The sequence below is a fragment of the Lucilia sericata genome, unplaced genomic scaffold (genome assembly GCF_015586225.1).
Source record: "Lucilia sericata isolate MDLA Ls3-8-SP2 unplaced genomic scaffold, ASM1558622v1 Contig000152F_arrow, whole genome shotgun sequence".
Taxonomy (NCBI): domain Eukaryota; kingdom Metazoa; phylum Arthropoda; class Insecta; order Diptera; family Calliphoridae; genus Lucilia; species Lucilia sericata.
In genome coordinates, this window is record NW_023994183.1 from 244,965 (window position 1) to 317,053 (window position 72,089).

General features: G+C 31.8%; 2 protein-coding genes across 3 annotated transcripts; one reads left to right on the forward strand and one right to left on the reverse strand.

Annotated features, from left to right (window-relative positions):
• Positions 1 to 4,500: 4,500 nt before the first annotated feature.
• On the reverse strand, positions 4,501 to 31,194 carry LOC119601230 (60S ribosomal protein L10). Of its 2 annotated transcripts, none has more exons than XM_037952031.1 (5): positions 31,055 to 31,194; positions 30,890 to 30,920; positions 30,527 to 30,832; positions 17,689 to 17,851; positions 4,501 to 4,764 (listed from the first exon to the last, which is right to left on the reverse strand). In XM_037952031.1, the coding sequence occupies exons 2-5, from the start codon at positions 30,910 to 30,912 to the stop codon at positions 4,600 to 4,602; spliced, it is 657 nt and encodes a 218-aa protein (XP_037807959.1). In that variant the 5' UTR covers positions 30,913 to 30,920; positions 31,055 to 31,194; the 3' UTR covers positions 4,501 to 4,599. The 2 variants fall into 2 exon arrangements, with proteins under 2 accessions (XP_037807959.1, XP_037807960.1); XM_037952032.1 differs by having other exon boundaries at positions 17,685 to 17,851.
• Positions 31,195 to 54,577: 23,383 nt separating this feature from the next.
• LOC119601233 lies at positions 54,578 to 58,022 on the forward strand. The gene is made up of 2 exons (XM_037952035.1): positions 54,578 to 55,209; positions 57,968 to 58,022. Exons 1-2 carry the CDS (start codon positions 54,578 to 54,580, stop codon positions 58,020 to 58,022), a joined length of 687 nt encoding a protein of 228 aa, XP_037807963.1.
• The last annotated feature ends 14,067 nt before the right edge of the window (positions 58,023 to 72,089 follow it).

The window sequence follows — 72,089 nt, forward strand, 5'->3', positions numbered from 1 at the left end:
CTCTCCCAGAGGTAAGGTTCACATCATATGGGTACCAGGCCACTCGGGAGTAATCGGCAACGAAAGGGCGAATGCAATAGCTTTAAAGGGAAGGGAGCTCGATGTAGTTAACCTGACAAACGCAAAACCATTCGACGCAACAAAAGCTGAATTAAAAATATGGATGAGAGAATCCCATAAGGCCTCTTGGAATAATGAAACGGTGGGTAGAACCACAAAGATTCTATGGGGTGACCCTGATGAGAGCAAGACGAGAAATCTTCTCAAAATGAGCAAGTCTGAGGTTAGTATGATGGTACGTATTCTCAGTGGACACACAGGATTACGAGCACATCTATACAAAATTGGACGTGCGAATTCAGACGAATGTAGAGCATGTGGAGAGGACAGTGAAACTCTGGAGCACTTTCTTTGCCATTGTCAGGCATTCGTCGAAGTTAGATCCAAGTATCTTGGAAGTGATGTTATTCCGGAAATAACATTCTTAACCAACACCGATTGGAAGATTCTTAGGAATTACGTCCAGGAAACTGAGTTTCTGAACATTCAGTAAACAATTTTTTTTTTTTTTTTTTTTTTTTTTTTTTTTTTTTTTTTTTTTTTCTTGAATTGGAGCGCACAACAGGCCCGATAGTGGCCTAGGTGTATTTCTTCGGATTTGATGTAGTATACATCCTCCTATCAACCTAACCTAACCTAACCTAAATGTTTTGATACATTTCGGTATAATATACCAAAACACATGTATGTCCTTAATTTCAGACAACTAGCTTTATTATCTCTCAACTTTATGAACATTTTAAATTTTAAAAATTAAAAAAATGCTTTGAAATTTACCAGAGTTTTTTCATAAATTTTAAAACTGTTCTCTTAGTTTATAAGTTACAGAGCCATCATTTATAAACAAGATTCACAAGGCTTCGGACATTTAAAAAGCCTTATAATAATTTAATTAATACTTTAATTGCAAATATATACGGTTGTAAACAAATGTAATCAAAATTTTGCGTTTTTTATTTTTTTTAGTTTTTTGAATAGTCCATGTTGTTAAATTTCTTTTTCTTTGTATTTATACCCTACACCACTTTAGTGGGGAGGGTATATTGGATTTGTGCTGATGTTTGTAACGCACAATAATATTGGTTCTATACCCACCTTAAAGTATACCAATCGGCTTAGAATCATTTTTTGAGTCGATTTAGCTATGTCCATCCGTCTGTCCGTCCATGTAAGCCTTGTAATCAAACTACAGGTCGCAATTTTGAAGATAATTCAATGAAATTTGGCACATGATCTTCTATTGTCCCAGGGACGAAGTCTATTGAAAATGGTTAACATCGATCCATTATTTCACCTAGCCCCCATACAACTGAACCCCCGAATAGGGCTTGTAAACCTTGTAATCAAACTACAGGTCGCATAATTCAATGAAATTTGACAGATGATCTTCTATGGTACCGAAGACAAAGCCTATTGAAAATGGTTAACATCGGTCCATTTTCTCACATAGCCCCCATACAACTGAACCCGACGAATAGGGATTTTAAGTTTATAATTATGTTTAATATACTCGTATCTCGACAAGAAGCTGAAAAACCAAGTTCTATACTAGCCTTGATGACTTTCATGAATTTTATAATTATAGGGTCTCATTTGACCATAGCTCCTATACAAATCCCCCTTCAAAATTTGACTTAAATGTCCACAATTTTATTCAGCAATAAATGGCTTAAGTATAATTCAAGGCAAGGAGAAATTCAACTTAAATGCTCTATTATGACAACTAAATCACATTTTATTTTTGTAACAGGTGTAGGGTATTATATGGTCGGCCTCGCCCGACTATAATTTCTTACTTGTTTTAACTAAAGACGTGATGCAAAAATTTTGTAAATTTTATGCAGTAAATTATATTGATGGATTAAATAAATATTACGGAAGAAAAATAAAATTTCTTCTTTTATAGCAGCGTTTATCTGAAAAAACATTTTGCTTTCAGACAACTATAGCGCCATATGATTTGCGCAAATATTAGTGGTAAATAAAAGCATTCTTTCTTGGTACATTCAATTTCGTATGTTTGGATGTCCGTTGGTTTCATTTCATTGTGTATTTTATTTTTTTGTGTATTTCGTTTCGTATGTTTGGATGTCTGTTGGTTTGTTTGCCTGCCTTGTGTATTTTGTTTTTTGTGTGTTTATTTCGTTTAGCGTTGTTGTTGTTCATTATGTTTTGTTATTGTTATAATAATGATATAGAAATAAATTATAATTTTTTAAAATTGATATTTTTTAAATACATTACTGTGAAGGGTATATAAGATTCGGCACAGCCGAATATAGCACTCTTACTTGTTTGACTTATATTTTTTCGGGCAGAAATAAAAGTTATTTTTTGACTTTTATTTTTTCGATCATTAATAAAAGTTATTTTTATTATTTTGAGCAAATAAGTTATTTTTTGAGCAGAAAAAAAGTTCGTGTGGCTGCTTTTTTTATTTGAAGATTCATAAATAATTATTATTTTCGGTCCCTGATTTTTATACCCTTCACCTTCGTGAGAAGGGTATATCGTCACCTGAAACGCAAACGGCCCTAACTAACAAAAATCGATTTTATAGTTGATTCTAATGTATAGCATCAAAACGAATATCCGCACAACAAATTGGACTCCTCCGACCAAAATTAGCGATTGTACTGACAAAAAACAAAAGCCTTTAAATATTGAAGGTAAAAAGTTCAATTTATCCATTTTTATATGCGCCATTTTCAACTATCATAACAAATGATAGGTTTCACTATTAAATCATTTTAACAATTTGTTTATTACCTACAAAAAAATCGCGTTGATAAAAACTAATTTTTCAATTTGAATAGTTTTTTGCTTCTCCTGTAAAATTTTGAAAATGTTAGATAGGGCCGTTTGCGTTTTAGATGACGATATATAAGTTTGTCATTCCGTTTGTAATTTCCAAAATATAATTTTCCGACCCTATAAAGTATATACACACCTGGACAAAAAAATACACTTCCATTCAATTTAATCGGTTTTTTTTTTTTGAAAAGGTTTGTGATTTTTATTAAATTCTCATTTAGTTTTTATAAAATAAATGGGAAAATATTTAATAGATGGGTTAAGGCAAGCTTTAAACTATCGAAAAGAGGAGAACTGCGTTGATGCTAAGAAAAAAAAAAGTCTTCGTTTTATTACCGGAACCTTGGATCGTTCCTTATCTTTTGCACAAAATGCGCTTAAGAGACAACCATCAGCTGAACACCGTGGAAATCCAAAGAAAACACCTCCAACAACGGATAATCGCATAATTACTATGGCAAAAAAGACCCTTTCATCTCTTCCAGAGCCATTTCTGCAGATATTGGTAACGTAATTTCTTCCCGAACGGCTCGTTGAAGACTATATAATGCCAATTTACCTGGTAGAATAACCAGAATAGTTCCTTTGCTTCGGCCAAAAATATTAAAGACACGGCTAACTTTCGCCAGAATTTACTTAAATTGGTCCGAACCAGAGGGTGAATAAAAAATGGGGTAATATCGTATGGACCGACGAAACAAAAATTAATTTGTTCGGAAATGGCTTGGCAAGGAACGTACAATGCCCCAAAGGTAAAGAATTCCATGTTCGTTTTACTAAGAAGACGGTCAAACACGACGGAGGCAACATAATGACCTCCGGGCTATTTCTCGTGGAACGGTATTGGTCCTATTCATCGGATTTTTGACACCATGACATCATTTTAATACAGGGACATCCTAGAAAATGTTATATTGCCCTATGCTGAAGAAAATATGCATGGTTTTCCACCAGGATAGTGATCCGAAGGATACCTCAACGTTGTGCCAGGATTGGTTTAAGGGTAATGATGTGGTCTTACTGGACTGGCCAAGTCAGTCACCTGACCTCAACCCAATGGAAAAAGAAGAGTAGCTAATGAATGTTTTCAAAATAGGAATCAATTACGTGCCTTTATCCAGAAAATGTGGTACGAAATACCAGTGGAAACCTGCCGTAAACTGATCACCTATATGCCAATAAGGGTGGATAAAGTTATTCAAAATAATGGTTATTACTCAGGATACTACCAAACAAAAGTTGTAATGAACAAAAAAATTTAAAAATATTGAATTAGATTTATTTTTCTGGTACCTCTGCTGAATGTACCCTTTTTTGTCCACCATTTTAAAACATTTTAAGCAGTTTAGGATTTTAATTTATTTTTCTTTCGTATTTTTATTTTAAATCGTATAAAAAATTTAATTATGTTCAATTTTTAATCTATCTTCAATAAATATTTTATTATAAGCTGTTAAACAGAATTTTCACTGGTGTATTTATTTTTTTGTCCACATGTGTATATTCTGAATCCCTAGATAGCGGAGTCGATTAAGCCATGTCTGTCTATCTGTTTGTCCGTCCGTCTGTCTGTTTGTTGAAATCAGTTTTCAGAGGACCTCAGATATATATTGATAGATGTTTAAATTGACAGTAATTAATTATTTTGCCATTTTTTTTTATTTATGGAAAAAATTAAAATTTTACAAGTTTATCATGGGAAATTTTCAAAATTATATACAATTATTAAGCATATACTTCGCGTTGTACCTTTTCCCACGCAGCCATTGGTCCATGTTCTGGTCTGTATTTCACGTTACAACCATCAGGTTCTAAGCGATTTTCATTACGTAATTCTTCGTAACGTTCACGGTCGTATTTAGTGAATCCCCATTTTTTAGAGACATAAATCTAAAAATAAAAAATGAGAATATAGTGAAAAATATCTTATAATAAAAATTTATTTAAAAGGTGATAATTGTCCATCATTAATCATTCTCTTCTACGTTGTTACAGTAAAGTGCAATAATATATTATTCTTTGTATATCTTGTAATATGAAAATACACTAAATTTTTAAAGTTTATACAGTAAAATGCAATTATATATTATTCAGATTGTTTTTTCAAACCAATGCACTGTGGTTCAAACTACCAGTTTTCCTGTGCGAAATTCAAATTTTGGAACAGTAAATATAATTAATTTTTTGATATCATCCTATTACCAATACACTAATATGTTCAAATTCGCAATTGATTTTTGCGAAATGCTAAACACTGTTCTACATCACGCAGTCAGTCATCGTTTCAAAACATTTTTAAATTTTTTTTTGTACAGTGTATATTTTATCGTTTATTAATTCTGGAAATTGTGTAAATAATACTCAATAACTTTTAAATAAAAACACTTAGAGCTGACAGTTGTTTATATATATTCTAGTAAATGATTGGAAATAAAATCCCTTTACTTCAAAAAAGTCAATATTTAAAATAACCATAAAGAAATTTAATTTGATTTTAAAATGTTAACTTCATGAAAGCTTTTAAAGAAATCTTTGTTGAAACGTTTGTTACACCTGAAATAAGAAGAAATAAATAACCTGAAATGTTGTGAATTAGTTTCACTTTACCCCGAATTGCGCATTTTTGTGCGTTTTGAGTAATTTAATATTTTCCAGGGTGCTACCTAATGAGCATTTTGAAATTTTATTAAAGGAGCACGCAAAGGATGATGTCCTTATCAGACATGTGTTTCTGTCATCCTAATATCCATGGTGCTTGAAAGGAATTGTTGAATTTAAAGGTCCGCATTTTCGTAATTTCTTAGCAACAAAATGGAAAATTGCAGAAGGAAGAAAGAAAAAATTTTAAATTAAAACTGAATTATTAATTCGGGCAGTAGCAACCTCAGCTCGGAAGCAAAGAACCTCACGCTGGAAATTAGTTCTAAAAAACTTTCGCGAGTCAGACAAGTCCTTCCAAAATGAAAAAAAGTTGTGTTCTTAACTGTAGTCAATGGGTTAATGCCACAGAAGGGTTAATTTTCGCTTAAATTTTTTCTAATATACCTATTTATGCCTTATATATGCTCCATTTTAGGATTTAAAGAGTTTAATTATTTGTCGTTATTAATTTCGCACGGAAAAAGTGATGATTTGAACTAATGTGCAATGTGCTCCAAGAAAAACTTTAGTAAAATAAATTTCAAATTGAAAACAAAATTTTATTTCAATATTTGTAACTTCAAATAGGCTAAAAAAATTTCAACTACTAGTAAAAATGCACAAACCAGAGACAGTTGGAAAGATTTGTTAAAGGTAGGCTGACATCCAAAACGTACCAACGCAAAGTTTAAACACAATTTCTCTGCGGTATTTAAATCTTGTACACATGTAAAGTTTCAAAACATTGCTTTGTTTATTTTCACGTTCTAAAATATAGAAAATGCAAAGTATTGTTTTTAGCAAGTCAGCTGTTTGTGTAGTTTTAGAAAATGATTTCAACAAACATCTTTAAAACTAATGCGCTGATTGCCATTTCGCTGCGTTTATAATACTTGTCGATGAAGTTTTGAAACAGTATGCATTGTCAATGTTTTGTACTGCAGCGTTATCAAACACTATACAAAACTGACGTTTTGGAAGTTAGCCGTATTTCCGTCAACCTTTTTTGCATCAACATTCACATTTGAATAAAAATTACGAATTTCATCATAAAAATGCATTCAACAATTCAGGGTACATTATCAGTCCACGAAGTACTTCCAAAATAACATTTATCACCACTTCAAAAGTAGCACTGAGATAATTTTTTTTACCTTCTGTGGAAGTGATGTTTCGCAAAAAAAAAAAAAAAAAAAAAAAAAAAAAAAAAAAAAGACACACTAGCTCCATATAAAACCCACTAAAGCGCACATTAAAAGTCAAACAAAAACGCATATAAAAAAATCAACAAAAATTTACTGAAACCATAAAAAACAATACAAATTCCAGATAATGTTGAAAATATATAAAATTTGTTAAAAGTAAAAAATAATATATATATCTGAACCGGAATTGGTCGCTTTGTTTCAGAAATTGCAAACATAAATTTAAAAATAAAACCAAAAACTAAATTGCAAAAACGTCGTTTTTCATCAACTATGAATATTCACATATGTACATTCTGAAGGAAAAAATTATTTGCTTTTAATTTTCCAAATAAAATTAGGTTCATTAATTTCAGAAAAGTTTACAATAATATTTCTCTTCATTTCTTAATTTTGTTTATGAAAATAAAAAGCAAACATACAAGAATTAATAAAGCAATTTTCGTATATGAATAGATGATATCACAACAAAAATTAATTGTTTAATTTGCATGAACGTACAGTTAATCACAAAAATAAGTATACAGAAATACTGACTTGGTTTTATTTAAAAAAGGATATTTTTTCAAAAAACAAAAAAGTAACACATTAATTTATTAAAAACAATTATATTTATATTACAATTATATTGTTATTATTCATTTTTTTCTGGATATTTTTATACCCTTCACCCTTCGTGAGAAGGGTATATATTAGGGTGATCGATTATTCGACATTTTCCAAAAACCGGTTTTCGAATAGTTGACATTTAAAAAAAACCGGTTGATATTTTTCAAATTCAGAAAAAACCGGTTAACCGGTTTCTCATTATAAATAAAAAAAATATTTTAATTTGAAAAACTTAATGTTTATGTTTAAATTTGATTAATAAAACATGGCCAGAAATGATTTTTAACAGTTTAAAAGATTATAACTATAGATCTAGTCGTCTGATTTACATTATTTCATTAATATAAAAAAATTAGGAAAAAAGGTGGGACACTTCTGTTAAACATAAGGTACTATGTAATCCTAGCTTATTTCAAAAGCCCTGTTTAGGACAACACTTCCATAAAATTTCAGCCGTAAATTAATTATTGTAAATTGAATATAATCTTAAGATTGATAAAATTTTATCAAACAGTTATCAATTTTACAAATAAATTTTTTTAATTAATTAGGAAAATCAAAAAAGTTTAACCAAAGGAGCTTTAGAAAAATATACGCTAGTTCCTCGACTCAAATAATTTTCAAATTTAGCTGTATTATTATTTACTTAAAAATTTCATTTAAATAATCTTTGAATACAAAGCAAATAAAAGTATTCGAAACCGGTTTTTAAAAAGTGAAAAAACCGGGTTATTCGATATTCGAAAAATCAACATTAAGAAAAAACCGACACTGGTAAAGCAGAAAAAACCGGTTTTAAAACCGGTTGAAAAATCGAGTCGATCACCCTACTATATATAAGTTTGTCATTCCGTTTGTAATTTCCAAAATATAATTTTCCGACCCTATAAAGTATATATATTCTGAATCCTAATAGATAGCGTTTATGCCATGTCCGTCTGTCTGTTGAAATCAGTTTTCTGAAGACCCCAGATATCTTCGGGATCCAAATCTTCAGTAATTCTATCAGACATGCTTTCGAGATGCTATTTATTTATTCGACATGCTATTTAAAATCAGCAAAATCCGTCCATAAACATCGGAGATATAAGCAAAAATCCGAGACAACCTCTGAAAATTTTATAAAAAATAAGCAACAACAACACTGCTTATTCATTGCGTTGTGTATTTTGTTTTTTTTGATTATTTGGTTTCGTATGTTTGGATGGCTGTGTGTTTCATTGCCATGTGTATGTTGTTTTTGTTTCTTGGTGTGTTCAGTTTTGTATGTTTGGATGGCTGTGTGTTTCATTGTCTTGTTAACCCACCATCAAAAAAGATGGGGGGTATATTGATTTTGTCATTCCACAAAAGTATATATATTCTGGGTCCTCATTAAATTCTAAGACGATCTAGCCATGTCTGTCCGTCCGTCTGTTGAAAGCACGATAGAGTCCGAATGGAAAGAGCTAGAGGGTTGAAATTTCACATAAATATTTCTTATAAGGTAAGGTTTGTTTGGTATTGGAAATGGGCAATCAATGGGCCCCTCGAAAAGCAGCTTTAACAGCCATAACTTGTTTAAAAATACGAATATAGCGATGAAATTCGACATAAGTAAGTTTCTTATGATCCAAAATCACTATGCAAAATTTTATGAGGATCGACCCATAATTGACCCTACCCCTCTATATAAGGTCCCCTTCAGAAAATTACTTTAACGCTTATAACTGGCCTAAATATACGAGTATATAGATGAAATTCGACATAAGTAAGTTTCATTCGAGTCAAACGAGGTTTGATGGTGGGTATATAAGATTCGGCATATCCGAATATAACACTTGTGTATATTGTTTTTGTTTCTTGGTGTATTCGGTTTCGTATGCTTGGATGTCTGTTGGTTTCATTGCGTTATGTATTTTGTTTTTTTTTTTTGTGTATTTCGTATCGTATGTTTGTATGTCTGCTGGTTTGACTGCCTTTTGTTTTTTGTGTGTTTATTTCGTTGCTCTAATAATGATATAGTCGGGAAAATGAAATAAATTAAAATTTTATAAAATTGATATTTTTAAATATACTATGATGAAGGGTATATGAGATTCGGCACAGCCGAATATAGCACTCTTACTTGTTGTTATTTGAGTTCTCATTTAAGGTGAAGTTAAATAGGTGCAAAATTTACGTCACAAAAGTAAGTATACAGATCATTTCAACATATATTTGGTTTAATGATATTGACAAAATTTATGAAAATTTTACCTGGTTGAATAAAATAACTTTATCTATATATATAAAAGAGTAGCGTTACTGACTGACTGATTCATCATCGCACAGCCCAAACGGCTGAACCTAGAATCATGAAATTTTGACAGTAGATGTGTTTTTGGTTATGTATATTAGAGTGCTCCAAACTTGTATGAAGGAAAAAAAATTTTATCCTACAGGCCGTCCCCCCCCTAGAATTGTTCTATGGGTTATAAAAATAAGTCGTGCAAAAAATTAGGTCAATAGGACTACGTTAACTGGTGCCGCAACGGCTCTGAAGTTTGAAGATGCATTTACAAGGAGAAAATATGCATTTTTTTCAGTTTTCACAAAAGTTTTGTCATTAAACAATTTGTTTTGCATTTTATTGTCAAAGAATCGTAATGTACACAGAATTAGCGTTACAAAAAGATAAAAAACACAAAAATTGGTTGAAAAATGTAAAAGTTATTAAAAATTCCCCAGGCCATCATCGTGTCTCAGAGCACTTGAATTCGAAATGTGATAAAAAAATAAACATATTTTTGAAAATATTCTAATAAAACAATTGCATTACTTAAAATATATCTGTAGTTACTTGAATATGAGTTTTTGTCCTTATATAATAACGTAAACCTGTTCTCAGCTATGGTCGAAAAATTTTGATATTTTTAACGGTCGTTTCAAAATTCAAATTTTAGTTTTTTTGATACTTTGTTAAACAAATTTCAATATTTTTGGGAGAACTCATAGGGATTTATGGACAACAGATTAGGGAATAAAACAGTAAAAAAATTAGGTCAATACCTCTTATAGTTTGCCCGTACCTGCAATTTGAATTCAGCGGATTTCGAGAAAACCCCATTTTTATGTAATATTTTGCAAAATTAGCCTTTTTATTATATTGTTGTGTATTTTAAATGGAACCTTTTGTAAATTTATTAGTCCACATATTTCTAAATAAAAATCAAAAGTTTCATGCAATTTGGACGCCATTAACCCATAAACTTTAAAGGTCAAAGGTCAAATTTTGTAATATTTGCAATTTTTGATGGAAACTAGTCGAAATTGTTTTTATTTTTAGGTAGATTATCATAAAACTTAAGAAATTTATTTATTAACAACCGATATTTACAATAATAGTGAAAAAAATAAATTAACCCTTAAACGGCCTTGGGGTCAAAATGACCCCGATGTTTTAAAAACATACCAATTTGGACATATTTCAATAAAACCCGTTTGCAATCCCATTAATTCAGCAAATTGATAAAAAAAAACAATTGGGTATTAACCCATTTTGAAAGGTTCAGCGATTATTGTAAATATCGGTTGTTAATAAATAAATTTCTTAAGTTTTATGATAATCTACCTAAAAATAAAAACAATTTCGACTAGTTTCCATCAAAAATTGCAAATATTACAAAATTTGACCTTTGACCTTTAAAGTTTATGGGTTAATGGCGTCCAAATTGCATGAAACTCTTGATTTTTATTTAGAAATATATGGACTAATAAATTTACAAAAGGTTCCATTTAAAATACACAACAATATAATAAAAAGGCTAATTTTGCAAAATATTACATAAAAATGGGGTTTTCTCGAAATCCGCTGAATTCAAATTGCAGGTACGGGCAAACTATAAGAGGTATTGACCTAATTTTTTTACTGTTTTATTCCCTAATCTGTTGTCCATAAATCCCTATGAGTTCTCCCAAAAATATTGAAATTTGTTTAACAAAGTATCAAAAAAACTAAAATTTGAATTTTGAAACGACCGTTAAAAATATCAAAATTTTTCGACCATAGCTGAGAACAGGTTTACGTTATTATATAAGGACAAAAACTCATATTCAAGTAACTACAGATATATTTTAAGTAATACAATTGTTTTATTAGAATATTTTCAAAAATATGTTTATTTTTTATCACATTTCGAATTCAAGTGCTCTGAGACACGATAATGGCCTGGGGAATTTTTAATAACTTTTACATTTTTCAACCAATTTTTGTGTTTTTTATCTTTTTGTAACGCTAATTCTGTGTACATTACGATTCTTTGACAATAAAATGCAAAACAAATTGTTTAATGACAAAACTTTTGTGAAAACTGAAAAAAATGCATATTTTCCCCTTGTAAATGCATCTTCAAACTTCAGAGCCGTTGCGGCACCAGTTAACGTAGTCCTATTGACCTAATTTTTTGCACGACTTATTTTTATAACCCGTAGAACAATTTTAGGGGGGGGGACGGGCAAAATTCGAAACTTAGTTTTTTTGGAGCACTCTAATGTATATCCACTAAGGATTATTGGAAATTTGTACATTTAGGGGTAGAAGAGGGAAAAAACGGGTAAACCAGGTTTTCTTAATTATCTTACCTAATATTAGTGACACAAGAAAAATTTTAAATGCACCTGTATCTACTCTTAAAATAAGCAGATGGGTGTCCGGTACCTACCCACTAAAGTGGTGTAGGGTATATTGGGTTTGTGCTGATGTTTGAAACGCACAATAATATTGGTCCTATAACCACCTTAAAGTATAGCAATCGGCTTAGAATCATTTTCTGAGTCGAATTTTGAAGATAATTCAATGAAATTTGGTACATGATCTTCTGTTGTGCCAGGGACGAAGCCTTTTAAAAATGGTTAACATCGGTCCATTATTTCACCTAGCCCCCAACCCGACGAATAGGGCTTTTAAATTCATAATTATGTTTAATATACTAGTATCTCAACAAAAAGCTGCAAAACCAAGTGCTATACTATCCTTGGTGACTCTCATGAATTTTATAATTATAGGGTCTTATTTGACCATAGCACCTATACAAAGCCCCCTTCAAAATGAAAAACAAAATCACATTTCATTTTTGTAACAGGTGTAGGGTATTATATGGTCGGCCTCGCCCGACTATAATTTCTTACTTGTTTAAATTCGAACTTTTAAAGGGTGAAAATGTGTAACAAAGGTGATGTGGTACCTTTTTTGGCCCTTTATAACTTTTTAACTAATAAACAAAGTAACATTTTTGTAAATATTTTTAATATGTCTCCCAAAATTAGGAGACACCTGTTTCGTACTTTTTTAAAATTCAGTCCTTTTGGGGTGTAAAAGGGAGGAGATAACTGTATTTTTGGTACTTTTTTTAAGCACGTTAAGAAAACTAACTCCGTAATATTTATTGAAACAAAATTGTTGCTATTTCACTGGGGAAAAAGGTTCCAAAAAGGGGAAAAACGGGAAATTTAATTTTATTCAAACTCATTGAGCCAATTTTTATAAAATTTTAAAAAGTAGTTTATTTACTTACAAAAAATAAGCTTTTGGTATATTATTTTGGAATTCGAGTACTAAGGCCTATATAGGACCAAATTCGAGTAAATTGTTTGGTACCTTTTTGAAATACAATTTTTCTGGAACAAATGAATGCAGATTTGAATCGTTTGAGTTTTATCTGTGAAATATAGATTTAAATACGGAACATTTTGTAAACTTAATTCTCAAAAAAGTATATTTCTAAGCGAAAAGGGTAAAAATTGTACTATTTTTATTAGTACTTTCCACTAAGGTAGAATTTTTCCCACTTTTGGTACTTTTTCTTTCCTCAAATGATATGTTTTATAATATGAATTCACATGATTATTAAACATATACAGTCCTCATTGAATAAGATTTGTGAAGAGAGAATTTTTTAGTACTTTTTTTTTAGAGAAATAAGTGGTACTTTATGAATTTTCTAAAATATTCAACCTAGAAACATAAATTTTAACATGCATGGTGTTGACTGAATAATATTATGTAAGTGGGTACTCTTTGGTACTTTTTCATTCTCCAAATGGTACCTTTGGGTTTCTATATAATGGTTAACCGGAACACATGACACACGGACCTTATTAAATGAGAATTTATTGAAAGAGATTTTTGTACTTTTTCGTTTTTCCGATGGTACTTTTCGATATTTTTAACATATTGAACATGGAAATATTCAATTTAATATGTAGGGACCTTAGTGAATGAGAATCTACTGAAATTGACTTTTGGTACTTTTTCATTAATCAAATTAATTTTTTGAATTGTCATAATATTGAACACAAAAACATAAAATTTTTCATTAAATGAGAATCTATAAGAGGTATTTTAAAGTACTCTTTTTTAAATAGTAATTTCGAAATTTTCTATAATGTGGAAGCTAAACGAATGAAACTTAAAATACAAGCTTCTTCCTGAATGTAAATTTATTCACGTGATATTGAACGTAAAAAATTGAAACATTTTTAATCAATTTAAATTTTCTATAAAAGTAAACAAAATTTTATATGTATTTAATTTTGGTTAGGGTAGCGAAGCACCCAGGGTATGCTATTAATAAAATATTTTGTACACAATAACTTGGAAAAAATCCACTTTTAGATCCGAAATTTTGAAATTTGGGACGATTGGCTCCGGAAATAATTAGTAGAACAGTTTTTCTCATTTCTACGAAATAGTTTCCCACTTTAGACCCGGATTTTGGATCTGGTGGTCATTGAACCTTCCAAATGATGCATTAGAAGTTGAATTTTTAACTTTTGAAAAGAGTTATTTTTAAAATAATGCGATATGCTTGGATTTGGCCATTTTAAACACAGTACGTTCTTATAATCCGAAATTTAACTCCGATTTCTTAATACTTACAACATATACTTGAAAATCATACATGGGCACACTGCAGTATAATTTTACTGCATTACACATCTCAGTAATCAGTAAATTTTTACTGGTTACTGAAAAAAATTTCAGTATTCAGTATATCTTTACTGGTTACTGAAAAAATTTTCAGTATTCAGTAAATTTTTACTGAAAAAAATTGCAGTATTCAGTAAAATTTTACTGATATACCCGAGACAATAACCATGTTTTATGGATCGGGCATTTTATTTGTTCTAGCAACAAATTAAGACGTATCCTTGTTCAAAAGTGTTCAATTCGTATTCATACCACTAATTAATTGAGCCTGATTTAATATAAAAATCTTATTATTTTGGACAATGACCAATTTCGGAACCGATACGTAGTGTAAGTTATTGACATGGTCACCATTTGACGATTATTGGTAGTATTTAGAAGTGTGTAATGGATGATTGGAATAAAAAAACTGGTTTTAATTAATGGAAACTAGTAAAAGTACTAATAATAACGCATTTTAAGAAATAAATTTTAGGAAATCCCCATTAAATATCGAACATGAACGTTATATCTTGTTAAAAACGACAATGGACCGAAATGGATTGCAATTTTTGTAAAGAAATAATTACTTTAAAAGTTAAAATATCGTCTGCATCATAATGAACAAACAAGGGATATTATTGAATACCCGATCCAAAACTCCGGGGGTTTAAATAGAAAGATGGCCTTAAATATGAAAAAATGCTCCTATAAGTAATATTCAGGTCAATTACCAAAAATTTAAATTTTTCGGAACTAAAAGTGGATTTTTTCCAAGTTATTGTGTAAAAATATTTTATTATAAAGTAAATTTTGTTAATATCATGAAACCAAATATATATTGAAATAATATGTATACTTACTTTTGGGACGTAAATTTTGCTCATATTTAGCTTCATCTTCCAGGACACCGGAGATAGACGCACGGTTTTAAAGCAAAAAGCCAGCAATAGTCGTATATTTTGTGTGTTTGCAATTAGTGTTACAGAAAAAATTGTTCACAAATAATAGCAAACATTTACAATTGCAAATATACACCACACCGTGAATTGGGCTAATGAATTTTAAAACAACGAAAAACGTTTTCTTATTTATTTTTTGATTGGTTTGTATTCCAAACAATGTTTTATCTAGTCATGATTAATTTTTCAATAATAGCAAGGCACATTTGTGGGAACAACTTGGCCTTAGACAATACCAGGGAAACCAAATATAAATATACAGTAAAAGTTCAATCGAATTCTGTTTTACGTTCAGTAACCAATAAACATACACTGGAATTTTTCATTAAGCATTAAAATTTGATAACCTCCCAATAAAACAAAGAGCAATTATGATATCATACTTTATATTATTATAATATCGTTTTTAAATATTTTGTTTCCAATGAAATAAAGAAAAGTACAAACATTTGAAAAAAACTTCAAACAGAAAAATAATTTAAATATTTTTTTTTCAAACAACATACAAATGAAAAGCTGGGAAGAAAATTTAAATAAAACCAAAAGAAATACGCGAAGAATTTCGATTGTTTAGTTTTGTGGTAATTTGAAAAAGTTTAAGGTATTTGCATGACAATGTATAATGTATGACAAATACGATTTCTTATAAAAATATGTACATATGTATGAATGTATGCAATCTTTTCTTTTTCAGGCTACTTTAGCGAAATATTTAGTTAAATAGCGTTTTAAATATAATTTTAAGAACAAAAGGGCATACAGAAAAAAATGAAAAAAGTAATTTTACTATTGTTATTTTTGGAAATTATGATAGCGAAAACGATGTCATAATTTTATGGAAAAACGATATCATAAGGAAAGGTACACACGCAATACAAATATTCTCAGCAACAAAAACTATAGACAAAACAAAAACTAGTAGGAAAGTATAATCGGGCATGGCCGACCATATGATACCCTACACCACTGAGTATGTTAAAAATGTGAATTATTTTTAATAACAAAGCATTTAAGTTGTTTACCTTAATTCCAAAATATTTTAAGAATTTGTTGAAAAAAGTGATTTTCTAAAAGAGGGGTTATATGGGGTCAAGGATAAAATGGGCATATCCTTATAAATTTTGGTACATGGCTTTACGTTTACATTAGAGTTATGTATGCTGTATTTCATCGTGATACTAGTGTTTATTAGTGAATTATTGACCTTCAAGTAATTTTTTGAAGGGGACGACTTTGTATGGGGGCTAGGGTCAAATAAAGTCCGATAATTAAGAAATAATTATGAACTCAAAAGCCCTTTTCGGGGGGTAGAGTTGTATGGGGGCTAGGTGAAATAATGGACCAATTTCACAAGCGCACAAGGTTTACATGGACAGCCAGCTGGACAGACGGATGGACGGACATGGTTTAATCGACTTAGAAAGTGATTCTGAGTCGATCGGTATACTTTAAGGTGGGTGTAGTACCAATATTTTTGTGCGTTACAAACATCAGCACAAACGTAATAATACCCTCCCCACTATGGTGGTGTAGGGTATAACAATTTAGTTGCTATCTTTATCAAATGATACACAGAGAATATTTTCAAAAGCCATTACAAATGAATGTATGAATACTTTTTATAGAAAGATTTATTAGACATATAATTATTTATAATTATATTTGTATTTTCATTTGTTCAAGCAATTAATCACCTAAATTGTATCGATTAAACGATCGAGGATTAATCATTTGAATATCTAATAGATACATTTAACAATACATACACAAACAACAACAACTATGTCTATCAACACCTACATATTTAAAACATATGTATACATACATATTTAAAACATATGTATACATCAACACATTTTTACATCAAAATGTGCATCAATACATACTTTCATCAACACATACATACAACAATACGTACATTCCTTCCGAGAACGACTATCACTTATGATAGTTTTTATCACCTAAGTTATATCGTTTCGATATCATTATAATATCGTATGGTTTATTGGGTATGCCTTAAATATTGCAAGATTATATCCGCATTTACATATTTTGGTTTCTCTGCTGATCAGCAACAACTCCTTCTATTTTTGTCAAACTTAGTTCTACGTGGGAGCACTGTGCAATACTCGCCAAAATCGACGTTTTTAAAATTTTAATACAATGGAATTTTGGAAAATTTATTACTAAATTAAATTATAACTTTGGATTCAGAGACACCAATTCTAAAAAACCTCAAATAAGAGTTTAGATTTTTGATTTGGAGCCACAGTGCATTACAAGCTTGTAAGGTAATAAATCTTGTACATATTCATTTCAAATCTATCGATCGAAAGTGGAATTATAACTTGTAAATAAATCGATAAAAACTTAATTACTTTAAACAATTGTCAATTCCACGTTGAAAATGTGAAGTAATTTCATTCTGAAAAAGTTGTAATTTTCCATTTTTAAGGGCCATTTTACTTACTTTTTGGCGACCAGGGAACTTGAATTTAGCACGACGAAGAGCTTCCACAACTTGAGCTTTAAATCTATCACTTGATCGGACAGACATTATAGGTTGTCCAATGCGAACTCTTGCGACAGTTCCTTGAGGTTTTCCGAAAGCACCACGCATTCCTGTTTGAAGCCTAAAAGAATAAAAAAATAGTATCAATGCAAAACTAATAGAAAGTACATCTTATATTTGTGAAAACATAAAATTCAGATTATTTGTCAAAGAAATATGTAATCATAATATTTCATATCCCAGTGCTCTAGGCAATATCATCATTTATATACACCAAATAAAACAAAAATATTAAACGGTATAAAATGCCACAAATATTTTATTGATTTAGGATTGTATTAAAGAAAAGAAAGTAAAATTCAACTAAAATTGATTTTTTTCCAATTTTGCTTTGAAATATTAGTCGTGCTTTTTTCGAAGTTTATATAAATTTTCAGTACAAATTTAAGTAGGTATAAATTTTGTAAGTAGCGATAGATATACCTACTTAAAAATTAAGTATGGATAACAATGCTCCAAAGTTTTCAAAATATATACACCCTGTGACGGTTTGTGAATCTAATAAATAAAATTAAATTGCCAGATACAAAATTTCAAAGCAAATTAAAAAAAAAAAAATCAAATTTGTTTGATTTTTTTGATGTGAAAACATTTTTTAATAAGTTTGTGTCCAAACAAAGCAAAAAAGCAGTCATACAGTATTATTCAAAGTTTTTATTATAGATAGATAATACACATAAATTGCCAACTCAAGCTTTACCACAAAAAAAAAAAAAAATTACATTTTAACAAATATAGAATACATTTTTAAATATTATTTAAAATATAATATAAGAAAATTAATGCAATACAAACATTGTACTATTATACCAATTTTGTGCAAATATGTGGGTATTTTATGTGTGGTAAAACGCTTTTTTAAACTAATACTTCTAAAGAAAATTCTACTAATACATGCTTAGAGGTAGAGTAGACATGCTGAAAGCCCCCAAAAGTCTCCATTTTTAAATTAAAATCCCAATAATTTTCCCCAAAAAACACACAAACTTCTTCATCTGGTAGTCAGTGTAAAATTAAACCAATAAAAAGTGTCTTTAATAAGTGTACATTTAATTTTTTTCATAGATGGCGCAATATAATACTTATTTCTGCGTTCAACACACAAATAATTTACCATACAATTTTTTAGCCTGCGCATTATATATTTTTGAAGAATGAATTAATATGAATTAACTTCATATTTTCTAGACTACTTATCCGATTTTATTATTCTTGGTTTTAAATTAATGGTTATGTTTCTAGTTTGGCAATTCTTAAAAACATTGAATTGTTACACCATGATACAATATTACATTTTTTATTCGAATTGAACGAGACCATATACATATGATACTAGAGGTCATTTAAAGTGAAACTGCGTTTTCAGTTTATAATTTTCTGATCGTTTCTCCTTTTTAAAGGACTTCAAAGTTTTAAGGACATATAAAGTTATTAATATACAGTATTGTTCGAAACCTAAGCAACTTTTTTTTGGCATTGTATACAAATTGCTATATTTTCTATTTTAATTGATTTATTCCATATTATATAATTGATAATAATAATAATATTATGTGTCTACATTATAATAACAACAACAAAAGTTTAATTCCATTTCGCTGTGAGTTACAAGAAAATAATAACTGAATTAACTCCATAAATAGCTGTTCGAAACTTAAGCAACTTTTTGATCTTCTTATGAAAATCTTTGGTCCTTTTGAGTTCCAAACACCTTTATGGAATAGATTAGTTACTAGTGTAGTTCGTAATGAATCCCAATCGGATTTTAAGCCATTTGCCAGCTGTAACGTTTTCTAAAACTGCGAGTTTCGACCCAGCGCTTCAGAATGCCGAACAGCATCTCTAAGGGGCTTGAGACAGGAGATTTTGATGGACAATCAAATAATTTGGGTCCCATTATACGATAACTACTCTTAGATCAACTTTGCCAAAGGTTTTGGTTCATTATCATGCTGAAAATCGCAATAAAGTAAGTTGTTCTGTTCGGTGTACTCAATCATGTGATTCATTTTGTTGGCGAAAAACAATCCAACTTTGTTTTTGTTTCAACAACAGGACTAGCTCTTCTCTTCAAAAAACGTGGCCAGAGCCTTAAATTTTTCCTCTCCATTCATGATTGGGCCTTTACTAAAAGGGTATATTGTAATATTTCCTTCAGCCTTTGAGCCTCGCATACTCTATTTGAATTTAAGAGAGAAAATGTGGAACCGTTTGTAAATAAAACTGTTTTTACTAGTCTTGCGTAATCTATTTCAATATTCTACCCAAAATTGTACAAAATTTGTGAAAAAATCGAATTTCTTTAAGTAAATTCTGTGCCATGTCACTGCGGGATTCATATGCGGTTATATGATCGTACATTAAAGGCTTAAAAAAACATGGAGGTCAAACAATTAAGGTTGTGGGCAAGATTTTTGGTGAGTAGAGTAAGTCCTGATGTTGAAATATAAATAAAATTGGATTGTTTTACTTCCTGGGACATTTTTGGCCAACAAAATGAACCATAGGATTAAGTACATAGAACAGAACAACTTACTTTATTGCGATTTTCAGCATGATAATGAACCTAAACCTTTGGCAAAGTTGATCTAAGAGTAGTTATCGAGTAATGCGACCCAAACTCTTTGATTGTCCATCAAAATCTCCCGACTCAAGCCCCTTAGAGATGTTGTTCGGCATTCTGAAGCGCTGGGTCGAAGCTCGCAGTTTTAGAAAACTTTGCAGGTTGGGAATGGCTTAAAATCCGATTGGGATTCATTACGAACTACACTAGTAACTAATCTATTCCATAAAGGTGTTTGGAACTCAAAAGGACCAAAGATTTTCATAAGAAGATCAAAAAGTTGCTTAAGTTTCGAACAGCTATTTATGGAGTTAATTCAGTTATTATTTTCTTGTAACTCACAGCGAAATGGAATTAAACTTTTGTTGTTGTTATTATAATGTAGACACATAATATTATTATTATCAATTATATAATTTTGAATAAATCAATTAAAATAGAAAATATAGCACTTTTTTATACAATGCCAAAAAAGTTGCTTAGGTTTCGAACAATACTGTACATACAGTTGCGTTCAAAATAATAGGAGTAAAAATTTCAAAAATTTAAAATTTTAATTTTTTAGTGAAAGATTTAGATATTTTTATAAATTATTTATTTAACTTGTTCTCTAATTATTATGATCGTTATTTTAAATATTTAAGAAATTTATATAAAAAAATATATATTTTTTTAAATTTATATACAAAATCTGTTGTTCAAAATAATAGGAGTATTCGATTTAAGTTCAAATATTTTTAAAATAAAAACAAAAACGAAGGGAATTTCATCTAAAATATTATTAATTAATGTGTAGCAGTACAACATCATTAATTTTTGTCAAGATTTTATTTAGAATTTGGGTATATGAGCCTCCGGAACTTAATGCCTTTCCGACAACGGTTTTGAGGGGCTTGATGACACATGTCGTGGCCGATTATCCACAAATATGCAGTTATTTATTCAGAAAACCTTAAAAGACCTTATATGCAAAGTCTTTTAACGTTTTGCTTTAGAATCAGTAGGTCGACAACCATGTAATGGCCTACTTCCTATGGAACGACCTTCACCAATTTGGAATCAATAATGTTTTCATACCACAACACCGCCATTTTATCAAATTTGTTTATTGGGAATATGAGAACATATCTTGTGGTAATATGTTTACCTACAAAATTTGGTCTACGATACCATTTTACAATTTTTACGACCATACCCTTTTTGTCAAGACCCATCGTGAATCATTCCTATTATACGACTTCTTTGAAAGTTGGTTAGAGCTTAATATTTTTCGATTAATGGACTTCCAATATATTTTCTGAATTCAATTAGATTAAAAAATGTAATTTGTTGTCGTATTCATGCATTAAAAATTCATCCATGTATGAAACCACCTCTAAATGCGTTACTTGGTAAACTTTATGGGTTTCACTATATGCTTTATGGTCTCAAATTAAATTTTTTCAAAAAAGATTTGTTTAAAAATTGATCTGAACTAACTGAATATTGATCACGATGCTTAATAACTACAATTTGGCTTAGTTTCACTAATTTGGGACGCCTTAATCGGTTTAATTTTAAAAAAATGATAAGCGTCTTTGGGGAGCGCTTATCATATTTGAATAAAATGTTTATTTTTTATGAGAGATTTTAAAACATTTGACTTCCTAAAGTATTCAAAGAATCTTTTAATGAAACTACTATGAGATTTTTCATATTTTTTTCACGATATTTTCATAATTTTCAAGATATTTGAACAGATTTCACTTTTGTCAATTCTGACATTTTCTTTCAGGATTTTAAATGAAATAATTGTGAACTGAGCTTAAAATTACTGAAAATCATCTAAATATAACAGTTTTATATTTTTAATATTTACTACGAATAATGGAAATTAATCTAACTTAGGTTATATAATATACGGTACTCCTATTTTTTTGAACAGTCGAAATCTGATATGGATTTCGAAAAAAGTGAATACCAAAAAAACTAATGAACCTATATAAAAAATTTCATTCGTTTTGTATTTTAAACAGTTAACAAACAAATATCGTGAAAAAATATTGAATTTCTGTAAATGTTTCTTTTTAAAATTAAGCTGCACAATTATTTTTAAGTCTCACTCCTATTTTTTTGAACGCAGCTGTATGTCAATATGGATATCAAATGAAAGATGACAATCTCCGGAATCAAATATATTTTTAAATATCCTTTAAAAATGTCATCCTTTCATATCCTTGGAAATTTCCATTATATTTTTCAAATGGGTAGACATTCTTATTATCTTGTATAGCTAGGGGTGTGTTTGACTCTCTCATGTTCTTGTTCTTTCAACTTTTTAGAGATTGGAGATCACATTTCTATCTCTTAAATTGGTCGATTATTTTTATGGCAGGGATTCAGTATGCTTACTTTGGTGTAGATTGTTTTTCTTGGCTGGTTTTGTTGAACTTCCATTATTAATCTTTTGGAGTTTTGAGTTAGGATTTACATTTTGGCGGTACATTTTTTAATATTTTTTTCAAAATTATTTTATAATTTATTTTATTATTAATAAGTTATTTTTTATTTTTAATTATTTGTTATATGATTATATTTTTTATGTATAAATTCTTTTTTAAGTAGAAATTTGTAACCGATTGTGGCCAATAGGCTAGGTTTATTTGAAAATAAAATAAATATAGGTTAAAATTTGTTTCTATGTTATTATTTAAGCCGTAAAAAAAATTATATAATTACTCTAATATGAAAAAATTAATTTCTTGATAAATAAGGAAATAAAAGTAACATCCCACTAAACAATTTTTGACGAATTCGTACCGACAGTCTGCACAAGTTGCCGATTTCGTATCCGAATTCCGTTAGAATTCGTTACGAAATTGTATGAAAGCTTGCTCGGAATTCGGAACTCTTTGTCTGAGGAAATTCGGAAAAATGTTCAAACCGACAAGGTTTGAATTCGGTATGAAATCTGATGTAAATTGCTCGTAAAATTCTGAAGGAATTTTCGACAAATCTGATTGAAGTTGAACAAATGTTTGATACCATGTCAGACATTCTTTCGACATTTCGTACGAAAGTATGATCAAATATAAGGTCTGATAAAGACACTTATGAGATAAACTCTTTACAAGCTTATCCGTGTGACATCACTTTACGTATTAGAACTTGGATGTTGAAATTTGTCACCAGGTTTTTTTCCAATTTTGAATTTTTTAGTTTTTTTGACCGGGCGCTGACGTCCCTTAATAAAATACAAAAATTGGGACAACAATGGTTAGCTAATGTAATTATACACAGTATGGTATATATATCTCGTTAATGTGCCCTGAATAGGAGATGGGTAGGACAGCTACAAAAGTTGGAAAACTTGAACATAAATTTTTTTAAAATATCAGTTTTTGGCTCGACACATCACCACTTATATAGGAAATAATTTGAGTTATTGCGTAAATTGAGTTTTTTGTTATTTTGAAATTTAAAATCGGAGTATGCAAAAATATGCGAATGCAAAAATTTTATGAACTTTTTAAAAATTTTTGCAAAATTTCATTTATTTATTTTTACTGTTTTATACAGTATTGTTCGAAACCTAAGCAACTTTTTTGGCATTGTATACAAAGTGCTATATTTTCTATTTTAATTGATTTATTCAAAATTATATAATTGATAATAATAATATTATGTGTCTACATTATAATAACAACAACAAAAGTTTAAATCCATTTCGCTGTGAGTTATAAGAAAATAATAACTGAATTAACTCCATAAATAGCTGTTCGAAACTGAAGCAACTTTTTGATCTTCATATGAAAATCTTTGATCCTTTTGAGTTCCAAACACATTTATGGAATAGATTAGTTACTAGTGTAGTTCGTAATGAATCCCAATCGGATTTTAAGCCACTCGCCAGCTGTAATGTTTTCTAAAACTGCGAGTTTCGACCCAGCGCTTCAGAATGCCGAACAGCATCTCTAAGGGGCTTGAGTCAGGAGATTTTGATCGACAATCAAAGAATTTGGGTCCCATTATACGATAACTACTCTTAGATCAACTTTGCTAAAGGATTTGGTTCGTTATCATGCTGAAAATCGCAACAAAGTAATTTGTTCTGTTCAATGTACTTAATCCTTTGGTTTATTTTGTTGGCCAAAAATGTCCCAGAAAGTAAAACAATCCAATTTTATTTGTATTTCAACATCAGGACTTACTCTACTCACTAAAAATCTTGCCCATAACCTTAATTGTGTGACCTCCATGCTTTTTTAAGTCTTTAATGTACGATGATGTAACCGCATATGAATCCCGCAGTGACATGGCACAGAGTTTACTTAAAGAAATTCGATTTTTTCAAAAATTTTGTACAATTTTGGGTAGAATATTGAAATAGATTACGCAAGACTAATAAAAACAGTTTTATTTACAAACGGGTCCACATTTTCCGTCTTAAATTCAAACAGAGTATGCGAGGCTCAGAGGCTGAAGGAAATATTACAATATACCCTTTTAGTAAAGGCCCAATAATGAATAGAGAGCAAAATTTTAGGGTGTGGCTATGTTTTTTAAAGAGAAGAGTTAGTCCTGATGTTGAAACACAAACAAAGTTGGATTGTTTTTCCTTTTGGGACGTTTTTCGCCAACAAAATGAATCATATGATTGAGTACATCGAACAGATCAACTTACTTTATTGCGATTTTCAGCATGATAATGAACCAAAACCTTTGGCAAAGTTGATCTAAGAGTTGTTATCGGGTAATAGGACCCAAACTCTTTGATTGCTCATCAAAATTTCCTGTCTCAAGCCCCTTAGAGATGCTGTTCGGCATTCTGAAGCGCTGGGTCGAAACTCGCAGTTTTAGAAAACGTTACAGCTGGCAAATGGCTTAAAATCCGATTGGGATTCATTACGAACTACACTAGTAACTAATCTATTCCATAAAGGTGTTTGGAACTCAAAAGGACCAAAGATTTTCATAAGAAGATCAAAAAGTTGCTTAAGTTTCGAACAGCTATTTATGGAGTTAATTCAGTTATTATTTTCTTGTAACTCACATCGAAATGGAATTAAAATTTTGTTGTTGTTATTATAATGTAGACACATAATATTATTATTATCAATTATATAATTTTGAATAAATCAATTAAAATAGAAAATATAGCACTTTGTATACAATGCCAAAAAAAGTTGCTTAGGTTTCGAACAATACTGTATATAAAACATCGACTTATACAAACATTTGCTGAATAGACATGAAGGTAATGATAAACACAATGGTTTGGTATCATAAATGCATTTAAAGTGTCCTTGTAAGCTACAAAAACGCCACTTTTATCTAAACTTTTGTCAAGGCACATCATAGATGATGCTCAAAATTATCACCATTTGCAAGTTTTCTTAATACTTTAATGTATTAAATGCATCAAAAAAGCATTACTCTATAAACATTTAAGTCCTTCAAACTATTTTTTTTAATTGCATTCCCTTATAAATCAAGCTCGTAGAATTCAGATATTACCTGTTTTTTTCTTCTTAAATTTTACTAATTCGCGATTTTTCAAAAACTATAAGCAACAAGTTAAAAAAATAATTAAATTAAATTTCTTACTGTGTATTTTTAAAAATTTTGATAATAAATCTTATGGTTTACAATTACAGTACGGGGTCGATTTACGCAATCGAAAGGAAATCGGGATTGTTGCGATTTGCGAAATGTTGCAATGACCGACCACTAAAATCCTATACAATTTCATATAAATTTTTAACAAAAGCAAGAAATTAATTGATGTTTAAGTAATCAATAAAAATAAATATAACTGTAAAGTAATATATTCCTTAATAAAATAATTTTATATTTCCTATCATAACTTAGGCCGGAATATACAATTCTGTTTTTTAGGTGCCTATCACTGATGAAATCATTTTAAATTACACTGAATGAAAAAAGTTAAAGAAAATTAAATAAATCAAAAACTAACTTCCAAATAATGACATAAAAATGTTAAAGTTGCGCTATCACGACCATTTTTTGAAAAAAAGTTGCTTTTATAAAGATTGTAATGTTAAAAAATAGGCTGTTGCTCAAATCAGTCAGTTGCAATAATAGATAGTTGCGCAACTCGAGCCCGCACTGTATGTGCAATTTTTTCAAATATAACATATAAAAATACTATTTTTAAGAATTTATTTAAATATTTAGGTAAAAACCGCTATAACTTTTGCGCCCCTCGATCAAAATGATTAACGCGAACGGATTAATCACGTGTTAGGGTCTGTTTATATTCACACAAAATATTTTGATTGTGCCATCAAAACATTTTTTTGATTTTTTTTATCTTTAAAATTAAAAAACTTTGATAATTGTTCATATGTCCATACTGTGAAACTGGTTGTGTCATTTGCGGAATTTTTTCCCATGCGGAATGTGCAGGATTAAGACTCACAAGTACGTGTAAATATTGCTGTGAGAAGTCTAAACATAATAACACCAAATAATATTTCTATTGCTGAATCACAGAACTCTAACAGCATGCCTGAAAACCAAGATGATTTCAAAGTTATTCTACAAAAATCTCTAGATGAACGTTTCAATAAACTGGATGATCGTTTCAATAATATAGACACGAAAATTGATGCCATGGCATTACAAATAAAACAAGATTTATCTTTGGATTTAAAAAATATTGAAGCTGATGTAAAAAATTCAGTGGTTAACACTATTGACAAATCTTTTCAAGAAAAGTTTAAAATGTTGGAGTTAAAAAATAACATCTTGGAAAGACGTCAAAACAGATCAGATATACTTTTTTATGGTTTACACCTCACTCAATGGAAAACATTCAGAATATAATTTCGAAAATTGCAAATATATATGGTGTTAGTATCCAGGAATCGGACATTAACCATTGCTGTTTACTTAATCGGAAATGTATACACTCAAACCTCGTTTTATGCGGTTAATTCGTTTCGTAAAAAAGCGCATAATTCAAATTCGCACAAAATAATACACAAGCTCCGTACAAAATCCATTAATTGGGTTTTAAATAAAAAAGCGCACATTTTCAAATTATTCCCTTAAAAGTCAAACAAAATCGCATATAAAAGATCAACAAAAATTTAATTCTTTACTGAAACCATAAAAAATAAAGGAAACAAACAATAAAACAATACCAATTCCAAATAATGAAGAAAATGTACAACATTTCTTAAAAATAAAACTTAATATTTCTTTATATTATCCGAACCGGAATTGGTAAAAAATCAGTAGTTGTACTTTGTTGATCACTTTTTTTCAGGGAAGTAACGGTTATAAGAAATATGACGAAAAGGTCTCATTTAACAATTAATAGTAACGGATTTAAAATATGTATTATAATTAACCATTATTATAAGATATATTTGATTTTGGTCGTCGTAACCAATACCAGAGAGAAATATATTTTTTTTTGGTAACGAATAACAATTATTGTACCCAAAAAAATGTTATTGGTTATATTTTTTTCAAATATCTTTGGCAAAGTAAATAAAACGGCCAGTTTTGCAACAAATATCTATTCATTTTATAAAAAAAATATAATTTCAATTAATTTTTCTTTTAATTTCGTTAATATTTATATGGACCAAAAAATAAATTAAATAAATTTTGATTATCTATTACCAAAAAAATATTGGTTGCTAAATAACACCCAGCAAAAAAAGTGTGGAAAAAGATGTAGAATTTTCATCACAACTAGTAACCCGAAGTGCTTCAAATTCGGGTGTAAAACCTATGAATTTTACATTAGCGTGTCATTGGAGGGATGTTGTTCATTTTTGGCAATTTTGAACTACATCTAATCTTATTTTTAGAAGCAGTAAAAATCCGATATTTGGATGTCAAAAATAAAACACATTCTCTTAATGACACGCTTATGTAAATTTCACTACTCTTTCACCAAATCTTAATGTACTTCAAATATGTTATTTGTAATGACTTTTCTACATCTCTTTCCTCACTTTTAACTGGGGTTTCATTTGTAAGGAAATATTTGGATTATAAAAGTGAAAAATATGTAATCGCATTTTAAGATGTGATTAAGATGTAGTTTGTAAAGTATGACATCAATTATTTTTTGCTGGGCAGTTATTCATAACCAGAAAATATATTTCTCATGTTAATTGGTTATGGTAATAATAATGGTTAAAAAGTCCCTAAATAAAATAAAGGGATTTTTTGCGTAACCTTTTCTTTCGAAAGAAAAAAATAACAATTATTTTCGGTCCCTGCTGTTTTTGGATGTATGTTGACCAAAATTTTCCTCAAAATCATTTTGCAAAGAAAAATTTTAGAATTTTGAAACCGCACTAATTCAAATTCGCATAAAACGAGGTTTGAGTGTATTATATTATGTCTACATATCAGAGAAGGGGGTTTTGCATTAATTTTTAATATCACTAATAATTAGGGGTAGTTCAAAATTATTCACTACTTTTATTAAGTTTAGTGATGAATTGAAAAATATAAGACTCACTCAATAATAGTAATATTTAAAATTTCTAACTAAAACTATTTTAAAAATAGTTAAAATAATTGTTTTTACAGCCTAATGAAATAATTTTTTCTACACTAAATTATTAGTCCAAAAATATTCCTGCAGTATTTTCTTTCAACGGAGAAATGTTTCATTCAATTGAAAGTTTAAGTTAATAGGTCAGTCTAGAAATGGTTCAAGTGAATCGAAAACTCATTTGACTAATATTATTGATGAATAAAACATTCATTATTTACAAAATTTCCAAACTATTGCTTAAAAAGCATCCAGTAACCACATCATTTAGGCAACTGACAATGCAGCAATCGAGATACATAATCGACCTATTAATTTATTTCTCCGAGGAGAGTCCACCATTCCGCTAAAGAAATAATCGTTCTACTGGAGCAGAAGAAGGCAAAGGCCTTTTAAATTTTAAAAACATTGCCTTATTTTTAGATATTTGTTGAGGCTAAAACACGGGAAATCCTTTGAACAAGTTTTTACTTAAAATCCTTTGAAGAAGTTTTGGAATCCAGGTGTTTCAACCATTTTTTTAAAAGCATGAAATGTTGTTGGGGTAACTGCATATGTATGATCCATCATAGTGTCATCGCTATCTAAATCTGTATTTTCTATTTTAACAGATGTATCTTTTAAAAAATTTTATCATTTATTGTCTTAAAAATTTTAATTTTTATTTTAAAAAAATTAGTGCAAAGAAAATTTTTGCAGTCTTTTGTTAGTGACAGATCAAATTTTTAACTATTTGAGTGAAGTGCTTTTTTTCTACACTACAACTCAATTGAGTTATAGTTAAAAAAAATTACCACTAAAAAATTTTAGTGCTAAAAATATAAGCTTCACTATCACTAAGCTGCTGAAAATTAGTGAAAAATATATTTTTTTAAATAAAATTTATTGCTAGTGAAATATTGATTTTATTACCCACATCTATGCTACATATTAAATTTCAGAATATTTGAGCTACAAGTGGTTTGAAAATTCAAATAAATTTTCAACATACTGAAGGAGTGACTTCGTGAAAAAATAAATGTATGTATTGGAAAATTTGTTTATGATTAAAGAAAGTGACACTTTTATTCCGTATAATATTGTTCGTAACTGTGGAGTATGTTGTATTTTGGATTTATTTAAAAAAGTGTCCTGGATAGCCGGCCATCGGGCGGACGCAGGTATTTTAAAATAGTGGCTTTTTTCATGATAGACTATTTTTAAACCATGGAATTTATGCCACTCTTCTCATTGACATTGTGACACTTATGGAAGTGTTATAGCGTCCATTGGCACTATGAATTTGTGTGGTGTGTGCTAATGTCCATGGACGTTGACACGCCACCGAAAATACACGTAGCCTGATAGCGCATTGGCTTGCAAAGACTTCAAAATTTATATGCCAAACATTTTTCATGTTTTTTGATCATTTGTTACAGTATGACATCCGATTTGTTTAATCGGTTTTAATATGAAATAATATGTGGCTTAGTTTTAGAAAACATAAAATTGTGAATTCGTTTAAAATTTTTATCGTAAATCAGATATAAATCTATTGTGGACACTACAAAATTCAATACTAACTTATATATATACTTTTATATACACATACTTTTTTATACAATGTATATATTATACATATACTTTTATATATACCTATATATACATACCTATCAGCTCCGGCACACGACAACATTTTGTTAATGCGAATAACGTGGAAAGGATGTAGGCGCATTCTGATGTGGAATTGATCTTTGCCGCAATATTTAACCAAATACTTGTTGCAACAAATACGTCCAGCTTCTAAAGCTTCACTACTCAGTTGTTCATATTCATCAGACACCAAATGAACGCAAAGAGGAAAATCTTCTACAGAAGCTTTCTTTCTGCCCAAATCAAAAATACGAATTTTGGGATCTGGTACACCACGACAGAAACGGGATTTTGGATACGGCTTGTTTTTGCAGTAACGATAGCTAAATAATAAAATTAAATATTAATAAAGTTCACTTTATTTAATGTTTAGTACATACCATCTCGCTGGACGACGACCCATTTTAATTCCTAAAGTACGAAAATGAACAATAATACAGCATTAATAGAATTTCTTAAGCTTAATATAGTTAGGTAAGCAGTTTGAAAATATATAAACATATAAAAAAAACCATGATGGGCACGGATCAATAATTCACACATACCTTTATCAAGGAGGTCACAAAAAGAAAGACTCAAACGCAATAGGAAATTACTAAACAGACCGTAGGAAGTGTCTAGAAACAAAAATTCATTTTAATATCAACGTTGTCTACACTGGTAGATATTACGCTATACAACATCACATATCATCTATCTACGTCTACACCAGCAATCAATACAACATAAAATTTTGATTTTTAAAACAGTAATAGTCTTAAAAAACATTAAAAGAGAGATCAAAAGGACGTGTGATGTGTAACTTGCGCTTTATAAGCGGCATTATTATGGTGCGTGTTGTATTTTTCTTCTCTTTTTTAATTATTATATTTATGTTGAGAAATTATATATTTATTTTCATTGTAATTTTACAATTTTGGTATTTGTTTAACAAAATTTGAAGATATTTAAATAAAACTATAAATAAAAACAAAAGTTTTATTTTTTTGTCCATATCAAAAAATATATTTTGTTATTAAATCTTTATTAATTTATCTCATTTTATAAAAATTATTTTGAAATTTTATTTTAATAATCATGAAGATTTTTAGACATGATCCCCAAATAATAATTATTTTGGGTGCATAATTTTTGACTATACTTTTTGTCCTAGCTGTGTCCATTAACTAATAGTATGAAAAATATCATTCCTTACCCCATTTCCATATAAGACAAATAATTATCATCAGAGCACTTAACAAAATATCAGCAGAAAAATCTTTTTTTGTTAGTGCTTAGGGGTAATAAAAGCTGATTTTATCACTACAACAGACAATTTTACTGAAATAATGCTATATTTTATAAAAACAATTAAAATTAAATGCCAATTTTGCAAATAAACACTAATTTCAGTAAAAATTATGTTAATATCAATTTTAATTGCACAAATTTTACAATTCAATGACGTTTGTTATCACGACAACGTTGTTTAGACAACGCTAATAACCCTAATAAATGATGTCTTTACCTGCTAATTTTTTATCATGATAACAATTTGATGTTTAGCATAATACAAATTTATCTAATTAAGACATGGGGTTAAACATGACTAATGCTATGTATCCACTGAGGATTGCGTTAACCTCTTCAAGATGTTTCCACTTAACTTACTCGTTTTTGATATTAAAATTTTCGAACAAATTCTGTTATTATAAGTTTGTCATTCCGTTTGTAATTTCCACAATATAATTTTTCGACCCCATAACGTTTTTATATTCTGGATCCTTATAGATAGCGGAGTCAATTAAGCCATGTCCGTCTGTCTGTTTTTCATCAAAAAAGAGAATATTTTGCATGCAGAAGCAAGATATCAACAACAACGCCGTGATTGCGCTTGATTGCATGTGAGTACGTTGTTGTCTCTCGTTAACGATTGAAAACAAAAACAACGTTTAGCTACTTTTTGTTGTTTTTCTTGTTTATCACAGTCAGTGGCGTGAATGAAATGATTTTTTAATGGAAATATTTGTTCAATTCACAATCGATGTTGTAGCGTTGTATGCGTTGTATGTCAGCAGCTGCTACAATAGTCATAACAATGTTGTTGGTATTTTCTATGCAAAAGCTCTATACAACTCCTACGACAATTTTTCATATGTTTTTCGAATGTTGTAAGAAAGTTTAGTGTTGCCAAATGTTTATTTCAACATATAGACAAAAAATTCAAACGATTTTAGCATAAAAAACGATAAAGTGGTAACACTGAAATCAAAAACAAACAGCTGTTTACCAAAACAAAAGAGCTAAAATTTAATTAAAAACTGTTTATTTATTAGTTTAAAATGTGGAATAAAGAAAATAAAAGAATTGAAAATTCAAAGAAATTAATTTGGTTTATTTCGCATGTTTAATTAATTTAATATTTTTTGATTTTTTTTATCTTTTGACATTGTTATGTATATTTGTTTTGATTGTTTTTTTTTTTTCATTGAGAACATAAACTTATGACTTGCTGCAAAGATCTGTTCACAATCACTGTTACTACACTTTAGTAGGTACAATATACAACTTGATTGTGAATTGAACAATTAAAAAAGATGTGTAAATGTTAAAAATAATAAAAAATGTAGGGTATAAAAGATTTAGCACAGCCGAATATAGCATTCTTACGTGTTTTATTTTAATATATACAAATTTTTTTTTTTTTTAAATTACACATTAAAAATAAATAATTAAGGCAGTAAATGTACAGATTTATTTATGAAATGCCACTAATTTAAAATTTATAATTTGTTATTTTTATATTTCGAAAATAAATGTATTTTTTTCGATACCCCATAGTTGTATTTATTTATCCATGACACAAAATAGTGCTGCATATGCAAATTATGTCAAAAAAAAAAAAAAAAAAAACATTTTCGACATGTTTTAAATTAAATCTAGTAGGTTAAGGAGATTTGTATCCGTCCAAAATGTATGGCAAATCAACATGATTTAAACTAGTTTAGCCCAAATCCACTAGATTTGCTCAAAACGCCTCAATGGAAACATGGTATAATTGAGATTTTTTTAAACATTAAAAATGTATAGAAAAACTAGTCGAAATTGATATGTTTTCTAAAAAACCTCTTCAAGGTGTTTCCACTAGGGATGCCAAATTTAATAATTTTATACATGAAAATCTTAAATCTTCATTGTTTAATCTTGTGGAAATTAATCGACAGAAGATAAATTTAAATTAAAGCAATCCAATTAATTCCAATTCTTAATAAAAACTTTTAGAATATCATAATTTTAGAAATTCGGTAACTACATACATACTTCCTAAATAAAAACAAGTAGGAAAGTAGAGTCGGACATGGCCGACTATATGATACCCTACACCATGAGTATATTTTAAAAATTATTTTTTTTTTTCATAAAAAATTTGTTGAATTTTATCTTAATTCCGATGTATTTAAGCAAGTTATTGAAAAACTAAATTTCTAAAAGAGAGCTAGGGTCAAATATGGGCCGATCCTCAAAAAATTGGTACGAGGGATGTAATGTAATTTTATATAAAGTTTAGTTATAAGTAAATTTTTGGACGTTTAAGATATTTTTTAAAGGGGGGTTCGTATGGAGGCTAGGGTCAAACGACGGCCAAATCAGAAAGTGATTTTGAGTCGACCGGTATATTTTAAGGTGGGTGTAGGACCAATATTTATATGCGTTACAAACATCAGCACATACATTCAGAACAATTTAATTTACCTTTACCGTTATCACACAGATTTATAGAAAGCTTGAAATGCAAACCCTTCTAGATATTCCGGTATGTGATGGAATTCGAAATATTTGAAATCAATCGATTTGAAAAGGTATGATGAATTTCAATCGAGGAATGGTTTATTATTTTATTGCAAAATAGTACGCAGACAACAAAATACTTTCCATTTAAGAGAATCAATTTAAAAAAATATGATAATTTGTATGAAAAGCCGCAGAGATTGAATATTACACAATTTTTGTATTATTTTTGTAGATTCAAATCGATTCTTTTTTAAAAATGAATTTCATCAAATAGGTGATTGTAATGAATTGATTAGGGTGATTGATTCTTCGACATTTTTTAGAAGCCGGTTTTCGGTTTCTTCGAAAAATTGCAATTTAATATAAACCGGGTTTTTTTTGGCAAAATATTAACATGCCTAGAAATAATAAGAAAACAATTTTTATTTACTAAAAAAAACAGTTCATTGAAAATCATAACAAAACCAAACAGAAATGAGATCATATAAATATGATCATGAATATACACTGACAAACTAAATTATTGGCACAGAAAGTACATTAAACCTTTGTTTGTTTATTGGTCATACTGAAGAGATTTTTAAAAATGAAATGGTTTCACTGGAAAGAGAGACTAGTTTTCCACAAAATCCACATTCTTGCATTTTAGAATTAACATCATATTACTATTTATTTAAAAAATAAGAAAAAAAGGTCCTATTAGGTTGAACAAAATTATTGGTACACTTCATTAAAACTATTTGATATTGGTTATTTGCGATTTCACCAAAAACAAATTTTGAAACATTTGATTATATATGGATCATACAGTGAATCAACTAAGTTTTTTGCCTACCTTTTTTTAAGGGAATTTTGTTTTTTGTTCATAAATAAAATTCAAAAAAACAGGTAAAAAGTAAATTTATGTTTTCCAATTGAAAATAGAGATTGTGTAGAATGGGAAAATCAAGAAAAAAATATTAAAATAAAAATGTTGGTGCATTTGTTGTTGCATTTTATTATTTTTCATCAGAATTTGCACGTCAATAAAGTATTTTGCATATTGAAATTTCCAGTTAATTTCGTTGGGTTTTTCAAATTATTTTTTAATTGCTTTTTGAAATTTATTGTTTTATTGTTAGAAGGACACGTGTTAAGTATTTTTCAATCGTAATTTTCAAAAATCATATCCTTATTGTGTGAAACTGTGTAGTTATTCGCGTTAAAAATGTTTAAAGGGAAATAATGAGGCAATTCAAATATACAAAATTAGTTTAGATTTTTAGAACAAGTATAAATCAATGGAATTCAATTATGAGATGTTTAATCAATCATTAAAAAATATAAAATATAGAAATTGATGAATTAACACAAAGAATTATTAAAAAAAAAAACGCACTGAGTTGTCTTTCAAAATCTTTAACTGCCAAAGGAGAGCGACTTGTATCCAAACAAAAACCATTGAAGTCCTCATTTATCTTCTCCAAAGTCCGTATACGAACTTAAAAGAACACTATGTTTAAATTTAGACCTCTAAACAGACCTTAGGTTGCTTGGAAACAATATAAAGTGAACTATCGTGTGGTACGGGAAAAATACTTAATTTAGGTATTTACAAATAGAGGCGGTTCTCATCACCTAAGATCCACAAAAGCAATATTTTTCAGCTAATACATACACTTATATATAGTTAGAACCCAAATCAAGAATAACTATCCAAATCCAGCTACGCCTACTGTATTTTATTCATAAAATAATGCATTCAAAATATGAGGTAGAATATCAAAATTCTATAGTGGTATACGGTGATATTGAACAAGAATCAATATTATACAATTCTAAATAAAATTCACACAGTACTCCCCAAATAGATGGGGTTTCCGTAATGTAGTTTTTGTTTATCAATACAAAATGACCAAGAGCTCTCGAGAGAGATATCAATTCGAGCGAATAAATTGTTTACTTTATTATAATATGATTATTATTTGTCTGCGAATTTTATATTTACAAAAATGTATAAATGATGGTAAAATATTTAAAGATTTGGTCTATTTTTTAAATTAAGAACGATATTTAAAAAAGTTTTATGTTCCTTAAAAGGGTATTAAATAAAGATATTTTTGAACTAAAATAAATGAAAAACAAGTAACAGTGCTATATTCGGCAGTACCGAATCTTATATACCCTTCACCACAGTGTATTTAAAAAATATAAATTTTATAAAATTTTAATTTATTTCATTTCCCCGTTTATATCATTATTATTGCAATAGCAAAACGAACAACAACAACGCTGAATGAAATAAAAAAAAATAAAAAAAAAAAACAAAATACACAAGGCAGTGAAACCAACAGACATCCAAACATACGAAACGAAATACACAAAAAAAAAAAAAAAACAAAATACACAACGCAATGAAACCAACAGACACCCAAACATACGAAACTGAATGCACCAAAAACAAAAACAATATACACAAGGCAATGAAACACACAGCCATCCAAACATACAGTGAATCAACTAAGTTTTTTGCCTATCTTTTTTAACGAGAATTTTGTTTTTTGTTCATAAATAAAATTCAAAAAAACAGGTAAAAAGTCAATTTATGTTTTCCAATTGAAAATAGAGACTGTGTAGAATGGGAAAACCAAGAAAAAAATATTAAAATAAAAATGTTGGTTTATTTGTTGTTGCATTTTATTATTTTTCATCAGAATTTGCACGTCAATAAAGTATTTTGCATAATGAAAATTTCAGTTAATTTCGTTGGGATTTTCAAATTATTTTTTAATTGCTTTTTGCAATTTATTGTTTTATTGTTAAAAGGATAGGGTAAAGTATTTTTCAATTGTAATTTTCAATAATCATATCCTCATTGTGTGGAACGAAATACTCCATGAATAAGCAGTGTTGTTGTAGCTTATATCAAAGCATGAAAAATATTGTCTTTTTTATGAAATTTTCAGAGGTTGTCTCAGATTTTTATATTATAGAAATTACAAACGGAATGACAAACTTATATATACCCTTCTCATATATATATATATATATATATCTATATATCTATATATATATATATATATATATATATATATATATATATATATATATATATATATATATGTATATATATATATATATAATATATATATATATATATATATATATATATATATATATATATATAATAATTATACATGATAAATATGAAAACTTTAATTATTTTCAATGATGCGTGCAAAAGTTACAGCGGTTTAAAATAATAAAATTTAAAAAATCGTTAACATTTTGCAAATAAATTTTGAGTTTGGTAGCTTCTTCGCATATTTTTGTTTCGAATCGAAGTACAAATAGGGTTCTATAGTTGAAACGAAAAGTCGACTTTTCGACTTTTTCCATTTTATGAAAAGTCGATTTTTCGACCTTTTCCATTTATTTAAAAGTCGACTTTTAGTATTTTATAAATGGTCGACTTTTCGACTTCTTCCGACTTTTTTCGACTTTTTCCGACTTTTCGACTTTTTTCGACTTTTTTCGACTTTTCGACTTTTTCCGACTTTTTGATTTTTTCCGACTTTTTGAATATTTTCTATTTATTTCGACTTTTTTTCGACTATTTTCGACTATTTTTTTACTTTTTTCGAGTTTTCCGACTATTTTAGAGTTTTTGACCTCTTTTCCACTTTTTTAAAATTTTCGACTCTTTTCGACTTTTCGACTTTTTTCGATTTTCTTCGACTTTTTTCGACTTATCGACTTTTTTCGACTTTTCAACTTTTTTCGACTTTCCGATTTTTTGATACCCGTTAATAAAACAACCTTTTGATAAAACAGCAAACCCTAACAGCTGTTTTTGATTGTTGTGTGGTGAGTTTCTGTAAAAATGTAAACAAATGAAACAAAAACAAATTACTAGACATATTTATTTTGTGCTAAGAAAAATTTATGTATTTTAATAATGTTTTATAGCCAGTGCAAGTGTTCTTGGTGTACACCATCTACCCCAATAATAATCCCGGTTTCATTAGAATCAAGTATTTTTAAAACGGCCATATATGAATGGTTGAGTCACGGAATCCATCGGAGATCAACCTAAAAAATGAAAAAGGGGTGGCTTTAACTTCTTGTTCCGTTCATATGGGACAAGATTCGAGCTTCATCGTATCAGTTCGCCAGATACCTCATTTGTGCATATTGCAGGGTCCTGGTACCCAACACAGTCTTATTGTAAACGGTCTCATAATAATACTTAGATCTTTTCTTCATTCTACGACTATGCAAGAATACAGCTATGACATATTAATGCTTTAAGTGCAGCATGACTATCAACCTAAAATCTTACCAGAGACCGGCGAACATTGTGATTCCCTATTAGTTCCGTCACTTTCAAGATCGCTAAATCACCACTTGGAAGACACAACCCATCAGGGAGTCAAGGAACATTTTACACCGTTTGTAACACATTGAAATATTGGTCTAATATCCATAAAAGTATATGCTGGGATCTAATTACAGTCTAAGATTGAGTTTGTTATTGAAAATGGACAATATCGGTATACGATAAACTCATCAGGGAGCCAAGGAACTTTTACACCGAAATATTGGTCTAAAATCCATAAAAGTATAGACTAGGATCTTAGCCAATATTTGCCAAAATATTTTTAGTTGATGGAGTTTATTATTGAGCTTCAATATTCCAGTATAGCGAAGAAGAACGACAAAAACAAGTTTTATAGGAACTAAAATCTTTTTGCCAAATTTTATGAGGATCAGGAAATTATTTTACAAGATTTATATGATCCAAAACCTTTCTGGGTTGGTTCAAAATTGACCCTACCCCCATATAAGTTCCCCTTCAGAAAAAGATATTAACTCCAATAATTGTAATAAAAATACCAATATAGCAAAGAAATTCCACATAAACAAGGAGTCAACATCGTTTTGTCAAATTTAAGGGGATCGGTCCATAATTTAACCTATCCCCGATATAAGGTCCACCTCGGGAAATTACTACCACTCATAACTGGCTTAATAAAATAGCTATAAAATTCGACAACAACTTTTATATGAAACAAAATTTATCTGTTGAATTTTGTAAGGGTCGGTCCACAGTTGACCCTACCTAAAATCTCTAACGGATTATGCCATCCGATTTCTACACTTCCAACTTAAAGTTCTATATATGTTTTTATCGTGCACAAGATCTTCCGATAGCAGTTATATATAATTTTCTATATACTTCCATAATAACATTTTTTGTAAAAAAAAAGTTTGTTGTTGTAGTACACACCCTAGCACGATGAAATCAGGAAAAAATATATGCCATCCGATTTCTACACTTCCAACTTAAAGTTATATATAATTTTCTATATATTTCCATAATAAAACTATGTAAAAAAAAAGTTTGTTGTTGTAGTACACACCCTAGAACGATGAAATCCGGAAAAAATGTATGCCATCCGATTTCTACACTTCCAACTTAAAGTTCTATATAGGTTTTTATCGTGCACAAGATCGTCCGATAGCAGTTATATATCATTTAATATATACGGCCATAGTAACATTTTTTGTAAAAAAAAAGTTTGTTGTTGTAGTAAACACCCTAGAACGATGAAATCCGGAAAAAAATGTATGCCATCCGATTTCTACACTTCCGACTTAAAGTTCTATATAGGTTTTTATCGTGCACAAGATCGTCCGATAGCAGTTATATATCATTTTATATATACGGCCATAGTAACATTTTTTGTAAAAAAAAGTTTGTTGTTGTAGTACACACCCTAGAACGATGAAATCCGGAAAAAAATGTATGTCATCCGATTTCTACACTTCCAACTTAAAGTTCTATATAGGTTTTTATCGTGCACAAGATCGTCCGATAGCAGTTATATATCATTTTATATATACGGCCATAGTAACATTTTTTGTAAAAAAAAGTTTGTTGTTGTAGTACATACCCTAGAACGATGAAATCCGGAAAAAAATGTATGTCATCCGATTTCTACACTTCCAACTTAAAGTTCTATATAGGTTTTTATCGTGCACAAGATCGTCCGATAGCAGTTATATATCAATTTATATATGCTTCCATAATAACATTTTTGTAAAAAAAAAGTTTGTTGTTGTAGTACACACCCTAGAACGATGAAATCCGGAAAAAAATGTATGTCATCCGATTTCTACACTTTCAACTTAAAGTTCTATATAGGTTTTTATCGTGCACAAGATCGTCCGATAGCAGTTATATATCATTTAATATATACGGCCATAGTAACATTTTTTGTAAAAAAAAAAGTTTGTTGTTGTAGTAAACAGCCTAGAACGATGAAATCCGGAAAAAAATGTATGCCATCCGATTTCTACACTTCCAACTTAAAGTTTTATATAGGTTTTTATCATGCACAAGATCGTCCGATAGCAGTTATATATCATTTTATATATACGGCCATAGTAACATTTTTTGTAAAAAAAAGTTTGTTGTTGTAGTATACACCCTAGAACGATGAAATCTGGAAAAAAATGTATGTCATCCGATTTCTACACTTCCAACTTAAAGTTCTATATAGGTTTTTATCGTGCACAAGATCGTCCGATAGCAGTTATATATCAATTTATATATACTTCCATAATAACATTTTTTGTAAAAAAAAAGTTTGTTGTTGTAGTACACACCCTAGAACGATGAAATCCGGAAAAAAATGTATGTCATCCGATTTCTACACTTCCAACTTAAAGTTCTATATAGGTTTTTATCGTGCACAAGATCGTCCGATAGCAGTTATATATCATTTAATATATACGGCCATAGTAACATTTTTTGTAAAAAAAAAGTTTGTTGTTGTAGTACACACCCTAGAACGATGAAATCCGGAAAAAAATGTATGCCATCCGATTTCTACACTTCCAACTTAAAGTTCTATATAGGTCTTTATCGTGCACAAGATCGTCCGATAGCAGTTATATATCAATTTATATATATGACCATAGTATTATTTTTTGTAAAAAAAAGTTTGTTGTTGTAGTACACACCCTAGAACGATGAAATCCGGAAAAAAATTTATGCCATCCGATTTCTACACTTTCAACTTAAAGTTCTATATAGGTTTTTATCGTGCACAAGATCGTCCGATAGCATTTATATATTATTTTCTATATATGACCATAGTATTATTTTTTGAATGTTTTTTATTAAAAGGCATTCTGTAACGATATATATGGGATATATTTTTATTTTATCAGATTTGTTCCTTTCCACATTTATATACATATTTTAATTGATCAAAAATAATTTTTTTAAAGTAAATCATGAAAATCAATTTTTTTGAATCTTTTCCGCGTGCATAAACACATATTGAAAATGTAAATATTGAAAACGAGTTTTTGCGTCTTTTCCACGTGCACAAACACATATTTGTAAACAAAAAAAACTCACCACACCAAAAAAATGTTTATTTTGATAAAACAGCTGTTGCGGTTTGTTTTATTTTTCGTCGGGTTGTTTTCTTTATGTGCGTGATTTTTTGACTTTTCGACTTTTTTCGACTTTTATTTACAAAGTCGACTTTTCGACTTTTTTCATAGACGATAGTCGAGTTATCGACTTTTTTGGAACAAAATAGTCGACTTCGACTTTTTTCGACAAAAAGTCGATTGTTCGATTATTCGAAAGTCGATTTATAGAACCCTACTATTAGAGTGTCCTGAAAGACAGCACCAAGGCGAATTCATATAAGGTGGTGTTATTCAATCAGCTGATAATTTTTTTCTTAATTCGCCTGGTTTACGTAGCTGTCAATGTTTGTTATTGTTTACATTTTTATATTTAAAAATAAAAATGTAAACTTCTTTAATATTTTGAATTATTTATGTAAAAAATCTGAAAATACCAAGCATCTCGTAAACAAATATCATTTTATTTAAATTATGGCATAATTGGTATGTATACAAATATGTTATTTAAGAAAAATATTTTTTCTATTAAATGTTAACAAATTACACAATATTGTTTTATATTTTATATTAAAATTGTGTAGATAACGTGATTAACTAAAAAAATTCTCTTCCGGAACACTTAATATTAAGAAACGCATATGAAGATTTACCCGGCTGGCGGCAGCTGACTTCTATGTTATGGCTTAATTTTGAAATCTATTAAATGTTAACAAATTAAACAATATTGTTTTATATATACACTATGTAGATAAAGAGATTAACTAAAAAAGTCTGTTCCGGAACGCTTTATATAACAAAACCCATATGAGTACAATTATCCATTCACAACAAATATTCATTCATTCGTAATGCTATGTTTCCACTGAGGCGTTTTGAGCAAATCTAGTGGATTTGAGCAAAACTAGTTGAAATCATGTAGATTATGGCAAATTTTTGACAAATCCAAATCTACTTATCTACTAGATTTGATTTAAAACATGTCGAAAATGTATTTTTTCGAACAAGATTTGCTAATACAACACTGCGTTGTGTCCAGGATAAGCAAATACAACTAGAGGCTATCCATTCAAGTTGAATGTTTTCATCGAAAAAGTGACTTTTCATTTTGAAATAAAAACAGAAAAAATTATAATTTTAAAATAAGTGCATTTAATAATAAAATCTATACTTTTACAACTGTAATTTTGTATTTTTAATGTTGAAATTTAAAGGATGTTAACATTACTATCGTTGTATCAAAATAAAATGACGGGATTTGTTCGAAAATGCGAATATCGGAAACGAGAAAGCTCAGTGGAAACACCTTGAAGAGGTTTAAGCAAACTTAGTAGATTTCAAGCCAGTGGAAACATAGTATAATATAATATTTTCATGAATATGTACTTTTTTATGTTTATTTCTCACAAAAAATTAAGTTTTACTTAACTTCAGGCACTCACTTAAATTTTGCAAATTAATCTGTCGGAATAGAATTTTTCGTTTGAAACGAACATTATTCAATTCAGAATATATTTTCCTCACAAATTTTAATATCTTTATCTTTATTTTTTAATAAAATATAAACCATTTACAAAAATGTTTCATCAAATGAATTCGCCGTACTTATGGTTTTTGACATCTACGTAAACCAAATGCAAAAACAAAATACATGTAAAATGTTGTTGTTGCCGAACTGCCACTACCTTATCTGAATTCGCCTTGGACAGCACTTTTGCAAATCTTATACATATAGGTAGACCTCTCAAACGATGCATTGTTCATATGAAATATGGATGTATTCATCTTTCAATATCTTTTTATACTTTTAGAAAATTATTCAGTAAAAATTCTGCACGTATGTAGCTCCGTATATATTCCAAGCTTTTCGAATAAAATATTGATTTTGAATAATTCCAGCACACATTTTCCATTTACCATTAACAAATTCCGAAACTTTTTAATTAGAGGAAGATGTGGATATTTTAATAGGTAATATTATTTGGGTAACTTGGTTATATATCTAACGAAACCTTTAAATCTTTCTAAACCCATCCAAAACATTAGTCTGGATGCATAAAAGCTAATGAATAATAATAATATTTTTAAACATACCTTTTTATAAATGGATGTATTTTTGAGAAACAATGACGAAAAAAATAATGGTTTTACTCTTTAATGAACAACTCAAAATTGTTTGTCAAATTAAAAGTAGTTTTGTTTTCTCTGTCAAGATCAAGGATTCTTCATATTTTCCTAGGACAGAAAAAAACGTAATTTTGTTAATTTTAAAGGAATTTGAAATCTTCCAATGAACCCAAATTGTTCATGATTTTGTGCAGAATTTCTCATAATCGTTTCAGAGTTTTATTTTCAATTGCAAGTAGTTTTTTAAACTGCAAAAAATTCGCTTGGAATTTTGTACGTTTGCCCCAGAAGACTTTTGACCCTTTACACCAGGGGCACTACAATTCAAAGTACGGTGTGACCTAATTTAAATTGAACAATTCTTTAAATCTACTGCACATGGGAAAATAAAACAAATAATTTGAAAGTGTCCTTAGTTCCCTACCAGTGATTGAAAATGCTGATTTCAGTATAATTTCTCAAAAAAAGTTTCTTAAATTTTTCTATAAATTAGTAAAATTTTCCTAATTTAAATTTTTAAGGGACTTTAAGGTCAAGAAACTGACTTTAAGGATTAACAAATAAGAGTGTTGTATTCGGCTGTGCCGAATCTTATATACCCATCATCAAATCGTATGCCGTAAGAGGAATGCTCCTCTGTAAACATGGAGATATAGCTTAAGTCAATTATGTACGTGATCTTCGAATTAACAAAATATTAATTCTTAAAAACAAAATATTTTTGTCCAAATTGAACCATGAACATATATGAGAGATAGTATCAATTATGGACAGTTTGTCGTAAAATTTGCTAGAAAGATTTCGTATAACACTTATTCGTTTTCATTGCAGTTCTCGCGTTTTTAATTCAGTCATAAGCGTAAAAGTTATTATCTAAAAGGGAACTTATATGGGGTAGGGACAATTATGTATCGATACCCATAAAATTTTGTACATGGATTTTGTTTTGTTGGCTATGGTCACTTATAGACTAATCCTCATAAAATTCGGAATGAAGAATTGTAATAAAAAACTTTTTATGGCGAGTGCAACGATGAAGTACTCATGGTGGCTTTATATATGAGCGGTAGGTTTAATTGTGGACCGATTCTCAAAAAAAATATAATGATATTTTAGCTTGTATGAAACTTATTTTTTGTAAAATTTCATCGCTGTATTCATATTTTTAAGGGGACCTTAATAGGTGGTTGGGTAGGTTACCGACAGGGTTTCGTTCCCGGGAAGCGTCGGGAAAAAATTCCCGGGAAACGTAGTGATTTTTAGCTTCCAGATTCCCGGGAATTTTAGCCGGGAATCCCGGGAATTAAAAACTAGTAAAAATGCAACCATGTGTTACCATTTATTATAAAATGGACAGGTATTCCTTCAAAGAGTTGCCCGCGGGACACTTCAATGCAGACATACGCATATGTATGTACTTAAAAAGAAAATAATAAAGGATTTTATTTACTTTATTTAAATAAAGCTTGGCTACGTTTCCTCAGCTCTACTACCGTTATCTCTAAAATATCGCTACCGAATTACCGTTATTTTATATTATTTTTAAATAATTTTCCTATATTTAAAATACCCTTTTATCTCACTACCATTACCGCTAAAATACAGTTACCGAAATAATCCAAATACCGTTACCCTTATCTTTTCACAGCTTCAAAACTATTGCCAACTCTGATTTTATATATACACATTTCTAAGTTACAAAAATTCAATAAAACAATTTTATCGGGAATTCCCGGGAATCAAAAAACGTCGGGAATTTAAAAACCCTATTACCGACCCATCCGCATTAAATTCGGTACGAAGATTACGTTTCTATAAAAGTTGCTTATGTCGAATTTCTTCGCTATCCTCGTCTTTTAAATTCAGTAATTAGCGTCAAAATAATTTTTTGAAGGGGAACTTATGTCAATTATGGACCGATCTCCATAAAATTTGGTAAAGTGATTTTGGCTTATATAAAACTTGTTCTTGTCGAGTTTAATCGTTATACTCGTATTTTTAGGTCGGTAATGAGTATTAATGAAATTTTCTGAAAGGGGACCTTAATGAGGGGTGGGGTCAATTATGGATTCCCATAAAATTTAGTAGAGAGATTTTTGCTTATAAAAAACTTATTTATGTCGAATTTCATCGCTAAAAATACGAGTATTTTTAAGCCGGTAATGAGTATTAATTTCATTTTCTGAAGGGGGGTAGGGTCAATTATGGACCGATTTCCATAAAATTTAGTAGGGAGATTTATGCTTATATAAAACTTATTCATGACGAATTTCATCGCTATATTAGTATTTTTAAGCCGGAAATTAGTATTAATATCATTTTCTGAAGGGAACCTTATATGGGGTAGGGTCAATGCGAAACTGTTGACCGATATTACCCATTTATACAAAACAAACCTTACCTATAACGAATATTTGAGGAAAATGTTAACTCGCTAGCTCTTTCCGTTCGAACTCTATCGTGCTTTCAACAGACAGACGGACGGACAGACATGGCTAGATCGCCTTAGAATTTAATAAGGACCCAGAATATATATACTTTCGTGGGTCTACGACCAATATTTCGATGTGTTAAAACGAAGTGACAAAATCAATATACCCCCCACGTTCCTCTTAAAGTAATTTAGCGATAAGTAATTCAATGTCATTACCAAGTTTTAGCTGGGTATATTTTCTTACTTGTTCTGTTACTAAATCTGAAATTAAGAAAGTATGCAATTAAAACACGCCCTTATTATACCCAGGAAAAACTAACTTTAAAAAGTAATGAGTTAAAAAACATTTTTCATTAACATTTTAACTCATTTTTTTTAACACGGTGATAACATTGGAGGCAAGTACATCCACGCTCGCTTACAAATAGGGAGTTAAAGAAGTAATTGCCATTTCTCTTTCAAAGAAGTTGTTCAGTAAGTTGTTTTGTTTTTTTTAATAATAAAAAAGACAGCGATAATACGAACAAGGGACTTCGGTTTGTTAGTCAAATGTTCTACTCACTGCACCCCTGCTTAGCTATTTTATTGCGCATCAAATAATGGTTTTTACATACAAATTTAATTTTGTTTTAATTTTTTGTAAAACACAATTCTTAACACGCAATTAAATAAAATGTGCAAACAAAATGACAAAGCCGAAAATAAAGTACATACATACTTCTATATCAGATTAAAAGAAAGTCCATTACTAGAGTATCTCTAAGTAATGCAGATGGTAAGTAGTTGCCATTGAAAAGTATGTTGTTGAGTAAATACATGTCATTGCCAGATTTTTGGATAATATTAAAATATTGTTTCTTTCTAAATTGTTTAAGGTTTTGTTAAAATTGACTACTGCACTGCTTGCTCTACATACTTTCGTATTTATGTGGACACATTTTTAGGCTTACACATTCAAAATAAACTTATTTGTACATTCATATGTATGTATACATAGTATGGCTACAGATTCAATAAAAAGTGCAAATGATATTGGTAACTGATCAGCAACTCCATAGACTATCATAGACTGGAATCAGCTGATTTTAGCAATATGGCGGAGGCAAACAAAAAAAATTTTACGAAAAATCAACAATAGAAAATGTATAATGAACCACGGCAGATTTAAAAGAGGGAAATATGAAAAGGTGCATTTCAAAAATTTTCGAACAAGTTTTGTACCTTACCCATTCCGATTTTGATGAAACTTGGTACACACATTCTTTGCATAAATACGAAGTTTAAAGTTATCCAAAATTAGATTTTATTGAGGTTCAAAGTTCACATTTTTTAAGTTTTTTTTCAACAAGCATTAAATTTGACTTCGTACATTTTCTAAACTATTTATCTGATTTTAATCGTTTTAGACTCCAATGTTGAAAAAAAATCGTAAAAAATATGAACTTTTAACCTGGATAAAATCGGAACCGTAACAAATTTATAAATTTTGGAGAACTTTAAATTCCGTATTTACATGAAGAATGTGTGTACCGAATTTCATCGAAATCGGAGAGGGTCATGTTCAAACCCTACTTTTTTGTTCGAAAATTTTGGACCGATGGACATGAAATTTATAACACTAATAGTTCTATTCTAAGGTGGAATAATAGGATATATAAAATCATGATTGGACGTCACGATTCTTCTTATTCTCACTTTTTTCTATATAATTGTTATAAAAAATTTTCATTCCAGACTTACAGAAAACTACTGAACCGATTTATATGAAATTTGGTATACCGATAGGTCTGACCTCAGAAGGAACTATAAATTGTATAAGATCTGGATCGGACGCCCCGCCCCTTTTTATGCCAATTTTTTGTAAAACAATTATTATACCAAATTTACGTTTAAGCATACAAAAAAGTACTAATCCGATTTTCATGAAATCTGTTATAATGAATGTTGTGAAATGAACAGTACGAAACATTACATCTTCAAAACGTATAATATATAATAACTAGCTATACTCAGTGTGCTTTGCTACCCTAAAAACAGTATAAATAAAAACCGCACTTTAAAATTTTTGAAGATTCTAGTTCTATTAGTTTCCCAGTTATACGAATTTTTATTTTAATGCATAAAGGAGCTATAGTACCTCCTTTTGATAGTCCACAATAGGTACATTAAAGTGTTTGTATTTAATTCATATGAGAGGTTCCAAGAACCCCAAATGAATGTCCGCACATTTTACTTCCAAATATTCACTTTTATGTTCATTTTAAGATTCTACGTCTAATAGTTTCTAGATAAACGAATTTTTGTATTTAATTCATACGCCCCATATTGATAGTCCGCCAATTTATTACCCAAATGTTCAAATGAATGTTAAAGTACTTCGTGGAAAATTTTAGGATTCTAGATCTAATAGTTTCAAAAATAAAGAATTTTTTGTATTTAATTCATATGGGAGATGCCATTCCCCCTATTGCTAGTCCGCTAATTTTTTGTCCTAAGTATTCATGTTGATACTAAAGTGGCTCCGAAAAATTGGAGGATTCTAGCTGTTATATTTTCGCAGATATACTAATTTAAGGTTTTCTTTATATGGGAGCGGCCACGACCACTATAGCTAGTCCGCCCATTTTGTCCCCATATGTTCATGTGTATGCCAAAGTTGTCCATACAAAATTTGAAAACTCTAGCTGTTGCTGTTTCTGAGATATGTGATTTTAAATACTTATTATATATGCGGGCGTGGCACTTTGCCCACATGAAATTTTAAAATAAAAAGTAGCCTATAGTTCCTTCCAGACATACATGAAGACACTGTGAAAATTTCAGGAAAATCGGTCCAGCCGTTTAGCAGTCCAAACACACATTCATTATATCCTACACCACTATAGTGGGAAGGGTATTATGCGTTTGTGCTGATGTTTGTAACGCATTAAAATATTAGTACTATACCCACCTTAAAGTATACCGATCGACTCAGTATCACTTTCTGAGTCGATTTAACGATGTCCGTCCGTCCGTCCGACCGTCCGTGTGTCCATGTAAACGTTGTTTTCAAAGTACAGGTCGCAATTTTCAAGATAATTTGATGAAATTTGCAATACATGTTTGTTTTGACCAAAGGACGAAGCCTATTGAAAATGGTTAAAATCGGTCCATTATTTCACCTAGCTCCCATACAACTGAACCCCCCGAAAAGGGCTTTTGAGCTCATAATTATGTATAGTATAAATGTATATCGATGAAAGTTCGTACAACTAAGTTTTATACAAGCCTTGATGACCTTGCCGAATTTCGAAATGATCGGACTTCATTTGACCCTAGCCCCCACACAAAGCCCCCTTCAGAAAGTGACTTGAATATCCGCAATTCATTTATTAGCACTGTTATTGCAATGATATTTAGCACAGACAAATATTATATATATATTATATAAATATTATATAAATACAAATCTATCCAGCCCCTTTTATCGGGATCGGTCCACATTTGCTTCTATCCCCCATATAAAGTCCCCTTCAGAAAATGACTTTAACGCTCATAACTGCCTTATGAGCCGATCCTTATAAAATTTTACAATGATATTAAGGTTCCTATAAAATATGTTCATGTCGAATTTCATCGCTATAGATGCTTTTTTAAGGCAGTTATGAGCGTTAAAGTAATTTTCTGAAGGGGATCTTATATGGGGGGTAGGGTCAATTATGGACCGATCCTTATGGACGTTATATGGAGGCTAGCCGAATTCGTGGACCGATATTGCCCATATTCAATACCAAACAAACTCAATACAAAATGTCTGTGCAAAATTTCAGCCCGCGAGCTACTTCCATTTGGACTCGTGTTTTCAACAGACAGACGGACGGGCATAGCTAGATCGTCTTAGAATTTAATAAGGATCCAGAATATATGTACATTTATGGGTCTTAGATGAATATTTCGATGTGTTACAAACGGAATAACAAAAACAATATACCCCCATCTTTTTTGGTGGTGGGTATAATAAATCACATTAAATATTCATAACTGGTGTAGGGTATCATATAGTCCGACTATACTTTCTTACTTGTTTTTATATACACTGATGGGGGTGCCACGACCCCTATTACTAGTCCTCCAATTTTTCCACCAAATAATCATATGAATGTCAAAATTGTCCATAAAAAATTTGAGGACTCTAGTTGTACCATGTTCCCTCCCACTTGCAATTTCAAAACAAAAAGTAGCCTATAGTTCCTTCCAGATATAGGGGAACATACAATGAAAATTTCAAGAAGATCGCTTCAGTGGTTTAGCCTACTATAAGGTACAAACAAATAAACAAACATACATTGATTTTTATATACATAGATAAATATATATGATACTCTTTTTTACTCTTTCACTTCATAATTACTAAACCGATTAACATAAAATTCGGCATAATAATAGTAATAATAACCTCAGAAGTTAACAATGACTCTGTTCAGTATTAACACAACTTAATGAAACGCCCTTTAATATAATAACGGTCCTTTTTATATATTTACTCACTTTGCTTTTGTTTTGTCTTCTTTTATTCTTGCATTAATATTGCTAACTAGCATTAAAATATTATGTCCATGATCACTCTAGTTTAAACCTTTAACAGTGAAACAAGAGTGACCTCAATTTAAAAAGTAAGGGGGTTATTTCGTAAATCCCCTGCGTTGAACGCAACACCTATAATTCACATTCAAAAGTGAACGCTTTATCAAAAAAAAAAATAAATTTTACAAATCACTTCGTTATTGCGTTGGGTTATCACCTTTACGACTGAATTGTGTCTTGGATTTAAATTATTAATCGCATATACAAACCAATTATCATAATCACAAACCCTTATATAATATAAAAATATATTTTTGACATATATTTTAGTCCAAATGTACTGGAAAATATGGTTAATTTGAACAAGACCAGTTTTTCCGCTATTTAAGCATTAAACTGTATTGAAACAAGTAAAATACATTGTGGTTGATGGTATTAGTGTTAGACATATGACTTGACATAAAACATTTCTGAAGGAAGCTTTTTCTACATACGGAGCTACTCGATCGCGTATTAGGTGAAATCTGGATTCCAACTTTATTGATACATTGGAGCACCGTCTCCGAGTTCTATCGATATTACAATGGAATGACTTTAGCTATGTATATATATGAAGATTGTGTAATGTGGTCCACTCGCCATTCAGCTGCAAAATCTGGATAAAATTGGTATATGGATATAAGTGCTCTAATTTCAGAGAAGAGAGTTCCATTGTCATATCAATAGAAATACGTACCAATTTGCCTCCTTTCCCGTACGAGGTCGAGTAGCTCCAATACCACAACTTTTCCATAAAGATATCTGTTACATGTACATAAGAGTGTACATTTCCACTTAAGAAGTTTATTTTATTAATTTATTCAATAAAATTTCAAAGCGAACGCCTGAATAAATTAGGTGTTCGATTTGAAGTTTCAAGTGTGTATTTTTCAGGTGATGCGTTTTATAAAATATCATTTTCTATACATTTTTCACAAATAACGAAGCTTGTTCACTTGTTTTAACGCAAACAATCACTTGTCATAATGAAGTGTTTTACAAAATACAAATTTAAAAATTGATAGGTGAAGTGAGGCGTAGGGATTTACGAAATTAGGCCCTAAATTTGTGTGACTCACCTTGAGTCTTCGGGCACGGTGCAGAGGCTTAAGCATCCTAGGATGGGAACTAAGAACTACCCTCCCCATACCTCACAGCGTCTGTCCTCTATGTTAAGAGCGGCTGTGGGGCAATGACCATCTTCGGTCGCCTAGCGATCACGACCTCAAATTGGTAGCGTCTGTTCCCTTAGTTAGGGCGGCTACCAATTCCCCCCCCCCCCCTTTCTTTTTTGATGTCGGTCCGGGACTGTGGTTTGGGTTACCTAGGCAACATAACCGTACCTTCTAGCGTCTGTTCCCTATGTTAAGGGCGGCTGGAAGGTACAATCTGGTTCTGTCAGTCTGAATGTTTTTGGTCGTAACAAAATCCAGGGTGCGTCTGACTCATATTGAGCGGCATCCTGGTCTGCGTCTGACTCCAGAGGAGCGGCAGTGTCTTTTTTCACACCTGTGGTAGAGGTATAAACTAACAAACATCCCCCCCCCCCATGAAATGTCAGAAGATAAAGATGGCCCTATGTCCTTGGTCGAGGGTGCTAAAATCTCCAAGGGTAACTTGAGTACTCAGGTGGAAGCCACAGGTCTGAGTGCCACTGGAGCTACTGTGACTGCGACGAAACGGACAAGTACCCCAGGTCTGGTAGTCGAAAATGCTACTGGGGTAGACAGAACGGAAAAATTTCTTACCAGACAGGACAGAGTAACCTCGGACGACAGTGACGACAACCTCTCAGGTCTGATAGATCTAAATCTTTACGAGACTGACGAGGAGGACGTGCGCATGGTGTCCTCTGAGCCGCAAAACGCGGAGGAAAACGGACAAAATCCAGAGGCCCATGACCCTGTAAAAGGAGACCCTGCAAAGGGAAACTCTGTTAAGGGAGACCAAAAACATACAAACAAAGGACAGGACACGGAACAGGACGAACGGAAAAGGTTGGCGGGCTACAAACGCTCTCTCCGGTACGTCAGATCGCTGGACTCTAGGGATCCTGCGACTCTGACTACCCGAGAAAAGCGTTTGCGGCGTAAACATACCTACCACATACAGAAGTATGAGGCCATGCTGAATACTACTGTTGTGGAGGTCAGGCCAGCCACGACTAAGACAGAACCAAACCAGAGCAGGCATGTGACCACATCTAAACATGTGCCCCATGCCAGCACTGGACCGAACACAATCACCGTCTCGGAGAATCTCAACGTACAGCCATCTTCATCAAAGAAGGCCACGTCGGGACCAAAGAGAGGTGATGACCAATGCGGCATGACAAAGTCTGCTAGCACAACACCCAAGGGACTGTCTGCATCTTCCTCTTCTCGAGGTACGGCGACGGTCACCAAAGGTCCAGCAAGCAGGCCTAGTATAAAGCGGCAAAGGTCAAGTGAAACGCAGGTGTCTGAGGGTAAGCGGTTGAAACCATCAACTAGCTTAACATCAGCACCTGAGCTACAAGTAGCCATCATAGACCGTAGTCATCCCGATGGGAAAATTACTACGGACAGTTGGCTACTTCTGGAGGAGAAGATCTTGCGGGCACTAGTTGACGAACTCGCACGCAGTGAGGATGACTCCTTTACTGCGTTCGATGGCGCCAAATGGTCAAAGGGTGTCAAAATCATCGGATGCGGTAATGAGAAAGCCCTAGGATTTCTCAAAAACTGCATCCGAGGAGTTAGCGAACCCTGGCCCAACGCGAAGATTGAAATCGTCCCACTGGACCAAGTACCTTTTCGTACGACGGTGAGAGTGTGGGTTCCTCCTCCTATTCTGGAGAACAAATCCATACTAACACTAATCAAGCGTCAGAATAAGGAACTTGGTACTGATGACTGGACGATAGAACGATGACGCACTAGGATCTCTGGATCAAAATTGGTTCAGAATCCCTCCGACTCCTTCGTTCCTCTCAAGGCGTCATAAAGTACGGGCTCAACCAACTTCGGTTGATCTTGCCCGCAGAGAAACCCAGTGATGAGTCCAAGCGGCCTGAGGGTGGTACAGATTAATCTGCACCACTCCGAACGACGACTTGCTGCGCTTTATGGAGAAGGAAGTTATCCACGTGGCCTTAATCCAAGAACCCTGGCTTGCAGCCAGTAAAGTTCGAGGCATCCGGTCACGAAACTATGTGCTCCTCTCTCCAATCCCTGAAGGTAAAATAAGGAGCTGTATTTTGGTCAGGAAAGACATTAAAGTTTTCCTTCTATCTAATTACAGTTCTGGTGATTTAACGGTAGTTGCATTAGAGCGACAGGGGCTACCAACTCTAATTATATCATCTGCGTACCTACCGTACGACGAAGACAATCCGCCGTCACGTGCCGTACGCACACTAATAGAATGGTGTGATACAAGGGGCCATGATCTTGTCATAGGATGTGATGCTAATGCCCATCATATTCTGTGGGGGAGCTCGGATATAAATGACAGGGGTGAGTGTTTACTTCAATACCTTCTAACTACTAACCTTAGTGTTTGCAATAGGGGTAATAGACCAACGTTTTTCAATAGGATCAGGTAACAGGTCATTGATATTACTTTGGTAGGGAACACTGACTCAGTCAGAATTCTTGATTGGAGAGTATCACTCGAGTGCTCATTCTCTGATCATCACAGAATAATCTTTACGATACAGCTTACGATGGCTAGGGAAAACCCCTTTAGAAATCCTAGGAAAACCGACTGGGTCAAATTCGATAATCTGATTGATACCATACCACCTCCGGAAACGGATGGACTGCATGGTACACAGGACTTGGACGACTCAGTAGATTATCTATCCAGGACTTTAAGGGAAGCCTACTATGCTTCATGTAGGATGCGGCAGGTACCTAGGAAATTCCGGCAACCATGGTGGAATCCTAAACTAATGCAGCTAAGGAAAGAATGTAGGAAACTATTTAATAAAGCGAAGAGGGATCAGAACCCGTTAAGCTGGGACGACTATCGTCAAAGCTTCAATAATTTCAAGAGGGAAACCAAAAGGGCTAAGAAGGAATCCTGGAGGCGTTTCTGTGAGGAGCTGGAGAGTACCACGGAGGCATCACGTCTACGTAAGGTGCTATCCAAAGACCCCGGTACGCCTGGATTCCTGATGAAACCGGATGGTAACTTTACTGAAAGTAGCACCGAAACTCTGGAACTACTTATGGAGACACACATTCCGGGTTGCAGAGATGATGAAAATGAAGGCTCCACTTTGGAGCACCTCGCAGCTTCTCGAATCCACATAAGTGAATTAGTCAGTTCCATTGTTAGTATGGAGAAAATTTCGTGGGCGGTGTCATCCTTCAAGCCCTATAAATCCCCAGGGCCAGATGGCATATTCCCAGCACTACTCCAAAAATCGATCACCACCATCAAGCCATGGCTAATTATGATATTTAGGAGCAGCCTGGAAACAGGATACATTCCTAAAGTATGGAGAGAGGTTACAGTGGTATTTATCCCCAAAGCGGGAAAAGTAAACCATAGTACCGTCAAAGACTATAGGCCGATCAGTCTGTCACCGTTTTTATTGAAAACATTGGAAAGATTGGTCGACATCCATGTCAGGAGCATCATCTCTCCTGATAACTTCTGTAGAGCACAACACGCATACCTGAAAGGAAGGTCGGTGGAGACAGCCTTACATGACGTTGTCGGAACCATAGAGAAGGCACTTGACATAAAGGAATATGTTATGGCATCTTTCTTGGACGTTGAGGGTGCGTTTAACAACGTGAACATATCCGCAATAGTCGATGCACTGGGTGACCTAGGTGTCGATCAGCGGATAAAAAACTGGACAGAAAACATGCTTAAGAGTAGGGCCATTAACTCTAATATGGGTATTGGCAAGACAAGGAAGGTCGTGACAAGGGGCACACCACAAGGTGGTGTTATCTCTCCACTCCTGTGGAATCTTGTCGTGAATAAAATCCTTTTCAGACTCAGTAGGATGGGCTTCAAAGTAGTCGCATATGCTGACGACGTCGTGCTCCTTATTCTAGGGAAGTTTCTTCCCACAATAAGTGAACTCATGGAATCAGCCCTCAGCGTTCTACTATCATGGGCCAAGGAAAACGGTCTAGGTGTCAACCCGGCCAAAACTGAACCGGTTCTTTTCACCAGGAGGTACAAAATTCCAGAATTCAGACCTCCGCGTTTGGATGGTACCATTTTGAACACCTCAAGCGAAGCCAAATATCTTGGCGTAATCCTATACTCTAAACTCACGTGGAAACGTAATGCTGAGAGTCGAATGAAGAAGGGATTATGTGCCTTCTATATATGTAAGAAAACCTTTGGGAAAAGATGGGGTCTTAAACCATACATTGTGCACTGGATGTACACCGCGGTCATAAGACCTATCTTGACCTACGGAGCTCTTGTTTGGTGGAGAGTGGTGGATACCAAGACTTATCTCTCTATTCTGAACAAGGTACAAAGATTGGCATGTCTTGCAATCACTGGCTGTTTGAGTTCCACCCCTCAGGCTAGTCTAGAGACGATGCTGAACATAACTCCCCTTGATATATACATCAAATGCATTTCTGCTAAATCTGCTCTACGACTTAAACAGTCGAACGGGTTGAAGCACGACCGCATTGGTCATGGCACCATCCTACAAAAGATAGGCAGGCCTATCATGGGGCAGGAAACAGATTTCATTCTATCTACACTGAATTTTAATAGGTCATTCAAGACCAAAATACCGACAAGGGATGATTGGGCCGCGAATACTGTCCTAAGGGATGACGTGATCTCAATCTACACAGATGGCTCAAAGACAGAAAGAGGCACGGGATCGGGAATCTTCTCCGATAAACTAAATCTTCTACTGTCTTTTCGACTACCTGACACCTGCACGGTCCTTCAGGCAGAGATATATGCCATCTATACTGCCGCGAGAAGAATCCGGGAACTAAATCTCGAAAATTCGACTATACATATATACTTGGACAGCCTTGCATCAATCAAGGCTCTTAACTCCAATGTTATTAAGTCGGAATGTCTTCTCAATTGCATTCAATCGTTGGCACAACTGACACAACATCACGTTGAGTTGATATGGGTTCCAGAACATGAGGGCATCCGGGGAAATGAAATATCTGATGAATGCGCAACCAAAGGGTCGTCCCTGGACTTCACCCTTGCGCAAAAGGATATTCACGCTCCCCTGACGACGCTATCAAAACTGATAGATGAATGGGCTCTGAGTGAGACGGAACTCAGGTGGTCAAATCTCACCACTTGTAGAATATCGAGACTGCTCTGGCCCACTCTGACAACGGATAGGACTAAGACCCTCTTATCTCTTGGTAAGAACTCGATTAGGCTTCTAACTGGTATAATTACTTAGCTACTGTAGAAGCTGCTTGGACGAAGAGGAAGTGGAATCGGTACAACACCTTCTATGTGACTGTCCAGCCTTACAAGAGCACAGACTACTCTATCTGGGTAGAGCTCTTTTTCATGATCTAGACTGTCTCAGAGATGCGTCACTGATAAACATGATCGGTTTTATTAAAAGCACCGGCTGGTTTACATGGAGACCGAACGAACCAAGTAGTCAACGAAATTAGGGAGGGTAACCCTTCTCTCATCGCTAGGGAATGGTAATTCTAAGGGTATCACAATGGGCCATAAGGCCTCCGAGTGAACTCGCTTGCTAGCGAGCAACCCACGTAACCAAACCATACATTAAACAATAACAAATATTGTGACTCAAAATAAAAACAATTGTGAAAAGCATAAAAACAAACAAAACCTAGTAAATTAAAATGAAAAAGAAACTTAAAATTAAAGCAATATTCACAATGCTAGCAACAATTTTGTTTTTTATCCATCCGTTTCTTGTTTATAGTTTTTCATATATTTTCCTTTCATTTTTAGTACAAAAATGTAACTCAAGTTCTGTGAAAAAGTTGAACATACTTGAACTTCAGTTTCATTTTGTATGAAAAATTTGTTGACGTTTATTTTATAATCATTTTAAAATCAAAAATTATCAATTAAAATTTTTACATATTATATAAAAATCTATTAGAAAATTAATAAAAATGTGTACAAGATCAAATAGTGATATTGTAGCCGCTAGATAATCGCGAGTTTGCTAGCATTGTGAACACCCCCTGAAAATGTTGCTAACATTGTGAATGCTGCTTAAAGAACAAAAATAAAGAAACAAGACTTGTAAAATACACAAACAAAATACAAGAAACAAAACATTATAAATTAAACAAACAAAAAACAGTGAAATAAACCAAATTAGAATTAAAGGGGTTATTTCGTAAATCCCCTGCGTTGAACGCATCACGTACAATTCACATTCAAAAGTGAACGCTTTATCAAAAAAAGTTAATTTTACAAATCATTTCGTTAATGCGTTGGGTTATCACCTTTAACGACTGAATTGTGTCTTGGATTTAAATTATTAATCGCATATACAAACCAATTATCATAATCACAAACCCTTATATAATATAAAAAGCTATTTTTAACATATATTTTAGTCCAAATGAACTGGAAAAAATGGTTAATTTGAACAAGACCAGTTTTTCCGCTATTTAAGTATTAAACTGTATTGGAACAAGTAAAATACATTGTGGTTGATGGTATTAGTGTTCGACATATGATTTGACATAAAATATTTCTGAAGGAAGCTTTTTCGCGTATTAGGTGAAATCTGGATATTACAATGGAGTGAGTTTAGCTATGTATGTACATATATGAAGATTGTGTAATGTGGTCCACTCGCCATTCAGCTACAAAATCTGGATAAAATTCGTATATGGATATAAGTGCTCTAATTTCAGAGAAGCGAGTTCCATTGTAGTATCAATAGAAATACATACCAATTTGCGTCCTTTCCCGTACGAGGTCGAGTAGCTCCAATATCACAACTTTTCCATAAAGATAGCTGTTACATGTACATAATTTATTCAATAAAATTTCAAAGCGAACGCCTGAATAAATTAGGTGTTCGATTTGAAGTTTCAAGTGTGTATTTTTCAGGTGATACGTTTTATAAAATATAATTTTTTATAAATTTTTCACAAATAACGAAGCACTTGTTTCAACGCAAACAATCACCTGTCATAATGAAGTGTTTTACAAAATACAAATTTAAAAATTGATAGGTGATGTGAGGCGTAGGGATTTACGAAATTATGCCCTAAATAAAACCAAAAATGAAAAATACAAAAACAAGTGTTTTATTTAAAATAACAGAACCTAACAGAACCAGCCGACCTAACTCCAACAACAAACATTTGGCCACTTCGAACCGATTATAGTGAAGTGCATAAAGTGAACTGTGTGTATTTTATAAAAACAAAAAAATTTCTTAAAATTGCAAAAATATTAAAATACACAAAATTTACAACGGATCAAAAACTGTTTCTTTTTGAAAAAATACGATCCACAAGTGCAGTGGCAGAACAAAAGAGACCCAATTAACAACAAGAGACCCAAATTGGAAAACAGCAACTCAAATAAAGAAGACCCAACAACAACGAGTAGGTAGGTAGGTAGGTAGGTAGGTCGATAGGAGGATGTATACTACATAAAATCCGAAGAAATACACCTAGGCCAGTATCGGGCCTGTTGTGCGCTCCTTATCACGAAAAAAAAAAACTGAAAGAATTTTTTTCAGTGTTCAGAAACTCAGTTTCCTGAACGTAATTCCTAAGAATCTTCCAATCAGTGTTAGTCAGGAATGTTATTTCCGGAATAACATCACTTCCAAGATACTTAGATCTAACTTCGACGAATGCCTGGCAGTGGCAAAGAAAGTGCTCCAGAGTTTCACTGTCCTCCCCACATGCTCTACATTCGTCGGAATCCGCACGTCCAATTTTGCATAGATGTGCTCGTAGTTCTGTGTGTCCACTCAGAATACGTACCATCATACTAACTTCAGACTTGCTCATTTTGAGTAGATTTTTCGTCTTGCTCTCATCAGGGTCACCCCATAGGATCTTCGTGGTTCTACCCACTGTTTCATTATTCCAAGAGGCCTTATGGGATTCTCTCACCCATATTTTTAGTTCAGCTTTTGTTGCGTCGAATGGTTTTGCGTTTGTCAGGTTAACTGCCTCGACCTCCCTTCCCTTTAAAGCTATTACATTCGCCCTTTCGTTACCGACTACTCCCGAGTGGGCTGGTACCCATATGATGTGAACCTTACCTCTGGGAGAGTATTCAGTTAAAGCTTTCTTACAATCCAATACGGTCTTAGATTTAGTTCTATTGCTCGTACTTCTGCCTGGAATCTTGTGTTATGATTTCGTAAACGGTGGTATATTTCTGTTTCTGGGTCTTCAATATAGAAACCCAGCCCCACTTTGTCCCCCAATTTAGAGCCATCCGTGTAACAACGGATTCCTAATGGTATTTGCTCTAATGTTCCGCTTGACCAAGACATTCTATCTGGGATCAGCGTTTCAAAGTTTCCGACATATTCTGTGTCTGGTATACGATCAGGCACGTCCGATGATTGTGTATAACCTTCCAATGTGTGCAGTATACATTGATGACGTGTCCTATAAGCGCTTTTGACCAGTTCGCCTAAAGTAAAGAGCCGTTCGGCTGTAAGCGCCGCCTCATATCTTAAATATGTTTCAATGGGTGGAATATCTAGCAACGTTTCCAGATCCTTGGTTGAAGTAGTACACATGGCACCACTTATACCCAGGCAGCATGTACGCTGAACTCCCTGTAGTAGTTTGATATTGCACTTTTTGTCTAAAGCAGTCCACCAGATTATTGAAGCATAAGCTAGAATTGGTCTAATTACACTTTTATAAAGCCAATTTGTCATAGTAGGACTAAGACCCCATTTCATGCCTATAGTTCTCCTACATATCGCCCAGCACCGATGTGCCTTGTTGATCCTATCCTCTATGTGGTGTCTCCATTTTAATTTCCGGTCGAGGATTACACCTAAATACTTAACTTTGTCTGTCACTGGTATCCTCTTGCCCTTTGAGTGAAGTATGGCTTGGCTTCGACTGTGTATTAGAAGACGGGGAGCTCTTTTTCTTCTTTGGTTTATTCTCAGTTGTCAACTCTTCGGGAGACCTGATCCTCTTTGCCTCAGATCTTGTGAGAGAGTCCGATTTTTCCTTCGGAGTGTCGTTGGATTGACTAACTATGATTTCCTGAAGCATCTTTTTCAGCTTCCTCCTCTGTGCTCCAGATAGTCTTTTCTTAGTAATAGGTAGTTTAGCTATGCTATCACTCACCTGTTTCACTATTTGCCCTACTTCATTCTTTTTGGGATTTGCTATAATGGTGTTGTTATTATCTTCTGAGGATTCAGAGTCGGAACCCTCACCTATATTTAAAGGCTGAGGTAGCTTAGAGCTCTCTCCGAGTACATCCTTCTCTTTCACCCCTATGTTTTAGCTAATGGCATACTGTACACTCGCATTGCGAGTGGATCAACACTTGCCGCCGGTACTGGGTTATTTAGGCCCTGCACCGTAACTTTCATCTTTTTATTTTTATTTTCCATGTTGTTTTTTTCCAGTTTTTGGTCCGCGGGGAATATAATATTCCCAGGTAGTGGACAATCTGCCCTACCTCAGCTTAATTCAAACTAAAACTGGGGAGGACAGATGGTCCATCACCACCCCCTATCCGCCACCCGGGGACGCGCTCGGTAGGAAAAACGGGAAAACTCCCCCGAGTTTTCCCGAGTACCATAAAGAAATAAACACAGATGGCGACATGGCTCTCTTAAAAAAGTACTCTTAAGCTCAGTGACGTCATCAGTGCCTGGAACTGATTGTATGATATGAAAATTGTATGTGATTTATAATAGAAAAGTAAATAATTATGTTTAAAACTTATTTGTGTCTAATAAAATAAAATGTATTTTACGTTTTATGTTATTAGGAATATTTAACTTATTTAAATACTAAACTTATTTAAATATAATAGGGACTAATCTATTTATTACAGAAATCATTTGCTAACCCATTTCGAATTGTAAATTGTTTTCAAAGTCTTCGGTTTTGAAATGCTCTATACAGATTTTAGATGTTTTAACGTTAATTTTTTTATTGCGGCAACAAAAACTTATCAATTGCTTTAATAAGAAGGAAAGTTAAAAAAACTTATTGCACACTATTTTGATTTTTTATTATTATTATTATTGCAATTTTTGACTGCACACCGCATTTTAATTTTTAATTTACTTATTTTTATTTTTTCATTATTTGTTTTCAAATTTCATGTGAAAAGTAAGTATTTTACATTTAAAACATAGCAAAACAAGCACTGTTGACGTCACGAAAAAAGAGTAAAAGAGTACATTAAAATAACGGAATTGTCGGTGTCGCAATCTTGTTTATTTCATTCATAAGTAAGTACAAAAAGTCAAATACAATAAAGAGAAACACAAACCCTTTAGTGTGTGGGTTCGCTCTTAGAATTTTTTGTCGCTGTACATAAGAAGTAGGAAAACAAACAGGGTTACCACCCATACTTCTTTTGATAAATTACTGGGGAACAAAATACCCTACAATTAGTAATTCATATTGAAATTAATTATTATTTTTAATTAATAGGAAAACAAACAGGGTTACCACCCATACTTCTTTTGATAAATTACTGGGGAACAAAATACCTTACAATTAGTAATTCATATTGAAATTAATTATTATTTTTAATTACTCTTGTTGTAAAGTCGCTAGCAGGGACTTTTTTTGACCCAATTTTGACCCTTATTTTTATCGGTTTGAATTTTAAACCATAAAAACAATTGCACTCGATAAATTTGTAAATTGTAAAAATGACCTTTTGGATTAGAGTTTACCCAAAGCGCGGCCGAAAACAACATTCACTCCCTTGAGGCACTTCGGGTCGAACTTGATTTTCTATGGTCACAAGTCAAAAGGGCGTATGAAGAGTGTAAAGACACAAAAGAAGATTCGACAGAAAAATCCATCGATAAAAATAAGCTTTGCGAACGTTACAAAAAAGGTCTTTCGGCATACAAAACATGCTTAGGGCCAATCAATGCAGAATTCAAGCAATAGCAAACCCAAGCAAAGAAGAGCGGATTTCTGCTTTTGGAAATCAATCAATAGGAAATAATGACATTTCTTTTGTGCGGCTGCCACCTTGTGACACGGACACATTTTATGGAGATTTTGTGACATGGCCTACTTTTGGCGACCTTTTCACCGTGTTATATATAAACAATTCTAGACTTAGCAAAATTGAGAAACTTTTTCATCTGATACAAAAGACTGGAGAAGATGCTAGAAAAATAGTTTCAAATGCCCCATTGACCAACGAAGGCAATACGAGAACAATCGGATCCAAGTCAACGAACAATTGAAAATTTTATTTGACCTTCCAAACGTTGCCGAAGACTCAGGCTCTTCAATTCAAAAACTACAACGAACAGTTAATAGTTGCATTCAGGCATTAAATGCGTTAGGTGTAGAAACCAGCACATGTGACCCTTTTCTAGTATACCTTTGCTCAACAAAGCTCCCTCGGACCCTTCTAAAGGAATTCGAAAAATCTCTTCAAGAAATTACAAAAGTTCCGACTTGGGAACAATTCAACATATTCTTGACCTATAATTCTAAGACTCTAGAATCTATAGCGGCCATCATACAATCAAATACAAAATCCGATCAACCTAGGAAAGATAATTCAAAATCTAAGCCAAAACGAGTTCACACTTTTCAAATAAACACGACCCAAAATGAAACCGTGTCGAAAAATAGAAAACCTTTAAACACAAATAGGGCACAAAAAAATGACTCAAACTACAAATGTCAACAATGTAAGGAGTCTCACAATTTGTGGTCTTGTCCCAAGTTCTTAGAAAAAAATGTTAATGACAGAATTCACATTGTAAGAGTTACAAATTCATGCCACAACTGCCTCTCTATTGATCACAGTGCCAAGGACTGTAAAAGTAAATACAGTTGCAGATTATGTAAGCAAAGACATAACACTTTGTTACATAAGGGATCAGAAACCTAGACCTCAGTTCAAAATATGTGACAAAACCCCAACATACAGTCCACATCAGCATCAAACTTTTCAATCCCAAATACCACTTCCTTGACCCTACAAGAGAGCAAAAATTTTAATAAATCTCCCAACGAGAGAGAGACCTTGTTGTTTACTGCAATAGTACAGATCGAAACTAGAGTTGAAAGATATCAGGCTAGAGCAATCATCGACCCTGGTTCACAATCAACTTTTATGTCAGAAAAGTTGAAAAATATACTAAATTTACCCACCAAACGAAATTTAGTTCATGTAACAGGCATGTTTATTCAACCAAAGCTTGTTTATTCAATCTAAGGTGGACTCACAGTTTAAATTAGAAGTTTGGGCTCCAGTCCTAAAGACACTTCCATCTAATTTACCATCTCAGACTTTAGACTTGCAACATTTCAATGAGACTGCTAAATTAGAACTTGCAGATCCTCAATTCAATCAAAGCAAACCCATCGACTTGCTTAAAGGCCTCGACCTGGGCCCCTCAATATATTGCATGGACACTCCGATGCTGTCTATTGGATCCCTTTTGGCACAAAAAACAGTATTTGGCTGGAGGACCAATATCAACAACGATACAACCTAGAACAACAGTATCACTTCTCAACACTTCGTCCCTTGACCGAATCTTCACACGCTTTTGGGAGGTGGAGGACACATTTTTCGAAAACAATTTCAAGTCGACGACACGTAGAAACGACTCAGGAAGGTATATAGTTACCCTACCGTTTAAAAATAGCGAAGAAATTGGAACTTCGCGATACATAGCGATGGACAGTTCTTGAGAATGGAGCGCATGCTTAGCCAGAAACCTGAACTCAAAAAACAATACGACCAAGTAATTTTTGAATACCTCGAATTAGGACATATGAGGAAAGTTTCTCCCCTGGAAATTAACTCGAACCCAAATTATTACCTGCCGCATAAAACCTGAAAGGCTGACAACGAAACTTAGAGTAGTTTTCAACGCCTCGAGTCCGTCTTCAAACAAGAAGAGTTTGAACGACATTTTGCATCCAGGACCCATACTACAACAGGACTTAGTGCTTCTGATACTGAAGTGGAGATTCTTCAGTCACAAAAATGTATTGACAGATACTCATTGACCCGACTCAAACCAAATATCAAAGGATATTATTTCGTCAAACAGCAAGCGATCCTATTGAGGATAACGAACTCCTGACAGTGATATTTGGAGTCAACTGCGCCCGTTTCTGGCATACATTAATCGACGCCATCAAATCAAGAAAGGAACTTACAACAGTTTTAAAATCTGCTGGATTTGACCTGATGAAATGGACCGCAAATGACCCACGAGTTATACAAGACCTATCAAATGAGACCCTACTACCTCTCGATTGGTTAAATTTGTCAGAAAACACCGGGACTAAGACTCTTGGAATCAAATGGAACATTTCTTTAGACTCATTTACATTCACCGCACCAGATGTCGAATTAAAAGAAAACTACACCAAAAGAAAAGTTTTATCTACAATTGCCAAATTCTTTGACCCTTGTGGATGGATAGCCCCAATAATAGTAGACGCAAAACTAATTATGCAACAGATTTGGTTAGACAAAGTCGATTGGGATGACATAATAAAACCTTTGACTTGTCTAAAGCGGCAAAAATTCATAAAAAACTGCCACACAATAAATACATTGAAAATTCCCCGTTGGATACAATTTAGCCCGAATTGCAATGTGGAAATTCACAGTTTCAGTGATGCTTCAGAAAAGGCCTATTCAGCGACCCTTTATATTCGAATACAATCGGAAAACTCAGTATTCACGTTTCTTCTGGCTTCACAGACCCGAGTAGCTCCCATTAAGCAAATATCGTTGCCCGCTTAGAACTGTGTGGATCCGTATTATTGGCAAACCTTGCATGTGGACTTATATCAAATCTTGAAATTTAAAATGTCAAGACATATTATTGGAAAGACTCAACAATCGTGCTGTCCTGGTTAAAGAAACGGAACACTTTTGTAGGAAATCGTGTCTCAAGAACTGGAAAACCACAACCTATGGTGGTTTGGACCCTCCTGGTTAAAATTACCTAAAAATCAATGGCCGATACCAGCACTAACAGGTGACACCACCTTATAAGCTAAAACTGTAAAATCATTTACAACCACAACACGCGAAGACCAATTAGATCGCTTCTCAGATCTATCACGCGCTTATCGAGTACTCGCGTATGTCATGCGATTCTGAAGAAATACAGGCACCAATAGAACACATCTTCGCATATCTTCAGCAGAAATCACATGAGAACAAATAAATTTCGTCAAAATCGATATAACAATAAAAATCTACAATAAGTTAAATAAACCATTAACAAATTATCTTGATATAAATTCGGTTGCCATTTTTAAATGCAGCTCAAATCTAAAAAACCATGATATGTATTTGACTACTCATTAGAGTGTCCTGAAAGACAGCACTTTTGCAAATCTTATACATATAGGTAGACCTCTCAAACGATGCATATAAAGCATTGTTCATATAAAATATGGATGTATTCATCTTTCAATATCTTTTTATACTTTTAGAAAATTAACCACCAAAAATTCTGCACGTATGTAGCGCCGTATTTATTCCAAGCTTTTCAAATAAAATATTGATTATGAATAATTCCAGCACACACTTTCCATTTACCATTAACAAATTCCGAAATTTTTTAATTAGAGGAAGATCTGGATATTTTAATAAGTAAAATTATTTGGGTAACTTTTTTATATATCTAACGATATTTGACCTTTAAACCTTTATTTCTTCGGATTTAATAAGTGGTGTCTAAACCCATTCAAAACTTTATTCTGTATGCATAAAAGCTAATGAATAAAAATAATATTTTTAAACATACCTTTTATAAATGGATGTATTTTTGAAAAACAATGACGAAAAAATGGTGGTTTTACTCTTTAATGAACAACTCAAAATTGTTTGTCAAATTAAAAGTAGTTTTGTTTTCGCTGTCAATATCAAGGATTCTTCATATTTTCCCAGGACAGAAAAAAACGTATTTTTGTTCTTTTTAAAGGAATTTGAAATCTTAAAATGAGCCCAAATTTCTCAAGATTTTGTGCAGAATTTCTCATAATCGTTTCAGAGTTTTTTCAATTGAATGTACTCACTTTTTAAAGTAGCATAAAATTCGCTTGAAATTTTGTACGGCTAATGGTACGTATTTATATACCCACCATCAAAAAATAAGTTTCATATGATCCAAACCTTTAATGATGGAATTCGACACACATAAGTTTCAATCTAGCAAAAATCTCTCTATCAAGTTTTATGTGGATCGGCCCATAGTTGACCCTACCCCCCTTATAAGGTCTCCTTCAAAAAATTAGTTTAACGCTCATTACTGGCTTAAAAATATTAGTAAAACAATGAAATTTGACATAAGTAAGACTCTTATGATCCAAAACCTCTTTACCAAATTTTAAAAATACAAGTATAGTGATGCAATTTAACACACATAAGTTTCATATGATCCAAAATCTCCCTACCTAATTTCATGTTGATCGGTGCATAATTGATCCTACCCCCATATAAGGTCCCCTTCAGAATATGACTTTAACGCTCATTATTGGCTTAAAAATTCGAGTATAGTGATGAAATTCGACACACATAGGGTAGAAGGGGGAACATACGCCACTTTTTTTGAGGCGGCCTCAAATAAAAACCACTATACATATTCTTAATTTTTGTCTTGGTTAGATATGTTGGCTTTAGTTTTATCCCTTTCAATCTTTCCTAAGTCATCCTCATGCACATATTTTTTTAACTTTTCCGCACTGACCAAAAACGGCGATACCGCCCCATCCATGGGGTAAATACGCCAAGGGGATGGGGCAGATTTGTCATTAGTAAAATAAGCCAAACAAATTTAAAATAAAAACTTATTTTGCTGTTTTATATTTTAATAAACTAAACAAAGTATAATAAACTAGATATTTTTTTTTTTTCACATAACTTAACAAAAAAATTAAACAAATTATTACTGATTTTGTTTCTATATTTTAACCAAATTTTGTTCTACATCACAAGCATTACATATATTTGGCGAATGTGCCCCACGAGCAGTTCCTGGGTTTAGTTTCAATTTTTTTCGGCCTTCAAATTATATTATCGAAAATATTATTAAGTCTTATTATTGACGTTCTATCACTGACCAATATATTTTTTCTATCACAAAAACTAAAAAAGTTAGCACAAAAATTTCACACAGTGAAATATTTTCACAGCCCTTTGAAAAACAATTAATCACGTCTGCCTCCCATCATATGTAAAGTTAATCTTTCAAACTTTCAGGGATGATAGATAATCGATAAACGAAAACAAAATTTGATAATGCGATAAAATCGAGACTCGGTTTTCAAGTTATTCGCTTTGGCAGATGTGCCCCTATGGCGAATGATCCGCCTTCTACTCTAAGTTTCAATGAAGCCAAAATCTCTCTATCAAACTTTATGTGGATCGATCCATAATTGACCCTACTCCCCATATAAGATGCCCTTCGATCACTACTGGCTTAAAAATATCAGAAAAGCGATGAAATTCGACACACATATATTTTATACTAGTTAAAACCTCTCTACCAAATGTATTGAGGATCGGTCCATAAGAAAGTTACTTTTACGATCTTTGCTGACTTAAAAATACGTAAACAGTTATGAAAATTTATATAAGAAACATTTATCGGAACGTAAATCTTCCTACCGAATTTCATGCGGTAAGTGTCGGGAAGTGATATTCTATGTGGGGAGGGTATATTGGGTTTGGGCTGATGTTTGTAACGCATAATAATACCAATCGGCTTGGAATAATTTTCTGAGTCGATTTAGCTATGTCCGTCCGTCCATGTAAACCTTGTAATCAAACTACAGATCGCAATTTTGAAGATAATTCAATGAAATTTGGTACATGATCTTCTATTGTCCCAGGGACGAAGCCTATTGAAAATGGTTACGGTCGGTCCATTATTTCACCTAGCCCCCATACAACGCCTGAATAGGGCTTATAAACCTTGTAATCAAACTACAGGTCGCAATTTTGAAGATAATTCAATGAAATTTGGCACACGATCTTCTATGGTACCGGAGACGAAGCTTGTTGGAAATGGTTAACATCGGTCCATTATTTCACCTAGCCCCCATACAACTGAACCGGACTAATAGGGCTTTTAAGTTCATAATTTTGTTTAATATACTCGTATCTCGACAAAAAGCTGCAAAACCAAGTTCTGTAATATCCTTGATGACCCTCATTAATTTTTTAATTGTAGGGTCTCATTTGACCATAGCCCCTATTCAAAGCCCCCTTCAAAATTCGACTTAAATGCCCATAATCTTATTCCACAATAAATGGCTTAAGTATATCTGAGGCAAGGTACAATTCAACTTAAATGCTTTATTATGAAAACTAAATCACATTTTTTTTGTAACAGCTACCGGAGACGATGCCTGTTGGAAATGGTTAACATCGGTCCATTATTTCACCTAGCCCCCATACAACTGAACCGGACTAATAGGGCTTTTAAGTTCATAATTATGTTTAATATACTCGTATTTCGACAAAAAATTTCAAAACCAAGTTCTATACTAGCCTTGATGACCCTCATGAATTTTTTAATTATAGGATCTCATTTGGCCATATCCCCTATTCAAAGCTCCCTTCAAAATTCGACTTAAATGTCCACAATTTTATTCAACAATAAATGGCTTAAGCATATCAGAGGCAAGGTACAATTCAACTTAAATGCTTTATTATGAAAAATAAATCACATTTTTTTTGAAACAGGTGTAGGGTATTATATGGTCGGCCTCGCCCGACTATAATTTCTTACTTGTTTAATGTAGCTTTTCTAAATATCAAATTACGTAAACATTTATGATTTTTTCATTTATTTAAAATAAACAAAAAATAAAGTAAAAAACATTAGAAAATAATGATTTTTCAGTAATTTTAAGTGGCAAAATTTTACCTACAAAATGTTTAAAGCAACTGTTTTTTCAGTAATATTTACTGACAATTTTTAACCTACAAAAACATTGAAAATTACTGTTTTTTCAGTTATTTTTAATGACCATTTTTTACCTACAAAATTATTAAAAACTACTCTTTTCAGTTACTTTTACTGAAGATTTTTTTCTGTTATTTTTATTGAAGATTTTTTAATTAGTTACAATGGTATTAAGAGATTATTTATACTAAATTGAAAATTTAAATTATAACGGTAATAGTGTAAGTATGTACATAATACATATCTTTAGTCAATCAACATTTCTTAGAATTTTATTCATACATTTCATTTAAATTAAAAGATGTTATGTGCTTTAAAATGTATACCTAAATAACCAAACGTTGATACATTTTATATTATAATTTAAAAAGAAGTTTTCTCATGTCTTAAATAGAAAATTCCCAAGATTTAAACAGCTTAAATCTATTACAATTCCAAGATTTATTGAACATTACAAACGCCATTTTCTTTTATACTTTTATAGCGCCCTAAGATATGCTTTAGCGATATTTAGTAATTTGCATGTACATATGCATGTGTGTGAAAGATTTAAGGATTTTCAAAATACATATATTTTGTTCTACACAAATTATAAGTATGGGAGATATGACCAATTATAGACCGATCGTAAAAAATTCTTTAAGCTAAATTTCTGTACATTAAAGCTATATTTCAGTGAAATTTTGTATTTATATCGTAATTTAGTAATAAGTAATGTGTGTTTAAGTGATTTTCTGAAGGTAATTTTGTATGGGACCGCACCCATGTTATGAACCGATCGTGAAAAAAATCTTGAAATAGAATTTTCGTATACAAAACTAATATTTGTGCGAAATTTTGAGAGATTTTCGTAACAGGACCTTGTATGTGAGCTATGACCAATTATGTATATCATCTATATCATTATTTGGTAATGAATATTGTACATTTAAGTGATTTTCTGGAGAGCTATGACCAAATATGGACCGATCGTAAAACAATTTTATAGTTTAATTTATATATATAAGAGCAATATTTTTGCTAAATGTATGGATATCAATATTTGGTAATGAGTTATGTGCGTTTAAGTGATTTTCGGGAGCTATGACCAAGGATGGACCGATCGTTAAAAAATTTTTAAATAACATTTCTGTATTTATGCCAAATATTTCATGGGTATCACTATTTGGTGATGAGTTATGTGCCTTTAAGTGTTTTTCTGAAAGGGACCTTGTATGGGAGCTATGATCAATTATGGACCGATAAGAAAACAATTTCACAGTAATATTTCTCTGTATATGAGCAATACTTGTGCCAAACTTGAATATCTTAATTTAGTAATGAGTTGTGCGCATTTAAGTGATTTTAGAGAGGGGAACTTGTATGGGAGCTATGACCAGTTATGGACCGATCGGGAAAAAATTTCACAGTAACATTTCTGTGCATATAAACAATACTTGTATTAAATTTTATATGGATATCTTAATTTAGTAATGAGCTATGTGCGTTTAAGCGATTTTCGGGAGGGGACTTTGTATGGGAGCTATGTCCAATTATGGACCGATCCAGAAAATTTTTTCTCTGAATGAATTCCATTGACATATGATTTTAATTTGTAAAATTAACGGAAGTTATTAACAAAAAACCCATTTTCCGGTAATATGTACTTTTGTATGGAAGGTATATGAAGTCAAGAAGAAGCTCTTTTGTAGCAACGATTGTATGGTGCTTTTCATGGTATTATCTTGCATAGTTTTCGAGCAAATTGCATCAGAATGTGTAAAAAATGCTTATTTTTTCGAGGTTGTTTTAAATTTTGATTCATAACTTTTCCCGGTGTGAACCGATTTTGCTCATTTTCAATACCAAACTGCCTAGGACAATAATAAATATTTTGGGTGAATTTAGTTAATTTTTGTTGCTTTGTGTTAATGTGAGAATGTTTTATACAGACAGACAGACGGACGGACAGACGGACATAGCAAAATCGACTCAAAAGGTCCAAGAATATATATACTTTATTGGGTCTCAGATGAATATTTCTTGGTGTTACACACGGAATGTCAAAGTTATATATACCCTCTATCACCACTGATGGTGGTGGAGGGTATAAAAACATAAT

Bases quoted from the DNA above. Each gene is read 5' to 3' on its own strand.
- LOC119601233 (XM_037952035.1), top strand. From the start codon at position 54,578: ATGGCTAGGGAAAACCCCTTTAGAAATCCTAGGAAAACCGACTGGGTC. The intron at 55,210-57,967 runs GTGGGCGGTGTC...AAAATCTATTAG, and splicing joins GTTAGTATGGAGAAAATTTC to AAAATTAATAAAAATGTGTA.
- LOC119601230 (XM_037952031.1), bottom strand. From the start codon at position 30,912: ATGGGTCGTCGTCCAGCGAGATG. The intron at 17,852-30,526 runs GTATGTATATAT...TTATTCTTTTAG, and splicing joins TCGTGTGCCGGAGCTGATAG to GCTTCAAACAGGAATGCGTG. The intron at 4,765-17,688 runs GTAAGTAAAATG...TTTTATTTTTAG, and splicing joins AGTTCCCTGGTCGCCAAAAA to ATTTATGTCTCTAAAAAATG.